At 31.3% G+C, this 72089-nt stretch overlaps 1 protein-coding gene and 1 pseudogene across 1 annotated transcript; one reads left to right on the top strand and one right to left on the bottom strand.

Annotated features, from left to right (window-relative positions):
- The first annotated feature begins 6628 nt into the window (after nucleotides 1-6628).
- LOC129308884 (ethylene-responsive transcription factor ERF098-like) lies at nucleotides 6629-7312 on the top strand. The gene has a single exon (XM_054950260.1). The coding sequence runs from the start codon at nucleotides 6629-6631 to the stop codon at nucleotides 7079-7081; it is 453 nt and encodes a 150-aa protein (XP_054806235.1). The 3' UTR covers nucleotides 7082-7312.
- Nucleotides 7313-49714: 42402 nt separating this feature from the next.
- LOC129308428 (disease resistance protein RPV1-like) lies at nucleotides 49715-59060 on the bottom strand (annotated as a pseudogene).
- Nucleotides 59061-72089: the final 13029 nt, after the last annotated feature.

The raw sequence follows: 72089 nt of genomic DNA, 5'->3' as shown, positions 1-72089 counted from the left end.
TGGTGTGTTGCCATATCTAACAAATTTTCCTTGTGGACTGTTTATCCATATTTGTGAATTGTTTTGTTAAATAGCCAGAATATGAGTTTTAATTAATTGATGATTTCACACTCTAATGGTTTTTAGCTAGCACATATTATTATTTTCAATTATGTATTTATTTAATTATTTTGACATGTCATGGTCAAATGTTAAAGCTACTTTATTGTTATAGATTTAAAGTTTCTTGATTTTGAGGTTATATAGAACTTTTATTTCATGCTTACAAATTGGTTTACATTGAATTGCTCCCTCATTTAATTTATGTAACTATTATATTATATTCATTTTAATTTTACAAAAATGTTATGGTTGGGACATTATTCACTGAAAATATTCACTTCCCCATGGATGTTAAGGAGCATAATCTCCAACCCTGGTACTAAGGAGAGTAAGTTTCCAACACTGTACCCATTTTTGGGCACTAAGAAGAGTAAATTTTGCACCTAGCATCTTGAGGTACTAGCAGTGCCATATAGACTTAATCTTCACTAACTCCACTAAGGTGACCTCCCACCCTCTAATATGTCACAATTCACTACATATCTCCACTTGACCATGCATAAACAACTTTCCAAATAAATATAACAAATCTTACCATTTACTTCAAAAATATAAAATTTCACAAACCAATACTCCACTCATCTTCTAAAATAGTTAACCTTGAAAAAATTTATACATATATACTCAACAAATCATATAAAAGCAACTTGAGAATAACTTATTCAAGGTAATAAATAATGCAAATTATCTAGTTACCTCAACCTTTTTGTTACTAAAAGGGTTACCTATGGCACTAAATTTCTTCTTGTGTCAAGGTAAGTCTTCCCATACCATAATCTACATCAATAAGTACTATATGTTAATTTTCAATTCACACAAGCACTATTAGTTACTAATAACCTCCTAATTCTCCCACTTCTCACTCATATTCTCAATAAAGAGACTTGTTAAGATTAGAATTTGTTCATAAAATCCTTTTAAGCCTCCCTCTAACTCTCTTACAATATAATACTTAATATCTCAACTTATCACACTTCAAAACCCCATGATTAAGTTAAGGGTTGATCTAACTTTCACCAAACAATAAAGTAGCTTCATATTACCACATATCCAAGATTAATAAACTTAAATCAAACCTTTAGAGTCAATAGAAACCTTCAAAACATAGATTTATGACTTAATCCAATCAGACTAAATTCTCCCTCTTCTAAATCCCATGGAAAATGAGATGAAAAGATAGAGGAGAAGGGTAGGAAATTTACTCAAGAGTTTGAAGGCTCAATTTGTCTTCAAAATCCTCCCAAATTGATACTCTAGCAGTGCCCAAAGTTTTTCCCTTTGTGTTCTAGGTTTTCTACCCCAAAAACTATCAATTTTGAATAATTTGTGAAATTTTAAGTTGCTTGCTGTGTCGTGTGCCACAGTGCACACCACGCAAGCTGTAGCTTACAATGCAGTAAGCAACAAGTGGATTTTGCTCACCTCAATACCTCCCGACTTGATCCGACTTTCATTCTAACTCAATTTAGAGCCAAATATGACCCAAAAATCTAATTAGCAACCCAAAAATATAATTAAATAAATTAATCATATTTTTTAACTAATTTATCTCTTAATTAATCAATTTTTCCAGATTTAAAGTTTTTGAATGTTACAGATTCATTCTATCAGTTGAAAGCCCAAGCTTGAGGTTTCTTGATTCATTTCCAAAACTAAGGAACAATTGATCATTCTTCTTCCATTATGTAGAATCAACCAGAAGATAGAGCTTATTATCAAATATCCTCTCAACTGCATGTCACCTTAAGTTCTTCCTGTCCTTTGCATTAGCAAATGAGTACTGGACCTTGTTATAACTGAAAGATACCATAATACCTTTGCTAGAGACCTCTTCTTATTATACCATGGTATGCCACAAATTTAGGACACTTGTCCTCTTCTTAAAAATTTCTTCTATATAATGTGTAATTATTAGGACAAGCATGTATCTTCTTGTATTCCATACCCATTGGATATAATATTTTTTTTGCCTTATGATCTAGTAGTTCATTACCTTCTAGAAGTAAGTCCTTCAATAAGAAGAAACTTGGTAAAGCTCTTGTCACTCCATCCACTTTGTCCTTTCAAATGGATCAATCTAACCACTGCTAACAATAATGTACATTTTAGGAAACTTGGGTATAGTGGCTTCTTTGTATCACTATACAACTTTTCAATCACATGTGGTTTTTCAAATGTCTCTCTATTGTAATGTCAAGGAACATGTTCTCTATTTGATCACTCATATCTACATCATGATGAACTTCATTCACTTTCTCTTTGTGGGACACACTTGACTTTCCTAGTACTTCACCATGCCATATCTATTGAGTGTAACTTTTGTAGATCCCATCACAAATAAGATGCTACCTTATCCATGGAGCACTTATTTGCATCAGATTTAGACAATTTACACAAGGACAATGATGTGTAGTACTTTTAAGACAACTTGTTTGAGCAAATTCTAAAAACTCCTTCACCTTGTTATCATATATACATCACTTATTTGTTTAACTTTAATGATTTCCTAAAAAGGAAAGTATAAAAAAAATTCACTCTAAGGAATACCACAAAATTTGATAAAGCATCCTCTATAGTTGGATCTCCCCATAATTTAATATTGACAATCATAACAAGCATGTTTGTCAATTTAACTATTGCTCTACAATTAAAAAAAAAATCTATCAGAGCTTCCCTTAAAAATTAGACCTCCCAATATTTATACAATTAAAAAAAATAAATTTTAAAAATAAATAGCAGCCACTAATTACTTTCACATTTTATGGATAACAAAATAACACTACCAATTCAATGAGTACTTCATGAAAAATTAACAAGTAAATGCAAAATAAAAATCTAAAAAAATTTAGATAGAGTCTCTCCTAAAAGTTAGACTTCTCAATATTTATAAAATTAAAAGTAAATAGAAAACAATTCAAATCTTAGACTTTTTTTTTATTCAAATCATCACCAATTTTAGCCACAATTTCAAACCAAATTAAAGCATTAGAATATGGCGATTAAAAAAAAATTCAAACCTAACATATAACCTAAAATCCTGAGTAGCCATTTGGAGGGGGCTAGGGGAAGCTATGGAGGAGGGAGCTGTGAGGGTGAGGGGAAGAGGGAGTTGAGGGAAAATAATTTTAGACACTTTCTACACAGGGTAGAAACTAAACCTTTTTCAAGAAAAAAATATTCTAACACTTTGTACACTAGGTATATGTGTGCCTAGTGTAGAAACTATTTTTAATTTTTCTCTCTAAAATTTTTTTAAATTTCTACATAGGGTATCATTCCACCTAGTGTAGAAACTAAACTTTTTTTTTGAAAAAGATTATTTTGACATTTTCTGCATCAAGTATACTTGTATCCGGTGTAGAAACTATTTTGATTATATATATATATATATATATAAAATTATAATTACTTTTTACACCTAGTAAATAAAGATCTAGTGTAGAAACATTTTCCTTTGTATACATTTAAACAAAATGAAATTTTCAAACTTTCTCACTAGTTATATGCTTAATTGGCGTAAGAAATATTATTGACATTGGTTATATGCATAATCAATGTAGAAAGTGTTCTATCAATTTTTTTTATCTATGAAAATGCCACCGCTTACATTTTTTACACCGATGCAAAAAGGTGTAAAAGGTATTTTTTTTTAGTATTGTCAAATCATCCATTTTCTCCCAGGGTTAATTTGGTTAGAAATTCTTAACACAACCCCAAATCACTATCTACTCCAAACTCTAGGTTTAAAAACTTAAATAAACTCCTAATAACCTAATTAAGGTTAGACTAATCGATGGAAATTTTCCTACTTTTCAAAGAAGATGTTGACAACTATAATGCAAATGTAAATACAAGCATACTCATGCTTGGTTTAACCAAAATTAACTTATATTTGACAAGTTATAAAATTATAACTTGCAATGCTATTAATTTATGATTGTTATTTTATTGACAACTAGATATATGTAAATTTATTATTTGCATTTAATATGTTTTTCAATTATTACATTATTAGTTCAATCATTAGTCTAATTGGTTGACGATAAAAATCGATACCTACTAGTCTTTTTGGTTTGACATCAAGTCTTCTGGCTTTAAATTACTAATACAATTGTATGGAAAAAAATAAGGAAAAATTATAATTAAGGATCCTCTAAGAACATTAATCCCAATTAAGGACCATAATTCTTAATTGGGATAAACAAAATATAGTTTGTGAGGTGGCATTCACTAACGCTACTTGAGATTCACTAACCCAACTTAAAAAAATTGTTAACGTATATTGTAAAAATATAAAACTCTACTTGGGAATCGATTGTTTAATAAAAAGTACAACTTGAGAATTCACTAACCCGACTTGAAAAAAGTTCTAACGTAATTATAAAAATATGAAACCCTACTTAGAAATCGATTGTTTAACAAAAAAACCTCAATTTAAACAAGTCACTTTTTGTTAAATAATGGATTCGCAAGTGGGGTTTTATTTTTTATAATATATGTTAGGAATTTTTTCAAGTCTAGTTAGTGAATTTTCAAGTGGTATTTTTTGTTAAATAATTAATTTTTGAGTGGAGTTTCATATTTTCACAATATATGTTAGCAATTTTTTCAAGTTAGGTTAATGAATTCACAAGTGATATTTTTTGTTGAACAATTGATTCTCAAGTAGGGTTTTATGTTTTCACAATATACGTTAGCAATTTTCTCAAGTTGGGTTAGTGAATCTCCAAGTGGCATTAATAAATTCCAACTCACAAGTTACATTTTTTATCCCACTTAAGGACCATAGTCCTTAACTAGATTTCAAGATATTATAGTCCTTAATTAGGATTAATGTTCTTACAGGGTTTTAATTGTCATTTTGCAAAGAAATAGATCTCCACTCTCCAACCTAGGGACTATAAATAACCAATGTTTTGGGTCAATGCAAAAACTGCTGATTAATTGTTAATTAAGTTTAGAAATATTATGATTAGATACTGACTATTATTGTATTAAACAATATGAAACATTTATTACCAAAAAAAAAAAACCAATATGAAAGATTTGGATGCTTTGGCGATAGGATTAAGAAAGGCCATGCCTACCTTCTTGTGATACTTTAGATAGTTGAGGGCAAGTCTCATTCATGTCCCCTATCAAGTCATATCCTTTCAATAGTACGGTGACTTGGACTTGTGACTCAAATCTAAAGTTCTCGCACTCGATTGTCGGTTCTGATACTTCAACGACTATTTTATTTTATTTTTAACATGACTGAACAAAACTTTTTAAGGAGAGAATTTTTGCAATATTTCAAATTTTAAATTGGCAGCGCAATCAAAATATGCCAGCATATATATAAAAAGGTAGATCAATATATATATACATATATATATATATATATATATATTGACCCAGATAGATACCCTTCACACACACCCAAAAAATCTCACAAAATGAACACCAATTCATTGTTACTAGTGGCACATATATTTGTAGCGTAAGAAACACCTATGAAAGGATTCTTGAGTCTGATGGAATATATACATGTAAGAGATTTTGCCATGTTGCGTGAGATTGATAAAAATATTTGTCTCCTTCCTATTCTTTTCGTTCTGCTCATAATTTACGTTAAAGAACATAGACATAGTCGAAGAATCAAATTTAAGAAATGATCCAACGTCTGGGAAGAAATAACAAGTCTTGGTCAATTTATGCACATTTCTTGGATTGAGAGGGATAGGTATAATAATTTTTTTTTATTTGAGATGCAAAGTATAGTGTGTGTGTGTGTTATCATGTACATAAAAAAAAAAAAAAGAGCAATATAATATGGCCCTTATCATTAACAAAAATTAAGTTTCACTGTTAATATGATTAGAAAATGATAAAAAAAGGACCTAAAAAATTACATATAAGAATCCAAAAAATTACAAAAAAGGACTAATAAAGTTTTATTGATCATTTTCTTTAATTTTTTATCAGGTCATTCTAGTTCCTATCATTTTTAGGTTAATTAACTACTAAAGTTAACTTTTATTAACGACAAAAGCCATATTGTCCCCTTTTTAAAAGTTAATGGGCAACATTAAACAAAAAATGAGTTTAGGATTTTAAACACTCCTAAACCAATAATTGGGAGTTAATTTACTCTCTTACCCTATAAAGTATAATATATAAAAAGAATGAAATTTTGAATTTCAATCCACATAAATATGAAAAATATTTTTTAGAGCAGTATTCTTAATTAGATACAACAGTAATCTAATGTGATCACTAAGCACTACTAATAGTTATTTTATGTATATATGTAACCTTATTTCCAAGTGGTAGACATCGTAACTCATCTCAAACTTTGTTTAAAACCATGGACCCCCTCTAGCTTATGCGTAGATGATATGATTATATCTCATTTCTTAGACGAATAACACTAACATCTCAAATATATACATGTCACATCTTATACAGAGGCTATCTATATAAGCATTACTTGGGCCGATCAAATTAAACACTAAAGAAGAAGGCGAAAAGCTAGGGCAAGAAGATGGACGGGCACAAGAACAAGACGGAGAAGGGGAAGGAGGAGGTCCGGTACCGGGGAGTCCGGAGGCGGCCATGGGGTAAGTATGCGGCGGAAATAAGGGATCCGTCGAGGCAAGGGGCAAGACAGTGGCTTGGAACGTTTGATACGGCGGAAGAAGCTGCAAGAGCATATGACAAAGCTGCCTTTAACATGAGGGGTCATCTCGCAATCCTTAATTTCCCCAACGAATACTACGCTCATGTACGAGGATCCCCACCATATCCTCCCTATTTAGCTTCTTCTTCTTCTTCGGCTTCTTCGTCATCGTCAGCTTCTTTTCAAGGCCATGGAAGTGGAAGTTCATCGTCTGGTTCGTCACGGAGGCAAGTTTTCGAGTTTGAGTGTTTGGATAATCAGGTTTTGGAAGACCTTCTTGAACCAGAAGAGGAAAAGAAGAAAAGTATTGGAGATTGATTCTGTTGGGTTGAGCTATAATATAAACCGCATCAAATCTCTCTCTCTCTCTCCCCCCTCTCTTTAGTTCCTTTTTTGGTCACGAACAGTCCAGATAATTGGATCTGTCTTATATGAAGATCAGATTTATATGAAAAAGGAGAAAAAACTTGTATGGGTGCATCGTTAGTGTCTGTTAAGTTTACTGTGAATGAACAGAATCTGAAAATGAAATCTACAGCTTCCCATTGTACTCTGTTTATAAGATCTTCTTCGTATGTGCCTTAATTAGGGAAAATTTATTCATTTTCGGCCCAAGATTTCGTGTATATGGATTATATTATTTATTTACTTGCTCTTCTTCGTATTGCGTTGGCATTTCTTATGTAATTATTAGCTCCTTCTATTAAATTTTTTATTTGTGTAAATAAAATACTCCCTTCATTTTCAAATGTAGGAGAAAATATTTATAGTTTAAAAAACATAGTTAAGTATAATAATTATGTTTGAAATTAAAAAATTGGATTAAATTATCTATGAAATTAATGAAACAAATTTGTCTAGCGAAATATGAGGGATTATTTAGAAAAAATGGGATAAATACTTCTTGAGATTTGTAGTTCTAATAAAAACAAAGAGACACATAGTAGTTTCTCTTATTCAAATATAGAGGAAGTACTAGTTTAAGAAAGCACAATTCTACTTGGTTAATCAAAGAAGATTAGAAGATCTTGGGAAGTTTGAAGTTTAGTTTTTCACTGAATACCCAATGGCAGGGGTGCAATGTAATGATAAAATAAAAATTTTGTATAAAGGATAATATAATTTCACTCAAAAATATAAAAGTAAAAAAAAATTATATAAATGATTTCATAAAAATATAACAACATAGTTAACTAGGCCCATGGAAATGTTCTAATGCCAATATTATAAAGTCTCAAGAGCCCTAAAATGAAATTAAAATGAGAGAGAATTTCAGTATAGGACCATAGATGGGATTTTATTTCAAATCAAGCCCAATAAATTTTTTCATTGCAGGACCAAGATACTTAATTGAAAATATATTTTGAAGGGGAATGACCATAATACGTTTTATTAACTTTTTATGAAAAAAAGTCCTCCTTCTCTCTTCTTAGTTCAGTTCATCTGATCGATCACCCTATTTTGTGTTCTCTAGTCCAATCATAAGTCATGAGCTAGGTCTTGCTTGAGTCACCACCTTCTTCTTATTCCTTTAAAAATACACACCCTTTAGGGGATTGAAAAGAGGGTTTACCTTGGAATTATAGGGAAGAAGGGTGTGAAGTTTATTGAAGTTTATTGATATTGGAAAAGATCCTCTCTCTCTTACACTTCTCAATGTCCTTGTGAATCGTCAAAGAGGCAAGGGCTCTAATTTTTTCTAGGATGTATCTTTGATTTCAGAAGAATACAGAAGATTTAGATTGATTTTAGAATGCGTTTGACTGACTGAAGTTCATTGTGAGATTTTTCTGCCCACTCAATGATCTGTTTTTGCTTCTTTTGACCCAAACCTCAACGTGTACTACCTACTGTCAGCTACCTGATCAATGGTGGTGCTTTCGAATGCCTCACAAACACTATTAATGCTTCTTGTATTGCTACTTGTAACATTCTAAGTTTCTAATCTAGGAATTATTAGTGTTTCTAAGGGCATTTTGTTTAAATTAAATAAATTATTGCTTGATGGTGTTTTTGGGGGTCTAATATAGTTTTTGAATCATTAGCCAATCTGAGAAGAAGGCTAAGTTGAAGTTCGAACGGGCCATGGTATGAAGGGAAGTTTAAATTATGGTGAGGCTCTCTGTGCCATCTGTCACGGCAGACATGTTAATTTGTTGCGGCGTACGTGCATAATCAATGCTTATTAATTTACAAAAAACAAACCCGAAATCAAAAGTGGGATAAGTGAAATCACGAGAAGGCGATAGGAGACAATCAGTGACTACTATAGCATGATCTTTAGACCATTTTGAACATATTTAGGGCAATATTTGTCATTGGATAAGCTCCATACACTGTTGGATAGGGAGACACAGTTGAAGATTAAAATTTTTAAAATCCCTATCCATATATGGACTGAACGAAGTCGTTAAAGTCAAGGTGGATAGAAGAGTTACCTTTTAATCCTTCAAACTTGACAAAGTTTGGATTTCAAAAGTTGATAATGTAGATCTACTCCTTTTACCGGTATCCACACGAATAACTCTCTAACTCGAATAGCAAGCTAACTGTCACGGGCTGAGAGTCTGGCGCAGCACATGGCGCCCGTGCGGCATCCTGGAGGACCCCATAATCCTCAGGACAAGCCTTACCACGTACGGATCACACTGGTTTCGCCCTGCCATGGGCTCATCAGGGAGGCGGCACTAGCCCCCGACCAGTTGTGCACACAGTCCGAAGACTGAGGCAGAACACCCCCAATGCTAATGTCGCCCCCTTTACCCATATTGTGTGAGGCTAACCAGTGGACCGTTCATTATCTTGGTCTTTACACGGTCATGGAAATATCATCCGTGACATTCTCCCACACCCAATCTAGCACGCCCTCGTGCTAGGGGAGAACGACTCCGCCCAAGGATCGTACGTACAGTACTGCCACAAACACACCAGCTTACTTGCTGAGTGGCCACCCGAGTCCTGCACTCTTCGGACCCACTCGCACCCGCGAGCCAACAGGAGTGGAGTCGACAACGGCCAACCTTCCCGCCCGAGTCCCCACTTTTGGACCCACCTGCTCGGAGGCCTTTCTGGAGCGGTGCCGAGGCCGACCAGTCCCAACGTGGGACCCCACGCGCACACGGCAGTAAAGTACGTCCTGCTCTGATACCACTCTGTCACGGGCTGAGAGTCTGGCGCAGCACACGGCGCCCGTGCGGCGTCCTGGAGGACCCCATAATCCTCAGGACAAGCCTTACCACGTTCGGATCACACTGGTTTCGCCCTACCATGGGCTCATCAGGGAGGCGGCACTAGCCCCCGACCAGTTGTGCACACAGTCCGAAGACTGAGGCAGAACACCCCCAATGCTAATGTCGCCTCCTTTACCCATATTGTGCGAGGCTAACCAGCGGACCGTTCATTATCTTGGTCTTTACACGGTCACGGAAATATCATCCGTGACATAACGCTCCTAATGTTTATTCTTCCTAAATGTTAGTTTTCCTTTCTATAGGGTGTTTCGTGGCTCCCAAAGTGTTTTTGCCATTAAAACTTTTCTAATTGTCTCCTCCTTTATAAAGGACATCCCTATCTATATATAGTATATGGATCAGGATTTTCGTCTTCCACTTAAAAGCCCACAAAAATTTAATTAAATTTATCTCATAAATTTAATTCATGATATCATATCTAATTTAAATTTATCTTATAAGTTTAAATTATAAAAATGACATGATATTCTCTCATATCTTATTAGTTATTAAATTTAATCTATCATATAAAATTAAATTTAAAACTAACACAATATAATATAATATAATAATATAATATATATCACACATAAAATTATATTATATATATAGACAAATATATATACATATACATATATATATATATATATATATTTGAATATATATATATATATATTATATTTAATTTTATATATCATATAAATATATACATATATATATCAAATATATATACACACAAATATGAAAATATATATATATATATTTCAAAATATATATATAATTATGTTTTGAATTTTATATTTCATACAAATATGTATAAATATTTATCAAATAAATATTCAAATATATATATATATATATAATTCATTCACCCTATATTACATTCATTAAATCTAGATATATTCTAGATTTAATGAACTTGGACATTATAGCTCGAGTTGGGCTATTCTTGTATGTGACCTTGTAGGCCCATATAAAATTGACAGTAGGCTAATTACACTATTAGCCCACAAGTCACAAGTGGCCTATTGCAACTACCCAATTCGCATGAGGATTGATAATTCGATATAACTTATCATATAACCATATCACATTTTTTTTGTCACGCGATATTTTAGTCAAGTGGGAGATATGGAATTGTTATTCTCTTTTACCTGACCTTTACTTTCTCGATCTCTGAGTGGATTGATTGTAGTAATGAAAAACCCTTTTCATTATAGTATGGCTATACATTTTTTTAGTCTTACTCATCAAGGGGCCTAGTAATATCTCTCACTTAATGTAAGGGAAAAATTTCATCTTGACCACTCATATTCCTCTACATGAATATCACTAAACTCAATCATAGCCTTTATGATCACCTAATCAAAGGTGACTTTTGACTAATTCAAAGTTCAATGGTCATCATGTAGGAATCTATGATGATCTTAGGTCAAAAGGCTTAGTGATATAGTTACATATGAGATAAACTTATGACTTGTACCATGCAACTTTCTCATAGCAAGTCGATCCAACACCTTATACTCTTTCAAATGCCTATGACTTCAATTTATATCTCTATAATTAATCAAAGTCATACTAGTCATGTTTCATCTATGATCCCTTATAGATAACTAATCAGGGACATTTAGGACAATCACTATAGTTTGTCTAAGGATATAGTTATCATAGTGAACATGTAGTTGATATGATAATAAAAGAAAAATTTATTAAATAACAATATGTATAGTAAAATGATTGGCCTTAGGGTACAATTTTCAACATACACTTCTCCCTCTATGCAAATTTCTGATGCTTTTGGCTATGGTTGAGGCTTTGATTCAGTTATTCTTAGGTAATAAATAAACCTATTGACTTAATTAAGATCTTAAGGAGGTAAATCAAGCCTCTAACCCTAGATTTATGAGTTTTATGGTGATTTGATATTTTTAGTTAGGGTTTGAACGAATCCAATGATAGAAATTGAAGGTTTTTGGATAATGTGGATAGCAGGTTAATAATTTTAGTATAGTTGGATATTAAATAGGATTGTTAGAGTATTTTAGAAGGGTTAATATTGTTAAATAAGGAATTTGAGAGTTATAAGTACTTGGAACTGAGTGAATTTAGGGTTTATTCAGAGTGATAACTAATAACTATTACTTAATTATGTAGATTGAGTGTTGCTCAAGCTTTATTATGCATATAGAACATGTAAAGCTAACTTTGAACTACGGTGACCCTTTTGTGACAAAAGATTGAGGTAACAGAATAATTTACACTATTTGATTATATTACTCAACTGTTTGTGAGTATATATTTGTTACTTGAGATTTGATAACTTTACATATTGTAAAATGTGATTTTTGTGTATGTAAAATGATTAGCATATAATGAGAATGATGAAAATTTTATATGGATTGGTTGAGGAATTTGAAACGTATGTGTGTTATATATGATGAATGTGAGCATGATCATGTTAAGGGGTAGGAGTTCACTCGTAGGAAGGAGTAATGAAAGTCCGCATGGCATGTACCTCCTTTGTGCCTAGTAAGGCATGGTGTTCAAGAATATCTACTTAGTATCCATACAAAATATGACGTTAAAGAGTGATGCTCCTTAGCATCAATGATGGGGTATTAGAGTAATGACACCTTGATTCATGTGCAATAAGGGGAGACTATAGTCTAAAATTAGGATAGAACACTTTTGGTCTAGTAATCCTACCACTAAAGGTGAGCTCGAACCATTATGAATGTACACTTGGTCTGAGAGCTTATGGTTTCAGTCGAAGTGATATGGAGGCTCAAATGGTAAAATGATCATACTAGAGCAAAATTGAGCATTGATTATGGAAAGGTTATGTTGTAATATGTTAAAAGTATGTTTGGTGTATAATAGCTTTGCTCTTATATAGTTATGCATGTTAATTAATAGTAATAAATTATTCTATTATTAAGATTTTTATGTCACCTTGAAGTTATATTTTACAAGTGAGCGCTCCGGTATGGGTAAGAGAAAGGAAGAAATAACTGAAGAGTGAAGAGCTTTGTGTGTATAGCTCTTCTCTTTCCTATTTTAGGTTTTTAATGAATATGTCATGTTATATGCCAATTTAGGAGCATTACATAATTTTGTTATCATTTGTATGAGGATTTTTGAAATTTGTGCGTATCTTGGCCTAAGCTTGTAGTGATTATGATTAAATAAGTATGGTCAGCCAAGATACCAGTACAAGTGATATAATTGTGATGGTTTATATGTTGAATTGACCAAAACTATATTTTAGTTGAATGTGATACACCCCATTACATTATTGAGAATTGAGAGTTTGGTGGTTATTTTGAGTATATATACTTATTTGTATGATATGATTGATCATGTATATTGTGCATGATCTATTTGAGTTGATTAAAGTGATTATGAAACTAATGGCACTTGATGGTGAGAGTTAGACACCTTTGAATGTGTTTGAGGTAAAAATAGACTATTTTAAGTTTGGGTGTCTATTTTTTTAACAGCTAAGAATTTAGGTATGAGACTAGTGCCATTAGTTAGAAGGCTCGAAGAGTTTCATATGGACACATGAACTACTTAAATTGGATGATGGGTGGTGAAATGGCATGCTGTAAAAGTTCATAGTGCTGTCATATTAGTAGGTGCATGCCATGGCACATAGCAGTTGTGCCCCAACATAATGCTCAATGAGAGACTCATCCTTTTATGCCATCTGTCATAGCGGGTATGGCCCATGCCGCGATGGATAAGCCAGTATTTAGAGAAATTTTAGTTTTCTTCCACTTATTTTTACTGTGGTTTACTTCCATACTTTCATTATCCTATTTGATTTATTTTAAAACCTAGCTTGAGCTCAAACAACTTTTCAAAAAGGTTTTTTCTTAAGATCTTAATGTTTTAAATTAATTATTTCTAAACCCTTATATTGTGATAACTTTTACTTGAAATTTTAATTAATTCGGGTTATCACAATGGCATATTAGAGTGTTGTCCTAGTAATGTCAAGGCAGACATTATAATTTGATATTAGTTTTAAGCATTTTGAGACTAGTATTAGATTATCTTGTTTGTTGCATTCATGTCTAGAAGTTGACATATGTATTCATTTCACTTCCCTTCCCTTGCATAAGTACTTAAATTGGATGACAGGTGGTGAAATGGCATGCTGTAAAAGTTCATAGTGCTGTCATATTAGTAGGTGCATGCCATGGCACATAGCAGTTGTGCCCCAACATAATGCTCAATGAGAGACTCATCCTTTTATGCCATCTGTTATGGCGGGTATGGCCCATGCCGCGATGGATAAGCTAGTATTTGGAGAAATTTTATTTTTCTTCCACTTATTTTTGCTATGGTTTACTTCCATACTTTCATTATCCTATTTGATTTATTTTAAAACCTAGCTTGAGCTCAAACAACTTTTCAAAAAGGTTTTTCTTAGGATCCTAATGTTTTAAATTAATTATTTCTAAACCCTTATATTGTGATAACTTTTACTTGAGATTTTAATTAATTCGGGTTATCACAATGGCATATTAGAGCGTTGTCCTAGTAATGTCAAGGCAGACATTATAATTTGGCATCAGTTTTAAGCATTTCGAGACTGGTATTGGATTATCTTGTTTGTTGCATTCATGTCTAGAAGTTGACATATGTATTCATTTCACTTTCCTTCCCTTGCATAATTGTCTAATTTAGCACTCACTCTTTGTATGATTACTTCCATCCTTAAAAAGGGAGAGAGGATGGCAAGAAGATGATAAGCTAGAACTACAATGAGTGGTAATCCATCCAATATAGATATGGTACTAAGATTAATGAACTATCACTAAAGAATCACATTTTGATTAGTCAAGACTTGGAATAACTAGGGAATGAACTGTAGGGTAATAAGGCCTTTTTACTTGAAACAAAGAACTTGATGTAAGAGATTCACAATACAATGCAAGTTCAGGGTGTGCCCAAAAATAAAAAGGCAAGAGGAGATAGCAGAATAACAAAGAATGAAGAGGAAATGTATGAGGAAGAATATAAAGCTTATGAGGAGAGCACACCCAAGCAATCTAGAGTTATGGGTGACACTAGTTCATAGAATTCCATGGACTATACATGGAAGAGTTTTTCATAGTTTCATCCGCCTACCTTTAATGAAACAATAAAAGAAGATAAAGCTAAGGAGTAGATTGAAAGAATAGAAACAATCTTTCATGTTGTACCATGTTTAAAGGAACAGACAGTGACTTTGGCTTCCATATTATTTGTGAAAGAGGCTAAACATTTGATGCGACCAACAGGTAAAGTGAAGTGGACATTGGATGAATTCAAAGTAATGTTCTTCAACTTCTATTTCCCAATAGCCTCCAGAGCAGAGAATGAGGCTGAGTTTCATGAATTCAAGCAAGGAAATCTAGATGAAGAAGCTTTCATCACTAAGTTCAATTAGTTGTCAAAGTATTCCACTTATCTCATGGGGAACGGTGGCTTGAAACAAAAGGCTGAGAGAGTCCTTGAGGAGATAAGGCCAGAGTATTGACATCAGTTAGCTCTATTTAGGATCACATCTTATGATGAGATGTGTAACAAGTTCAGAATAGCTGTAAGAAAAGGTAGAGAGGTAGTGACCGAGAAAAGAAGGGATAGTTAGGGCAAATTCTCACAATCCTTTGGCCCTACTAATAGAGTCCATAAGAGATTTGATTTTAGCTCTGATAGTTCTAAGAGCTTTGGGAAGAAGAAGACCTTTCAGAATAGATCACAGTCTTAAGGTTCTTTCCAGAGGAGTAATAGGCCAAAGAATAGTGCCAGTAGTGCACAACCATCTCAACAGGATTTTACAGTGCTTATACTGACTCTTAACATAGCCAGAAACCCTTAGTGCTCAAAGTGTGAAAGATACTATATGGGAAAGTGTTGGGCTTGCTTTAAGTGTGACAAGATAAGGCACATTGCTAGATATTGTAAAGAGGGTAGGGGGTACCACAAAGCAAGATTGATTGTGCCTAAGAGAGTATTTGCATTGTCTAAAGAGGAAGCCAGTATGTCTCCAAATTCAATTAGAGTTAAAATCTCTCTACATAATTGTGATATAAATGCTTTATTTGATTTAGGTGCTACACATTCTTATATTTTTGATGACTATGTGATGAGGTTAAAATTATTTATGCATACCTTACCATATGTGATAAATGTGTTTACATCGGTAGGAGTTTTTGTTAAAACTTACCAAGCTTGTTTAGGTATTGACCTGACTTTAAAAATAGATCGACTACTATTGATTTGATTTGCCTACCTATAGTTGGGATTAACATAGTGGTTAGTATAAACTAGTTGTTGGCAAATAATGCGATTCTAGATTATGCAAGAAAGATAATATCCTTACTAGCATACATTGTACCTACAGTGAAACGAGTCAGTTGAGATTTTCATTTATGATATAAGTAGAAAAGTATATCCAACAAGGTTGTCAAGCATGTATGGTGTTCTTTTCTATTCATGTTGTCTATGATGGAGGAGTTGAGAGAATAAGGGTAATGAATGAGTTCCCCAAAGTTTTCTCATAAGAAGTGTCTAAATTGCCACTTAAGTGAAAGATGGAATTCTCTATTAACCTTGTGCCTATAACAGAACCCATATTGAAGGCTCCATATCGGATGTTTCCATCTGATTTGGCAGAACTGAAGAAACAACTTGAGGAACTACTAGAAAAGGGTTTCATAAGATTGAGTATGTCACCATAGGGATCATCGATATTGTTTATAAAGAAGAAAGATGGCAGTATGAGACTATGCATTAACTATAGATAGCTGAACAAGGTAACAATTAAGAACAAGTATCTATTGCCTAGAATTAATGATATTTTATATTAGCTGGTTAGGGCTATAGTATTTTCTAAAATTGACCTGTGATCAGGCTATCATCAGCTATGAGTCAAGGTTAAAGATGTGCCAAAGACTACTTTTTACACTAAGTATGGCTACTCTAAGTTTAATGATGCCATTCAGATTGACGAATGCTCCAGTGGTGTTTATAGACTACATGAATAGAATCTTCCATCCTTATCTTGATAAGTTCGTGATGGTATTCATTAACGATATTTTGATATACTCAAGAGATAAAGAAGAACACACAAAGCATCTCTATACTATCTTACAGCTTTTAAAGGACAACAAGTTATATGCCAAACTCAATAAATATGAATTTTAGCTGAGAGAAGTGAGATTTTTAGATCATGTGATGTTGATAAACAGAATTGTCATGGATCCGCACAAGGTAGACAATGTTTTAAGATGGGAACCACCTACCTTAGCGACAAAGATCAAAAGTTTTTTAGGATTTGCTAAATCCTATTTGCACTTCATTCTAGGGTTTTCACAAATTATGTCTCTATTGACCAAGTTAACTTGAAAGGATTAACTGTATGTGTAGACTGATAAATATGAGTTGGCATTTTAAAAATTAAAGAGGAAACTAATGTCTGCTCTAGTACTGATTATTCCTAATCCTCGATTACCATACGTGGTTTATAAGATGCATTGTTGAAGGGTTTAGGTGCATCCTAATGCAAGATGAGAGGGTTGTTACTTACACTTTGAGACAATTAAGAACATATGAGGAGAATTACCCAAATTATGACCTCAAATTGGTAGAAGTTGTTTTCGCTTTGAAGATATGGCAACATTATCTATATGGCTCCGTGTTTAAGGTTTTCAATGACTACAAGAGCTTGAAACACTTAGTAGATTAGAAGGAGCTAAACATGAGGTAATGTAGATGGATGTAATTCCTCAAAGACTATAATTTTGAGACCAAGTACCATCTAAGTAAAGCCAACATAGTGGTAATGCATGAAGCTAGAAGACAGTACATGTCGCTCATATGATGATCCAGGAGCATTGACTATTTGAGACTTTCTTAGATACTCAAAGGAAAGCGTCTCAAATGACATTATACAATATGCATTATATGATAGTAACTAATAAATTCTAGAAAGAATTGCATACTACACAGTTTGAGGACGGATACTTGTTAGGAATTCGTGAGGATATTGAAGAGAGGAGACCCACAGAGTTCATATTCAATGATGACAAGTATGCGACTTACTGAGATTAAATTTATGTACCAAGTGATAAGGAGATAAGAAAGATGATTCTAGAGGAAGTATACTATAATGAGTATACTATTTATCCTGGTGTCACCGAGATGTATCAGGATATAAAGCAAATGTGGTAGTGGCCAAGAATGAAGAAATATGTGATAGAGTTTATGGCTAGGTGTTTGACGTGTCAAAAGGTTAAGATTGAGCACCAGAGGCTTAGTAGTGTGTTGTAACCATTGAAAATCCCAGAGTGAAAATGGGACGGCATATCAATAGATTTTGTTATTGGATTACCTAGAACTCAAGCAGGCTATGATGCAATATAGGTGATTGTGGATTGGTTGATAAAGTTAACACACTTCTTGACAATAAAGATGACATATTCACTAGAAAAGTATGCTAAGGTCTATGTAAATGAGATAGTGAGACTTCATAGGGTGCCAAAAGACATTGTCTCTGACCGTGATCTAAGGTTTACATTAAATTTTTAGAGAATGCTACAAAGAGCAATGGGTACTAGATTGAGATTTAGTACAGCCTATCATCCATAAACAGATGGTCAGACTAAAAGGACAATCCAAATGTTAGAGGATATGTTATGAGCCTGTGCATTAGAGTTGAGAGGTAGTTAAGACACACATCTACCATTAATAAAGTTTTCATACAACAACAATTATCACTCTAGCCTTAGAATGGCTTCATATGAGGCATTGTATGAACAAAAGTGTCAATCACCTCTATGTTGGATAGAATTAGGCGAGAGAAGCTTATTGGTCCAGATTTGGTAAATCAAATGACCTAAAAGATCCAGATGATTAAGCAGAAGTTGTTGATAGCCTAAACTTAACAGAAGAGCTATGCGGATCAGCATAGAAGATTGTTAGAATTTTTGGTGGATAACCATACATTTTTTAAGGTCATACCGATGACTAACATTGGGAGGTCAATAAAAGTAAGAAATTGACTTCTAGGTATATTAATCCCTTTGAGATTCTAGAAAAGTTGGGACCTATAACCTATCAAATTGCCTTATCGTCGAGTTTATTAAATATTGATGATGTGTCCTATGTGAGTCCGTTGAAGAAGTATCAATCTAATCCTTCTCATGTTATTATGCCAGAAGATGTAAAACTTTAGGAAAACTTGACCTATGGAGCTGAATTAGAGAAAATTATAGATGTAAAAGACCAAAAATTGAGAAATAAGATTGTTCATTTGGTTAAGGTCTTTTGAAAGGGTATGACTCCTAGTGATGCGATGTGGGAGACCGAGGATAAAATGAGGCAATTGTATCCACATCTTTTCTTGCATGTTTGTAATTGTGTGAGATATTGAATTTTAAGGAAAAAATTCTTAAAAGGAGGAGAGAATTGTAATATCCTAAGTTTCTAATCAGGGAATTGTTAGTGTTTCTAAGGGTATTTTGGTCAAATTAGATAAATTATTACTTGATGGTGTTTTTGAGGGACTAATATAGTTTTTAGATCGTTAGCCAGTCTTAGAAGAAGGCTAGGTCAAAGTTTGAATAGGCCATAGCATGGAGGGAGGTTTAAATTATAGTGAGGCTCTTTGTACCATAAGCTATGGCAGACGGGTTAATGCACCATGGCGTACATGCAAAATTAGTGCTTATCAGGTCATGAAAAAATATATTCGAAATCAAAAATGGGATAAGTGAAATCGTAAGGAGACAATGGGAGACAACTAGTGACTGCTAGGACACAATCTTTAGACCATTTTGAATACATTTAGGGTAAGATTTTTCATTACGTAAGCTCCCTACACCTCTTCCCTCTGTAAATTTTTAATTCTTTTAACTACGGTTGAGGCTTTAATTCGGTTATGCTTAGGTAATGGACAAGCCTATTGACTTAGTTAAGGTCTTGAGGAGTTAAATTAAGCTTCTAATCCTAGGTTTATGAGTTTTATGATGATTTGAGATTTTTAGTTAGGGTTTGAACGAACCCTATGATAGAAATTGAAGGCTTTTGGACAATGTGGATAGTATGTTGATAATTTTGGTATAGTTAGAAATTAAATAGGATTGTTAGAGTGTTTTGGAAGGGTTATTGTTGTTAAATAAGGAATTTGAGAGTTATGAATACTTGGGACCTAGTGAATTCAAGTTTCAAAGTAATAGTTGATAATTGTCACTTAATTGTATATATTGAGTGTTGCTCGAGATTTATTATGTATATAGAACGTGTAGAGCTAACGTTAAATCATGGTAACCCTTTTCTGATAAAAGGTTGAGGTAATGAAATAATTTACACTTTTTGATTATATTGCTTAACTATTTGTGAGTAGACATATTAATTTGCTACTTGAGATTTGATAACCTTGCATATTGTGAAATGTTATTTTATGAATGTAAAATGATTAGCATACAAATCGAGACTATCTTTTAGGTGGTGCCTTGCTCAGAGGAACAAAAGGTGACTTTAGCTTCATTATTATTTGTGAAAGAGGCTAAATATTAGTGGAAGACAGTTTGGTCAACAAGAGGGGTTAAATAGACTTGGGAAGAGTTCAAATTCTGGTTCTTCAATTTCTATTTCCCGATGGCCTTCAAAGCTAAGAAAGAGGCTGAGTTTCATGAGTGCAAGCAAGGGAACTTAGATAAGGAGGCTTTCATAGCAAAGTTTAACTAACTATCTAAGTACTCTACTTATTTTATGATTAATGATGACTTAAAGTGGAAGGTAGAGAGGCAACTTGAGAAGATGAAGATGGAATATAGGCAATAATTGGCATTGTTTGAGATGACCTTATACTCTGAAATGTGTAGCAAGTTAAGAAGAGCAGCAAGAAGGGGCAGAAGGTGGAGATAGAAAACAGAAGAGATAGCTAGGGTAGATTCTCATAGTCTCTTAACCCTATTGAAGAGGTAAGCAAGATGTCTAGTTTTAGCTCTCGTAGTTCTAAGAGCTTTGGGAAGAAGAAGATGTTTCAAAAGGAATCTTAATCTTGAGTTTTATTTTAGAGGAGCAATGGACCTGAGAATAGTGTTAGAGGTTCCTAGCCATATCAATAGGCTTCTACTGTACCTGTACCAACTCTTAGCAGAACTCCTTAGTGCATTAAGTATAGGAGATATCACATAGGAAAGTGCTAGACTTGCTTTAAATATGGAAAAAAAGGGCATAGCCAAATATTGTGAAGAGGACAAAGTGGGTACCAAAGAGTAGAGATCCACTGCTCTTGAGAGGGTATTTGTATTGTTTTAAAGGAGGCTAGTGCATCTCCAAATTTAATTGAAGGTAAGATCTCTTTGCATGGTTGTGATATTGGTGCTTTGTTTGACTCGAGTGCTACCCATTCTTGCATTTCTAATGATTATGTGTTGGAATTGAAATTGTCTGCTCATACCTTACCCTTTATGATTAATGCATCTATGCTGGTGGGAGTTTTTGTTAAGACCGACCTACCTATTTGGGTGTTGACTTAATGTTTGAAAATAGGTTGACTACTATTGATTTGATTTATTTACCTATGGTTAGAATCAATGTAATAGTAGGTATGGACTAGTTGTCGGCAACCAATATGACACTAGACTGTACAAGTAAGATGATATTTTTGCCAGTGTACAGTACTCCTACAATGAGACCGAGTCAGTCAAGATTCTTATCAGTGACGCAAGTAAAAAAGTGTATTTAATAGGGTCATTAGGCTTACATGATATTCTTTTTCATTCATGCTACCTATGATAAAGGAATTGAGAGAATAGGGGAAGTAAATGAGTTCTTGAAAGTCTTTTTAGAAGAAGTTTTAGGATTATTGCCTAAGAGAGAAGTGGAATTTTTAATTGACCTTATGCCTAGAATAGAACCCATATTGAAGGCTCTTTATAGGATGTCTCCATCTGAATTGGCAAATTTAAAGAAGCAGCTTGAAAAACTGCTAGAAAAGGGTTTCATAAGATTGAGTGTGTCCCTATAAGGATCACCAGTACTATTTGTGAAGAAAAAGGATAGTAGTATGAGACTCTACTTCAACTACACATAGCTAAACAAGGTGATGGTCAAGAACAAGTAATCATTGCCTAGAATTGATGATTTACTAGATCAACTAGTTGGGGCTGCTATATTTTCTAAGATCAATTTGTGAGTAGTTGTATGGCCTTAAGGATACTAATACAAGTGTTGATCTTATGTTGAATTGTATTTGTATGGCCTTAAGGATGTTTATGATGAATTGGTGTACCCCTTAAAATTTTATTAGATTAGGGTTTGGATGACTAAATTTCTGTCTAGAATGTTATTATAAGATATAATTGTATCAACAAGTTATTTGTGGTTCAATTGAGTTAGTTCAAGCGGTTCAACAATTATTGGCACTTAGTATGTGAGTTAGGATACCTTGATTGATGTTTTGAAAAGAAAAGGATACCATGTTGTGTTTGAGTGTCTAACTTTTAATTGGATTAGAATTTGGTCAATGCCAATAGCTAGATGGCTTAAAGAGATGTGTGGATGCTTGAATCGCTCAAATTGGACTTCAAAATGCAAAATGGCTTGCTCTAAAAGTTGGCTTAGAGTGCTATCATGACAACAGGCACGTAGCATGGTGCATGACAGTCACACCAGAGTATAATGTACAAAGAGGAATATAATCCCTTTCTGCCATTTGCCACGGCCAGATAAGGCTTGCATTGTGGTGAATGAAGCAAATTTTTAGAAATTCCTAGATTTCCCCAATTGTGTTTTTAAGGGCTATTTTTAGTTCCATGCTTCCATTATCTTCTATATTTTGTTTTAAAACTATAGTTTAAGCTCAAACGACTTTTCTAAAGGGTTTTCTTGGAATCTTGAATTTCTTGATCTTCTGTCTAACCCTTATTATGATAACTATTTATAGGGATTTAATTATTCCTAGTTATCATAATAATGTTTCGTGTCTAGTGTTTTGTGTATTTGGTAATGTCAAGGGGATGATGTTATAGGAAAAGGGTGATAATAAAGGTGGCATTTCATCATTATATATTTTGTTTTCCTAAAATTTGGTTTTCAGCATTAGGACCATTAATGCTATTATATATATATATATATATATATTATAAGGTTCAATATTCTTGGAATATTTTCAAAATGAAAAGATGTCTTCTTGAAAAGTCATGTACTTATAAATGAAGGAATTTTTATGAAGGTTTGTGTAGGGAGTTATAACCTACATGGTCATGTATCTCTAATTTTTAGATGTGCCTTTGGAAAGTTATAAACTAAACGGTGTGACTTGGTGAAATTAAAGGTATTTCAAGAAAACTCTACTTATTAAAAGGATGCTACTTTTCATGAAAAGTTATTATAAATTACCCTTAGTTAATATAAATTAGTAAACTAAATTGGTTCATGAACCAACATAGGGTTATGACTTTTAAGTAAAGAATTTTATTACTTAAATTCAAGGCATCACTTCATTATCTATAAATATCACTTACCATTACTCATTTCTAACATCAACATCCAATATAACTATTAAGAGTTATTGCCTTTGTCTTTAACTGCACTAGAGATAAATTTAAATTATCACTTTATAAAAACCATTGTTGTATTAGCTTAAGTCTTAGGAGTGAAAAACATATTCACTAGTCTTCATTATGTCTTAAAGAAAATTCGTCATCAACCAAATTTGCACTCAGAGATTGGAATATGTGAGGGCAAATTAAGGTTAAAAGAAAGCATTGTCCATGCCTTGAAAACATAATGCACAACACTTTTTTCTTCATCGCATCTGCTTCTATGCTTTAGAGAACCATCCCCCCCAACTTTAGGATTAATTTTCATGTATTGCAAATGATTTCTTTAAAGAAGTTGAATACAAACATTGTGAAGTTAAACAGATTTAGAGGAGATAGTTCTTTTTGAGATGGCACTAGTTTACTCTTAAGAAGTATGTGATGATCGTTCCAATACTTTGCAAAAGAGATTTCTTGAATCCTTTAGTCATTTGCAAAGGAGACAAATAAGTATTGATTTGCCTCTCTTTATTTATTACAGCTTATAGATTCATGTGATCTATTAATGATCTACTTTATCACAATTATTTATTACTTTTAATTATTTGGATGTTTGGCAAGTGGTTTATAGCATCCTAAAAATGTAATTTAAGATTTATAAATTAATTGAGGTTAAATTAGTAAATTGGTGAGCTAATTGAATTAATTATGATTCTGGATCACTAATGGACTTATTAGAATGTTAGACAACCTTTGATTAGGCTAGGATGGTTATTTGGCCAACTAAGCCTAATTGGAGGGCCCAAATCATAAGTAAGCTCATTATACCATCCATCGTAGCATATGCACATTACGTTATAGTGAACAGTGCAAATTTTAAATGAATTGGTTTATTGCAATTAATAATTTTAATTATTTAGATGTTTGGCATGTGGTATGCAATATCCAAAAATTTAATTTAGGGTTTATGAATTAATTGAGGTTAAATTAGTAAATTGGTAAGCTAATTGAATCGATTATGATTCTAAATCACTAATGGACTTTTAGAATGTTAGACAATCTTAAATTGAGCTAGGATGGTTGTTGGGCCAACTAAGCCTTATTGGAGGGCCTAAATCATGAGTAGACTCATTGTATCAAATTTTAAATGAACTAGCCATAAGTCATAAGTTAGGCTGGTAGAAAAGAAGGGAAAATGGAAATAATGAAGGGAGGGTGACTTTGGCTCTACTAGGGCATGCATTAATCATCATTAGGAGGTGTTTAAGTCTTGAAATTATTGAGTTAAGCCTTTCCTTCATCTTACTCTTCCTTACTCCTCAGTTATTGTTGTTTTTGTAAAGGAAGATGATGATTTTGAATCTCAGGTGTTTGGTCCAAATCCATTGATTTTATTTGAGCTTTTGGAAGTTAATTTAAGTTTTTATACATAGGGTTAGTGATTTGTAGTATTTTGGAGTTGTGCTCTAGGATTTAGAAAAACTCTAGCATCAAATTTAATGATTGGGAGTAATATGGACTATAAAATAGTGTTGTTTAACCTTATAAAAGATATATGGAGCTAATAGAAGGTTATTAAGATTTTAATTATGCCAAAGTTAGATGTTAGGAATTTTAGATAGCTAATTAGATCTAAAAAGTGTGTATATTAAAGTGAAAATTGACAAATAGTGATTAATTATGTAGATTATTGTTGCTTGGATATCCTTTGAGCAAGTGTAAGCTAGAAGAGTGTGTTAAATTCTACAAGTAACAATTTTAATAACAAAAGGGTTAAGGTAATTGGATGATCTAATCCTTTTACTTGCTTCTTAAGATTTTTTATGAATTTTATGAAAATTGAATATGTAACATTCTAAAAATTTAAACCTTGATTAATTAAGCTAAATGAGGGTAATTAAGTAAATTAATATAGTGTGTGGTTATAGAGGGCTAATGGACTTATTAGGATGTGGTTGTAGCCTTAAGATTGGGTTTGCAATGAAGATGGATCACCTAGACCCAAAAAGAGGAGGAAAACAAGGAAATGTGGCTTAGGCCTCATGAAGCGACTTGTGTAGTGTGTGTCACGGTGCATAGGTCACAATTAGGAAGGGGGAGATCTCTGTTACACACATGCTACGGGGCATGGTTTAAAAGTTTAATAAATTAGAGCATGAAATCATATTAAAATAGAAATAAAGAAACAAAGGGAGCTAGAAGGATATAAAGAAGACTTAACAACTATCCCAAGACTTGAAGTTTTGAAGCATTAGGAGTATTTTAGAGCTTCTAAACACCAAAGGTAAGTTTCTCAAGCCCTAATCTTCCTTCCTCCTCTTCTTTAGAGGATTTTGAGTTAGGATTTATGTTAAGAAAGTTGATTTTTAGATCTTAAAAGTTTTGGGATCTAAACCTATTAATTTAAATAGAGTTAATGAGAATTGCCTAAGATATTTAAACCTAACATTTATAATTTTATGCCTTTATGAGCTTGGGCTCATAAATTTGGATGAAAATAGTAATTAAAAGCCATAAATGTAGTTGTTAGAAAGTGGATAAAACCATTAATGGCCTTAAAAGAGTTTAATAAGACTGGTGAGAGTTGTTAGAAGTCATTATACATAATGGAATGCATTTATGTCTGAAATTTGGCATTTAAGGGAGTTAATGTGTGTTAAAGGGAGTTAATAAACCCAAATGGTAAGCCTAAATGCTAGAGATCAAGGCTTGGGGTATTTAAAGTGTCAACAAAAGAAGTTAAGTTTGTATTTGTTGATATTAATGGTTATAGATTTGATTAACTGTAAATTAATTGGTCCATACATCATAATTTGAGATGAAGCTTTAAAAGCAATTTTATTGAAGGATAATCTTTTAAGCACTCAAATATTTGAGGTAACTAGAGAAATATATTCTTTTGTAATTGTGCATTCATTGATGTAAGCTTTCAAAATAATATAGTTTTGAACATTGATAGAAAAAGGAACAAATTAAGATTGTGATAGTTGTGTAAAATGTGGAAGTTTTGATAAGCTGAATATGACCCCATGCATTCTCATAATGATATGAAATTGATTAATAAGACTTAATAGAAAAGATATGTGCATGTATATGTTTGGTTGTGAGTTGAGTTGACGATTGAGTTATTATGAAGTGATTAAGAAAAACATGATGAAATGGTGTTGTGATGATATGATGCTTACTGGTTTATCTAGTTATATGGTAGTATTCATTGAGCACATTGATGTGATTTTATACCATGCTATATGTGAAAACATAAGTCATTACATGATAATGTGACGGGAGTTCACCCTAGCTTTTATCCCATTGTTTATTGCAAGACTTGAACCTAGCTTGTCTCCACTTGTTTACTAAAGATAATAACTTAGGGTTCATGATACCTTAAGGGTTCAAGAATTGGAGAAATTGTGGTCTAAGAGTGAGTGTTGTAACATTTGGCCAAGTTGCTACTCACAATTAGTGAGCTTGGATAATCCATTCACACAAACTGAATCCTATCTGATTTGATAACTCATGGTTTCATTCGAAGGTGTTATAAGGATATAAGGATGGAACCAATCATGTAAAAATTAAACTTGTCACATAAATGCTAAGTTTGTGACAAGTCTTGATTATCAAATTGGTCATTATCACATGATTGTTACTATTATGATAGTGAAAATTGTGACATGATTTTGGAAGTTATGATTTTTTGGTAGCATTAGCATGAATTACATATGAATAAATTGTGGTTGGTATGTTCATGCACCACATACATGTGTTAAATATTGATCAACATATATTTGCATAGAATAGATGTGCTTAGGTTATTGAGTGGTTGTACTCACCCCTTTCTCTTAACATTTTATAGGCTCAAGATAAAGGGAAAGCTCTGGAGTCTTAGGAATTTGTAATTCTTATTGTAATTCCTCTTATCTTATTTTGTTTTATGTGTAATTGTAAGGATATTTGCCAAATAGGGATGCATTTGGATTATACTTCCACTATAGTAAATTGCGTGAGTAAATTGTTATACTTTAGGCTTTAGAGTTTTTGTTATGTAAATGAGTCATTTCCCATAGAGTCAAAACACTAGTGCAAGTATAAGGATAATTGTATTGTTTTAAAAGGGTTGAATATTTTGGATATATGTAATGAAAACCTCCTCCTTTTGTTTTCTGTATCAAGGATTTAAGGGTTAGAAATGAGATATTGGTATTGTATTATGGCTGTAGTGTGTTATACAAGTTATCCTTGATCCATTGAATGTGGTCTAAGTATTAGTTGTGACTTTTAGTACCTAGGTTGGGTTTTGGACACCCTTGTAATGTTAAAGTGTGAAAAAGTTGTTTAAAAGAGGTTTGAATGTCCAACTTTCTTATGTGAAATTATTTAAAGATAAAACCCATGCCATGAGTTAATTTATGTATAGAGCTTTTTATAAAAACCAATATCACCTTAATAGAACATCGAATAGAGAAATAGGACATGTTGAAAATTTGATCAAACTATGTAACACATTGCGGCGCATTGTGCCTACGTCAAGGTATGAGGCATAGAAAGGATAGGCCGTAACATGTATAGCATCTATTATGGAGCATCCTCTATTTCTTTTGTCCTTCTTTTTAGTTAATTTTCAAAATATTTAACTTCTAAATGGTATCCTGTGCTTCCAAGCTTAATTTACTCTGATTTAGACTTATTAAAGTTGTAATTAAATTGTTTTGAAGTGATAAAATTAGGGTCCCAAATCGAGAAAATTTACCTTTTTATTTTGTAACCTATCAAATTTATTGACCATGGTTAGGTAATCAATGTGGGGTTAATCCCATGATTACTATAGAGATTGTGATCAAGTAATGGTGTAGTAAGGGCACCCTTACAGAATATATATATATATATATAAATAAGTATGTCTTTGTTTAAGAAAATCATATGAAGTGGGAATGATTTTAGAACAAATTATATATATATATATATATATCCTATCTTGTGAAAAAATGGTTTCAAAGTAATCACTGTTATGAGTTTTACAATAGCTTCTGATTTATATGAAAGCCTCATAATGATTAAAAAGAAATTGTGAATATGCATATTGACTTGCATTGTATTGTTTGGCATTATCATATTATGAGAGGGTGAGAATTCACCTTAGGGTGTTAATTTAAATCCATTGGTAATTACTAACACCATGAAAGACCTCAATGATTAATTTCTATTATATTTATTTGGAAGTCCCATACTCACCTGCAAAGGGGTAAGTGGGTATATGATACCTTATGTAGTCACAAAAGAAGAATTTATGTTCCAAAAATAGGTAGAGGTGTCTTTGGTCAAGATGCCTCTCACAATTAGTAAGCTTGGGCTAGTCTAGTCACTTAGGATTGGTTCTATTATATTGTTAGCTACAGATTTAGTTGAAGGTATTTTTGAGAGTATAAGGATAGTGTATGATGTTTATACATGGTAAACTATGATTAAATTTATTTGTATGATCATGATCAACTGTGTGATTTTCTATCATTCTTTGCATACTCATTAACTATTTGGCTTGCTTGTAAATATCTTAGATGATTTGGTTACTAAGACAATATTTTCACCCTCATGTTACAATTTTACAAGTGAAGGCTCTTTTACGGGCAAAGGGGAAGGGGAACCAGGCAAGGAGTAAGACACTACTGCCTTTGTAAAGCCTTTATTTTTTTTAATATGTAATTTATGAGTATATATCCCATTATTGCCAACATAGGACAATTATTGTTTTGGGTGCACTTGCATGAATATAATTATGCTCTTTTGTTGCATTTTGGCCTAAAAAGATGCATGTTTAGTAAAATTATTATAAGAAGCCAAAATGCTAGTACAAGTGTATGTTAAATTTTGTTGGAGCTATTTGGATGGCTATATGGCCATTTGTGATTAATTATTCAATTATGCACTTAAGTCTAATTGTAGGTTTCGTATGGCAAAAATGTGTTTGCATGTATAATTTATAGTATGATCACTTAATTAGGTATATATTAGTCTCTAGGTTGTGGTTCAAGCCTTGGTTAAGGGTAATGGCACTTTGGTTGTGCTTGGGATACCTTGGGATTGGTTAGAAAAGAGATGGTTTTGTATCTTAATATCTAACTTTTAAATGAGATACTTTTTTTGTGAAATTGATGCCATTAAAATGAGACTTATTAAGAGGCTGGACAATATCTAAAAGAAAAGAGCCTCTCTAGAGATATTTTGCTTTTGAGGGACTTTGAGAGAACTGTTTAGAAATATTAGAATAAACTCTCTTTCAAGAAGAGCTCTTTTTTTGTTTCATAAATCTAGAAGCAATTGGCTAAATTAAGGAGATAAAAATTTGCATGCTTTTATGATCATCAAAAGAAGAAGAACTAGAATAATTACTTTCAAAGATGATTTTGGTAGTTGAGTTGAAGAACAAAGTAATTATAAGAATATGGCTATTAATTAATTATTTCAATAATGTCTTCATTATTAAAGACAACCATAACAAACCTAAGCTTACCTTTACTTAGTCTTTGCCTTTATTTAAAGAGAGTGATATAACTCTCTAAAAATGTCAACATCAATAGATCTTTGAAGTTGGCTAGTGAATTAGGTGTTTCTTTTATAGGAAATCTTATAAAATATATTAAAGCTCCACCGATGCATAAAAGGTTGACTAAGCTTGCTTTCATCTGCCATCAATCACTAGGTACTACTACTAGGTTAGCCTAGCCACATGGAAAGGAAACTTACTATGGTAAGTAAAATTGTTCTTTTCAAGTCTATGATTAATTTATTTCTTCCTAATTACTAGTTGCAAATTATACTAGTTCCTTCCAAAAGGAGTGATAGAGGAGGTAGACTAGATTTGTAAAAATTTTCTCTAGGACTTTAATAGTAAGAAGAAAAAAGCTCATCTTTTATTGTGGGATAAAAATACTTTGACTAAAGAAGAGAGTGGACTTAGGATAAAAAAATCTACAAAACCAAAGCTAAGCTTACACATGAAACTTTGTTGGAACCTGCTCACTAAAATACTACTACAAAAATCTAGATATAAGATACTAACAAAAATGGTAGTTAAAAAAATACATCATATATAGGAGGCAAGTGATGGTTAAAAAATAAATGATGGATGTATAAAAACCCATCATATAACGTTTCAGCTTCTATACCAAAAGCATAATTCCTGAGACATTATGTCAATAATATTCACTTTATAATGCTAATAAATTTAATGTATTAAAATTAATTTATGGTGGACCATTTATATATTGCAATACTATGATGATTCTTCCATTAAAAAATTCAGGAATGCAGAAATAAATTATGTAATTGAAGAGTGCTGCCAATATATATTCCAAATGTGGATCTTGCACAAAGAAAAAAATCAATAGAGCTAGAAGAAGTAGCTAGGTTTATTATTTATAGTTTTACTAGCTAGTTTACTTTAGAAAATCATATACTTTTGTTTACTTGATAAATTAGAGTAAGAGATAAAATTTTAATTCATTTTGTAATTGATTACAATACAAGTCTATTGATATTCATATCTATTAGAGTCCGGAATAAGAGCCAAGCTTGGAGGCCCTATCTAAATAAGGGTTCAAGTTTTAGAAATTAATTTTTTTAAAGTAATCGGATTTGAGAACCTAGCCCTAATAAACTTTGTGGAAAAGGGGCCTGGGCCCGAGCAACCTTTTAAGCTTGGTTATCTTATTATTAATTTTTTTAAAATTTGTGTGGAACCCCTTCAAAGAAGCTGTTGAACCCTAAGTCCCCTAATTAAATGTGTTCAAACAAGCTGTCGAACCTACTCTAGACTTGCAATCACCTCTCCCTCGTGCTTCCCTTTACTCTTCTCTCCCTTACTATTAGTCCATGACTATCTAACGAGTCACGCCCTCAGCCATTGCCAATAGCTAATAGCCAATCAACTACTCATACCTCTTGTTCCTCATCTCTCCTTGCTCATCTCTCCCCCACCATCACCTCATGCCTATCATTCCTCATCTCTCCTTATTAATCTCACTTCTCGTCTCTCCGATAGACTAGATTCTACTTGTCTCGCTCCTCGCATTTAGAAAGCTGATTCTACTCTCCTTCTCACCTTATCATAGCTCGCCTCTCTACTCACAGTCTCACATTTCACTTGTTGTCTCTTTCTCTTGCCTCTCAATCTCACCTCTAAACCTTTGGCTATTGTCTTTCTTAATCTCTCCTCTTAGCTTTCACTGGGTTAGTTAATTTCCAACATATAGAATTTTTTTATTTTGATTATACATACCTAATTACACACCCACCTAATTAGCTTTATTAAATTTTTTGATTTTGATTATACATACCTAATCACAGAAATTAACTTGTTCATCTGATTAAATAGTAGAATTTTCACATATATTAGAAATTTTCCAACATATGTCTCTTGGCTTTCACATGATATTTTTCCTTTTCCTATGTGATATGGTATTGTTTGTTCGCACTTTGATATGTCATTTTTGATTTTGATTATATGGTTTAAGCTTGTTTACATTATGTCATCATCTAATGCTAAGACTAGTGAAACTAATAAGAAGTCAATTGAGGGGGACACTAAAACAAATTCAACTTCTACCCAATTTACTACATGTAGCCTAAAATGACCTAAGAAAACTAAATATTTGACCTCATATGTTTGGAAATCTTTCTCTAAAGTGGTTAATGATAAAGGAGCAACAAAGTGTAATGGTTGTGACACTTTGTTAGCATGTGGTGAAAATTATGGCACTTCACATTTGAGTTGTCATATTAAACAATGTGTAGCTCTTCTAAAGTTTCATAATATAGGCTTAATGATGTTAGATAATCAAGGCAACATAAGATCTAGACAAATCAATAATTCACATATAAGGGAGTAGTTGGGGATGTTGGTTGTTGAACATGATTTACCATATTTCTTTGTTAAATTATCTCTTCTTAGGGAGGTGCTTAAGGAATGTAATCTTAATGTTAATATTATGAAAAAAAAAATTACGTCAGATATTAGGAGATTGTATGAGGTACAAAAAGACAAGTTAAAAGTGATGTTATTAAATAGTCTTAGTAGAATTTGTTTGACATATAATTGTTAGACTGCTGTAATATATAAAGCTTATATCTGCTTGACAGCATATTTTGTCGATAAAAATTGAAAACTCAATAGTAAAATACTTTATTTTTGTAAAATAGAGCCTCCACTTTTTGGACATGAATTAGCTAACAAAGTTGTTGAGAGCTTGTGTGAATAGGGGATTGAAAGAAAGTTTTTTTAATTACTTTGGACAATGCATCTGCAAATGATTATATGGCTGAGATCTTGAAAGAGAAGTTGGTTTTGTAAAATAACTTGATTTGTGATAGAGAATTCTTTCTTGTGAGGTGTTGTGCACATATCCTGAACTTGATAGTTTTAAAGGTAACAAATGTTGCATTAAGTAAAATTCGAGAGAGCATTAAGTATGTTAAGATCTCAAAGTCCAAGAAAGTTAGTGGCATTGACACCTCAATAGAATTGAAATTAAATGTGCCTATTGGATGGAATTCTACCTATGATATGCTTGAAAGTGAAATTAGATATAAAAGAGCTTTTGTGTGCATGTCTTGTCGTGACACTAGTTTTAAGCATGGCTTATCACATAAAGAGTGGAGGAAAGCAGAGAAAATGTGCACTTTCATACAGTCATTTGTAACTATTGCAACATTGATTTCTGGCACATCCAATCCAACCTCAAATATGTATTTTGGGCAGATAGCAAAAAATTGAGATTTTGTTGAATGATGCCATTAGCAAAAATCATGATCTTGTAATTTCTAATATGGCTGCTAAAATGAAGGATAATTTGACAAATATTAGAGTGACTATAGCATGATCCTTTCAGTGGGAAGTATTTCTGATCCAAGAACAAAGCTTGAAGCAATCAAATATTCTTACTCGGTAATTGATTCTTTGAATTACTACCATGAAAGTTGATAATATCAAGCAAAAGTTTGGATTATATATTTGACCAATACAAAGATATGAGTGGATCTTCTATTAATCTTACATCAAGTTCAACTCTAACATAAATTCAACCAAGCTTAAGCACAAGTGGAAGGATGGCAGAGAAGAAGAAGGAGCCAGTCTTGGACTCAAGTTTATGTGTAAGTTTTCATTTGTGTAATGCAATTTATCTTATTGTTGTTGGCTTATAATTTGCTTGTTTGATACTTTTAGATTTTTTTTAAATGTAGGATTTTCTTAATTTCATGAGTAGGGATGTTTCTTCCATTGAAAAATTTGAATTAGATTTTTATTTGGAAGAAGGTTCCCTTGATGGTTACTAGTTTTCAAAATTAAATGTGTTGTATTGATGGAAGACTAATCAACAATGATTTTTTAATTTTTCAAGGATAATATGTGATATTCTAAGTATTTCGATCATCAAGGTAGCTAGTGAATTAGCTTGTACTCGCAATTGGTTAAATGGTTTTATGCCATTTTATGGTGATTTTTATATTTTGTCTTCTGGTAGGGGGTGTGTGTGCATACATATATTTGATTGATAATGATATAATTCGGTTAATATTTATTATAGTTGATGAAGAAGAAATTATAGAGATAAGTGACTTGAATCTCCACCTTCATCTTCAACAAATACACCTACATCTAAGAGAACTAATATTTTATTTTTAAATGATAATGATCTGGAGGATTTAGATTTACATTGATAAAGATTTTACTCTTCATCTTAAATGTAGATTTTGAAATTTTTGTCAAATTTTATGTTAAATTTTAGAATATTCTCTTTAAATTAAAATGTTATTTTTTTTTTTGGAGAAAGAAGGCCCTTGAGCCCTTTGAATAAGAGATGGGCCTTAGAATTAGGTTAAATTTTGGGTAATTGAGCTTTAGGGCTTGAGCTCATAAGGGTCAGGCCCGCCCTTATTCTCACGTCTAATATTTGTAAATGTTGGAATGGCTATCTATTGGGATTATTTTGAGTAGTCGGTTCAAGGGGTTGGTATATACAACAACTCCCCTATTTAGAAAAAAAACATACAATAAGACAGTTATCTAATTTATTTACTAATAAATGACTAGTAAATCTTTTACTAAACAATAAATGACCAGTAAAACATCTATCCATCATTCATAATAACAATAAATGATAGGAAAATCTTTTGCTTGTCATTTATTTTCTTCCCCTTATAGTATCAATGAAAAAAATATATTTTAAATGATAATTATATAACCGTTATTTATTGGAGAGACTTCAAATGATAGACAATAAATGAAATTGTCATTTATAAGCTAAAATAACCATCATTTATCCCTAGTAGTGGAAGAAATTGTCTTTGGCTGCTAGTTCTTTAAGGAAAATATAAATGCAGCAACACCATGATCCCAATGATTCACAAAACTATAGCAATGCATCTTATGCTTGGAGAAGCATATGCAAGCATTGGGATGAATTCATGGAAGGTGTTGGATGGTCTATGGAAAAAAGAAACAAAGCTTCCTTTTGATGTGACAAATGGTCACCAATTCTTGAGCCATTTATTTTCTACTTGCTTCATATAGAACGATCACAGCACCAAAATGTTCAAGATTTTACTACCTCCACCAACACCTATTATGAACCCAAACTCAAACATTACCAACCTAAGAAGGTTGTCTAGTGAATTTTTTCAGTTAAACCTCATAAACCTAATGGCCATGAAAACAAATTGTGTTGGAGACCTTCAAGTGATGGGACTTTCACTATTAAATCACCTTACAATTATGTTTCTAGGAACCAAACAAGTCATAAATCTCCTCTTCAGTTCAAGATTTAAAAATGGCCTACCTACAAGAAGACTAAATACTTTATTCAAAAAGTTACTTGGAAGATACTCATTTTTGGCCTACCTAAATTGAGTTGTGTAATGTCCATGCCCTTTTGGGTGCAACTTTCGTGAAATTGCCCATCATATTATTCAAGGGCTATCCACAATCTAGGAAAGTATGGTTGAGATTTGTCAAAGCTCACATGATTAACAATTTCTTTGCTTTATCTATGTAGAATTGGATATTGAGGAATGCAAGAAATGAAATAGGAAGCAAGGAGACCAAGAAATTTTCATGGAAAAAATTTCTTGTCCAAGTTTGCTGGATGTTATGGATCAATAGATGCAACAAAATATTTTCCCTAGATTGTTATATGGAAAAAGATGTGGCATGATCTCCACTCAAGTTGTCTCTCCAGACATGAAACTTGATAAGTTATTCAAGAAGATTGATTAACAAAGCTTGCATGGTAAAACACATTGGATGCCTGTTGATTGTGACTGTTAGACTTGACATTGATGTCTCTGTTGGTAGGGCTAGCCATACATTTTTTTTTTGGGGGAGGCTTACCCAAGATAATGAAGGCTGATGGAAATGTGGTTTTGCAAAAAAATAAAAAAGAAAAGAAAAAAAAGAAGAAGGAAAAAAGAAAAAGAAAAAAAGAAAAGAAAACTAGGAAATTAAGTATTGCATGCACTCTTGGGAGACTATCCTTGGAATCATGAACATCCATGTGACAACAACTACCTGACTTTCAGCATCATGAATGATTTCAAATCTTTTGATGAAGGAGTTGCAGGTTACCCATGAACATGTATATTTGGAAAAAAAAAACTAATTCATGTGCTGACTGCATTGCAAATTTTGTGCCATGATAAATCATAGGCTTTGACTCTTAAGAATCCTTTCAAAGATTGTAGTAATTCAATTTGTCTAGACTTTGTTAGTCTTCCTTAGGGTTTTTCCCTTTTCTAGTACCAAAAAAAAAATCATATGATGAAGTTATTGAAACATTCTTGTTTAAGAGAATCATGTATATATAAATTTTCTTAAATTTCTAATCTGGTGCAATCAACCACTAATTATCACAGGCCATCACATGTTGGGATTAACACGTTCCATGCTAATTATAGGACTCCTTGGTAATTTCACTCATTGATTTCTCACTTGAAAAAACTTGAAGAAGACGAAATACTTTTTGGGCATCATAATATTCTATAATGCCCTAAGGTATGGGTTTTTTTCTCCCATATTGAATCTGAAAGTTCCAGAGAACAAATCTCTAGATATGATATCCCTAATAGAGAAAAGACGAATTAATTGTACAGATAAACAAAATAAGATCAGAATCTGGTGTTGGATTTCTTGATCCGAGTATAATTTGCTTGTGTTTTTGTGTGTCTAATTCAACTCACTCAGTCTTAAACACTCATTAGCTGTGAATATATAAATATAATATAATCAAATATAACAAATAAAAATACTTCACCAAGTACCGTGGTTTCATTGGTTTTGTTCTGTGACAAATGCGCTTAACTGCTTTAGCTACTTATAAACTGTAAACGAATATTATGATAATGCAAAAGTGAATACAAGTGTAACAAGCCCAAGGAGATTGGCATTTAAATTCTTGCCATAAATTTATTAGGTTTTGTTCTTTTGACTAGATCCGATCTTTTTTAAAAGAACAAATTTGAAAAAGTTTGATCCACATACAACAAAAGAATATTAGTTTTTTTTAATTACAAAAGAATATTAGCTAATGTTATCGTGTTCCTCGTGTGAATGTGTCTGTTATAGTGGCACCCATAAAATACATTAATAATGCTACTTATTGCAAACTCCACAAAGCAGAGCCTCACAATCTAATTTTGAAAATATTGAATTGAGAATAATTAATCATATAAATCAATCTACAATAGATAATTTATGCGTAATTAAATTAAATTAAATTTCATTAGATTTCAACATGAAAATTTATTAACTTTTATTAATTTAAAAAATAAAAAAAGATCATCATCATAACTTCTCAGTAAAGGGAAGGGACGACATGTGAAAACAAGAAAAGTTGTATTTATTTGTAGATATTGAGGATATTCTCAATCTTCATTTAATTTCCAACGAGAAAGTATGTTTTGCCTCTTTTTTGTTAGTGGGTTCAGAACCATATATTCAATCAATAGATTCTGAAGACAAATTTTCAAAAACATGTTTATTGTTCTCAAAGGATATTTGATATCAACTTTTATCATCAAAAAGACGATGAGGGGACTCAATCTGCTTGCATTCCTTTAGCATTATAATTAAGATTTTGATGACACATTAAATCATCTTTAATTAGATGTATCTTGAATTATTCCAATTTTTTCGTTTATTATTTTTTTTAGTAACCTTTAAGAGTACATATTGAATGTCTTTGCGTACCCTTTTTCACCCCCAAGTTTATAATTATTAAACCCAATTTGGAATAGATGGAACCTTATTTTTTTTATTTGGAATAAAAGGCATTATTTGAGTAAACTAATTAAAACCATATCTTACAGATGCGTTGAGTCTTATAAGTATTAAATATAGGTCAATCTAATGATTCAAGGTATTTAACTATGGGTAAAACTTACATACTTAGTCTTATATATTTAATATACTTTTATTAAATCAAATCATGACAAGTGGACTTTAATACATTAATAATATTAATAATAAGAGTTTGCTATGTAATAAAGAATCTATAAAATATTCACATGTTTTAATTTAATTGAGAACAAGCAACGGAAGTATATAAAGCTAAATATATAAGTTTTTTTCTTTAACTATTTATAGATGGTAAAATATTTGAGGGAATTACTTTAAGATCTCACTCAACACAATTAATTACTATAAGTATTGTCAATAAACTTTAGAGTAATTAATTGTGTTGAGTTAAACTTGTATGCAATTCTCTCAAAATATTTTTTTCATGTATATTATGATGTGATATTAAAATGTTTGATCGAGCACTAACTAAATATCGGGTGTGACAGAGAGTGCATGCATGCTGGGCCGAGCATCACCCTACCTTATTTCTTAGTTTGATGTGTAGTTCATGCAGGAATTTTTCCCAATCCAAAAAATATTTTTAAAAAAATTTCTTTAGCAACAAAAAATAACTATCCTCAATTAAGATATATTTTATATAAAACTCACATTAGGTTGAAAAGCAATACTTTTAAAAATTATATATACTTAAAAATTATTCATTATTTTTATATATTACTATGTAGAAAAATTATTTTAAAATTTTAAAAATGATTGAAAATTAAAATCATAAAAAAATATCAATGATGATCATAAAAGGCTAAAAAGGAAAATTTTCCCCCAAATTATTTCTTAAAGTGCAATTGGTATCCTTAAAGAGCATTGTTTCCCCCAATTTAATTAAAATATAGTAGTCTAGACCTAACCTAATGGACTAAGACGTTGACCATGAAGCTTCCAAGTTTGACCGTTTCTTGCTCTGCTGGATTGCTAGGTCAATATAATGAAACAAGGGCTTTGGAGATCCAACAGAGCAAGAAATTGTCAAACTTAGAAACTTCACGGTCAATGTCCTCGGTCCATTAGGTCAGGTCTGATTGTTAGGCTTTAACTATGGGTAAAACTACCTTTAACCCATCATGAAAATTAAGATGTTACCTAAACTATAGGAAGAAATATGATATTATACAATAATTATTTTATCAAAAAATTTAAATATATATAGGATAAGACTTATGCCTAACTTGGTGCCTAGCCTAATGAGCTCAAGTGGCTCAAGCAAGGTTAGACATACTAGGACATCAAACCACAAGTAAAGATCTAGTTTGAATTTTGAATTTCTATTGTATCTTATGGTGCACCCTCTCACAAAATTCATTTCATAATATATAAAAAAATAAAATAAAATAAAAAATATAATGATTGGTCCATATGGTTTTATTATATTTTTTATTGATTCATATGCTTCTTTTTGTTGTCCAAAGTTCCTATAATTTTTCTTGTCTATGATATTAATCCTCATATTTTTAAATATACTCAAAGGGCACTACTACATAACTAGGATTTAGTAGCATCATTAGTGTGAAATTATCTTGCGTGTAACTAATGTTATTTAATTGCGTGTCAAACGAAGCTCAAGTTTTTATTTCGTACATTTTTACAAACTTCGAAGGACTCATCTCTTTGCCTCTACTTTGGTTTCGTTTGTCACACCAAGATGATCTGTTCTATTTTTTCTATTTTCAAGCCAATGATTTTTTTTTTCTACTGTTGATGTGAGCTTATTTGTCTTTGTATAGTCTAGCATAGTCTTTAGTTTCTTCAGTTGATCTATGTTACTCTGTATTTTTTGATTACTATATCTCTTTGTTTCTTATTTTAATCTTAAGCATAAGATTTAATACCACTAGTTATATGTCAAATAATTTAATATTGTTAGTATCATATCATTGTCTCTTTGGATATATTTAAAAATAGAGAAATTAACATTGCAAATGAGAAAAAAATATAGGGATTTGGAATAACAAAAACAAAATACATGGGCTTATAACAAAACACAATACAACTATAGGCACCAATAATTATGTTTTCCCAAATTAAAAATGGACCCACTGATTATGACGTAATTGTAGGAGGATGCAGAGATGATGAGCTAAAACAGCAAAGACGATTCAAAAGTTCGGTAATTTCGGGCTTGTTTGGTTTTTTTTAAAAAAAAAATAATTTTTTTAAAAAATTTAAAACTCTTTGAACTATTGTTTTAAATTTAATTTTTTTAAATTTTTCTCACTTTTTGTTTTTAAAAACCAAAAATATATATTTTAAAGCTGTTTTTATTTTATTTTTCTTATTTCCAGAATACATGACATTTGATTTATTGAAAACTACAATCATCTTGATCAATTATTATCATAAGCCAACACCATTAACTAGCAGTGACCATCACTATCAATCAATTTCTAACTATAAAACTGATTTTTAAATTAATACAGCCAAATGAATTTTCTTTTTATTTTGTTTAGAAAAACAATTTTAAAAATTATATTGTAAAATATTTTAAAAAAACAAAAAATAAAAGCAGAAACCAAGCATGCCCTTTGTCCATGTCTCTCTCTATTTACGTAATATAATAACCAATCAATTCACCAAATTGAACTCCAAAGAGAAAAATAAAAATAAATTTACAAGAGCCTTTCAGAAAATCCAAAAAGAAAAAAAGAAAAAATACAAAGCCTCTATGAGAATTGAAGTTATATGATAAACCAGATGAATGGGGAATCCATATTCCCGTTTTGCGTTATCCGATTTGATTCGTGTTTATCGGTTCGAGTGATTTGGCGACAAGAATCATTTTGTGGTGAGATGACGATGGTGAAATTTTTGCTTTGACTGTTTCAAGATTTAATGATCCCATAAATTTTAGAGTAAATTGCATGCACGGGTCATTTATTTTACCTTAATTATAAATATCTCTCTTTTATTTTTAAAACCTATACAAACTCCCAGAAAATGAATAATCACAAAACACAATCCCCTTCTACTTTAAATATTTCATTTTGATCCTAAATTAGTTGACCATTAAATGACATTTATTTGACCAAAATAACCCTCATTAAATATAAATGTTGCATAAAAATCATTTAAAATAAAAAAAATTAGTGCAGATATTTTTTAACTTTTTTACTCATATTTTATTTTTATTTATTCAAAATTATTTATTTATTTTTAAAAAATAATTACATAAGTTGGCTAAGATAATATTTCAAACACATACTCTATCTATTAAAACATGTAAGGTATTTTTAACTGAATTTTACCCCTCAATAAAGTAGTTACTTATTTTTAAACTAATCCTATCTTTTCATATTTATCTCTATTAAACACCCTATAATAAATATAAAGTCAATAGGGACAATTTTGGTAAAAAGGCAATGATTACACTTTAAAAGACTAAAAATATCTTACATTTTTTAACACTCAACTCTTTAAAAATTGTCTTACATTTTTAATGAAGGGAGTATGTAAAAAAATTAATAAAATAGGTGTTTAATATAATAAGAGATAAATTAGTTAATATAATTTACATTTACTTCACTGTAAATTTTATCAATTTCAAACAATACTTTTTAATTATTTATTTAAATATTATCATAATTAATTATTTAGAGCTCATTGTAGTGTGTGTGGGAGAGGGTATACAATTCGATTTTAAGGGAAAATGCGTAATTGTAAAATTTACGACAAAATTTCAAGAAAAAAATAAATATATTATAATATTTAACAAAATATTATTAATGACATTAAAAATTAAATTAAAGTGTATGTTTTGAAAATAGGAAGGAGGTCCCTGCAATTTTAGTAAAATAGAAGGATTGTCAGTGTATTTTATTTTAACTTTTATTTATGTCATTACCAAGTTTTCGATAGTAGGGAAAAAGAGAAAATTAATGGCATGTTTGGATTATTAAACTTTTTTCTATTACAATATTTTTCTCCATCTTTTGAAATAATACAATTTGACCTCTATTGTTAATAAAAATTAATTTTAATCATTAATTAAATAAAAAAGGACAAAAAAAAGAACCTAAAAAATTAAAGATAAAGACAAAAAAAATAAAGTACTCAAAAATTATTAAAAAAAGGTAAAAATATTTTATTGATCATTTTTTATAACTTTTTATATTATTTTCAGTCACTTTCTAGTTAACTAATATTCAAATTTAACTTCTGTTAACAATAGAAGCCAAATTGCATCATTTTTTAAATGTTAAAGAAGAACACTATATTAAAATAAATTTATAGGGCCAGGCACTCCTTGACCTATAATTTAAAAGTCAATTTATTGTTTCACCTTGATATTGATTGGGTGGATATTTTTAATCATTATAGCAACATTGCCTCTAAAACTAATGTAAAAAGTGATTTTTGACCATTGTAAAAAGCATTTTCTGTTATAACGTTAAGATTTTAAGATTTCATTAGTTGATTTCTTGCAAAGTTGGCAAAGTTATAATTAATTGATATAATTTAATTTGGTTGGGATCATTTTCTTATTTTAAGTTTTGACTAAATCTCTATATTTATTATTTTATTTATTATAATTATACTTGAATAGTCTTAAATTTATTAGCATTGCTCCTCTCCCTGTGTATATATTATCTCCTATAAGTAGTTTGCACCCTGTTTAATTAGCCTTTATTCTCTTTTCCTTTAAGTATTTCTCTCCAAGTACCATGGTTTATCTTTCAGAAAGGAAAAACATGACAAAAATGTTGCTGTATTATAACTTCGCATAATTCTAGAGAATAGAAACTAATGCAGGGGATCCAAATTCTAATTTTTGTAAGGAAATTTTTATGAAATAATTCAATCAATATATTATTATAAAATATACTATTTATAATAAATCATATTATTAATTCATATTTTTTTTCCTTGAGATGAACCTCTATGATGGGCATCCCTACTTTAGGACCTTGTGGAGGAAGGTAATTCACAGGAAAAGCCACATACAATAGCTAGGGTTTGAATCTGGAATCTTTGTCAATAGGGATACGCTTACCTGTCATTGTGCCATTTACCCATGTCCCCCGAGGGCTATATAATTAATAAATTAAAAAAATTAATCTTTAATTCTTGCAATTTTAACTTGTTTAAAATGCAGTTATTTGATTATAATTCAATGTACTACTTAATTTTTATATTTTTGACTCACAAACTTTCTATTATATATAATATTATCATTGTTATCCATAACTTACATTGAGTCATTGTTGAGTCATCTTGGGGGTAGAAAAAAACCTCATTAACATCATTAAAAAATATTTGTGTGACGTCCAACTCGGCTCCAAGTATCTTGCTATGAAACTCAAAAAAAAAAAAAAAAAAATAATAATAATAAGGCGGCAGGCATCTTAGCTTCTCCACCAAGATCCAACTTCCCATTGAACTCTAAATCCGCGTCCTCTTGTGCCCCCATCGTTCCCCTCGTCCGTGTTTGTCCATAATGTTGATGGTGTTCCAAGGGCATGCACCTTATTTATATAATGGAATTAAATATTAATTTTTTTATCTTTTCATTAAAATTTTGTTTGGACGGAGAAAAGTGGGAAGAAAGTTGAATGAGAGAAAATTAGGAGGAGAAATTTCGAAAAAAAATAATAATTTGTTTACTATTTTTAGGAGTTTTTCTCTCTTAGCTAGTTTTTATTCCCCTTATTTTTCTCCCTATAGCCAAATAAAGGGTAAAAGTGTCATTGTGATAGTCAAAACCTAAAGAAAACAAACACCAACAATAAAGAATTCCTTAGCTATATGTGTACATGCCCAAAAGAAGAGCTAATCTTAAAAATTAGTTTATTAGGTAGAAGAGCTTCTCACACTTATAAATCTTGCTTTATTTGTGAGGTTTTTTGATGTAGAATTCATAACAATGCCACTCTGTTCAATCTAATAGTTTCACTCCACAACACTTTACTCAATCTTCTACCAATCATGGTGGCCCATGACATTGACATTACTGTCGAATAGTATCAAAATTAATAAAATTAAATTTTACAGCAAAGTGCAATCTAAATTGTGTTCCTGAGAGAAAATAGAGTAATTATTTGAATTATAATTATAAAAAGATAAATAGTGGGGAGATTTTCTTTTATAATGAAATTAATTTTAAAAAATCTAAATTAAAATTAAATAAATAAAGAAAAATCAACTGAGAAAGTTATCAAGAATAAGTAGCGTAATCAATCACAATCCAATCATTTAAATTTAATCTTACTCATTCACAAAATAAATTAATGTTATTTAATTTTATTATTCTGGTTTTATTATATTTTTCTCAAATTATCATTCAAAAATTAAACAAGAAATTGAGTTATAGATTAATTGAAATCTCCCTAACCCACACCTAACAACTATTTTATGTTAGCCATACCAAAAATAAAATATGAGTAATCACTCAAGCCAAGTCAAATTACTCTTAAATTATTATATCAATTGATTATAGTAAGTAAAATCTAAGATAAAATTTAAAACCTGAAAATTATACAATAAAACTATTATAATTAACAATAGCAATTAAAGTATAAAATTTAGAGATAGATAAAAGAAGAGCATATTAAAATAAAGTTAAAATAAAATTTTTCTTAAATATTAAAGACTTCAATTAAAATTTAAAATCATAAGTTATGATAAATCACATTAAGAAAATTAGTTCTCCATGAAAGTAAAAATGAAGCAGCGCTCTGATTCTCTTCTTCAATTCTGCCGCATCTACCCCCTCGTAAAAGTCATTCATTAATTTATATATAAAAGGTGATGTGCCTCTTAATAAAACTTAATAATTTAATAAAATAATAAATTTATTTTAAATAATCCTCATTAAAAAATACACTAAAAAATTCAAAATAAATATAAATAAAATTTTAAAGATTTAATTCTTAATTTAATCTTTAAATATGTCCATATTTTTCTTATTTAAAATATTTTTTATTAATATCTTTTAAATTAAATCTAAAAAATCTGTATAAATAAGATAAAATTAAATAGTAACTATGTAAAAATATTAAAGATATCATTTATATTTTAATATTAAATATGTAGATAGTTAAAATTTAAAATTTGAAAATTGGCTAATAAAATAAAATAATATTCAAGTAAACTCAATTAGTTTCAAATCAATATTTAAAAATTTAAATTAAAAAAAATAAAATTATATAAAATTATTATTTATCAAACATCAATCTCTTAATAAAAGTATTAATATGATGAGCATAAATTTAAAGGGAGAGTTTATTTTTTAAAAATTAACATATTATATTCATGACACCTGTTTTTTGTGCGGTCGCTTCCATTGCTGACGTTGCCAAAGAATTCCTTGAAACTCATGAATAAGTTCCCTCCAGTCGACCAGCTCCAACTGTTTACATCCAGTCCTTAACCTACAATGAGTTGCTGCTGAGGTCATGGTGCTTTCAATTCACGTTATATCTATAATTACTGAGTTAAACGAGTGAAGATGATTCCTACACAATGAGGAAGTTGCTGCTTTGATTCAGTCCTTTGAATGGAAGGTCAATGGCACAATTAACATGGAGGAAACAAAAAAAAAAAAAAAAAACAGTGTTTTGAGCAAGTTGCCATATTTTTCATATTTTAAAATTCAAATGGACCTGAGTTGAATTGAAGCCATATAATCAATTTTTAATGATTTTAATAATTGTTTTTGTCGCTAGATAATTCAGTGATGACTTATTATGAATAACGGATGACAAGGATAAATTTACAAATACAATGAAAAAAAATTAGAGACTCAATTTTAAATGAATCAAAATTATAAAGATTAAAAGATTAACTTTTTATTAATAAATTATCGACAATAAAACTCATTTTTCATGGTATGCTCTAGGCACACGCACAATTGACATCTTAAAGCATTTAACAAAGTGTTTGGCTTAGAACAGGGGAGAGGAGGGGATATGACTCAATAATCCAACTAAAATAACCATTTCTCAATATATAAGAGTCACTGAGGACAAATAAGTTATTTTGTTAAAAATCAAAATGTCATATAAGTCTTAGGAACTAAATAATTATCACATTTTGTGGTGCTTAATTATCATAAACATATTTTAGGGATTTTTTTTTCATTCTTCAATAATATAATATGTGATAGAGTACAATGACTCCTAACTATATATCCATTATCCGACTCTATTTAATAAAATAAGGCTTGTTATTAAATATTATTCCCATTGAGAATTAGTGGGGGCAATTACCCCACTGATATAAGCAAATTTCATTTACCTTGAGTTAAAATTGCACTTTCCTCCTAAAAATTGTAATTAGCCGCCGCAAAAAAAAAAAAAAAATTTATTGCCCTACACTATCTTTAAAATTAGACAAACATACATATTTAAAAGGCTAAAATTTACCTTTAGTACTTTGGCACATTTGGAATCCGTTAGAAAAAATTGTTTATGGAAAAAATTGAATATAATTGATTTTGAATATAATTAATTATGTTACATGATTTATAATTGATTTATGAAATTGATTAATAAGATTAATTTTAATCAAAATCAAAAGTAGAATTGAAAAGCAAAATTGGAAATCAAGTAAAACTATGTTTTGTGAAAATATTTCCAAACACTTGTTGCATGCAACAATCAATTATGAACCAAAAATTATGTTTTCCTAAAATATTCAAATACTTGTTATATATGCCACAACCACGTGTAAACCCAAAACTATAATTTTCTTAAAAATATTCAAACATCCTTCTATATGCTAAAATCAATTATAAACACAAACGGACAGTTATCTCATAAGTTATAATTACTTGCTAAAATCATATAAATTATTTTTCAAATCAAAATTTTGGGTTTATAATTAATTTTGACATATAGGTGTTTGGATATTTTTAACAAAACTATAACTTTGCATTTGTAATTGATTTTGACTTGTATAATAGGTATTTGGATATTTTTTTAAAAAAAATATTTTTTTGGATTTATAATTAATTTTAAGAAAAACACTACTTTTAATCCCTCTAATTTTATCACATTTTGTTTTAAGTCTCTATAGATTGTTTTCATTGTGCCTGGTCCTTATAATTTCTGCCGTCCAAAATGTTAGTCCTTCTTGTCCCTAACAGTGTCAATTTTGCTGAGGTGTAATTAACACCTTTAAATTTCCCCAGATGGCATGATGAATCATCAAATAAGTTGGATTAATCACGTTAATCATCAAAATTTTTATTTCCCCAATTTCCCAACACAGAAGATAAATTGCACGCGCAATAATGACTACTTCAAAGATGCAAGATGCACGATCGCAACTGGAAGACTCGATGGGAAGAGATGGTTGTGGAGAAACATATTGCAACTGGAAGATTCGATGAGAAGACTCAATAGCACGCCATACACAAAAATAGATTGAAAAAAAAAAAAAAAAGAGCCAGCCACAAAAACAGAGCAAGCCAACCACACAATTTTGAAAAGTGCATGAGGGTCACGTGCTTCGATTTTCTTATGTTTATAATGAATTTTCTCTAACCTTTGTTCGATGGATTTGGAGCGATGGAAATATGGAATCGTTGCTGTCAAAGAGAGCTGTCAGCAACCACGTCTCAGATTCACTGTTTTGGTGAGCCTTCATCATCGTCCGACTGGCTCTTTGGTGTTCAACTTAGCACGTGCAAGGTTGGGGTCCACTGCCCTTAGTGCTTCAGAAAAGGCCAATGCTTTTTCGGTTAAGAAAAGGCCAATGCCTTTTTCACGTGTTCAAATGATCTTCCATTTTTTTGGCCTTGTTTTGATTTTTTTTTTAATCCAACTCATCTGATGACTCATCAAGCCAACTGATCAAATTTAACAGTGTTAATTACACCTCAGCAATATTAACACTGTTAGGAACTAGAGGGACTAACGTTTTGGACGGCAAAAACTATAAAAATTGAGAACAATGAAAATAAACTATAGAAATTAAAAACAAAACCTGATGAAACTATAGGGACTAAAAGTAATGTTTTTTCTTAATTTTAATATGTAACATATGTGTTTAGATATTTGTTTTTTGCAAAATCATGGTTTTGCTTAAGTTTTGGTTTAGGTCTTTGTACTTTCTTTTTACAGTATTTTAGGTCTCTATATTTTTCTTCATCTACAACATTGGTTCCTTTATTTTTAGAGACTTTTGATATGACACAAATGGTGTTAAGTTTGTGAAAATGGACTTTTTAATTAGAAAAATAAATTAAATAAACTATGTTAGATAAAAAAAGGCTGATTTTTTAACTCCGAGTCAGCCTTTATTTAATATGATGTAGCTTGTTTAAAAATTTATTTTTCTGATTAAAAAAAAGGCTAACTTTAACTTGGAGTTAAAAAAATTATTTAACTCTAGGTTAGCCTTTTTTTTTTAAATCTGATGCAGTTTTTTTAAATTTATTTTGCTCATTAAAAAGTTTATCTCAGCACTAGTTTAACACATCAACATAAACTTGCCAGTATTTGTGGACATCTCAGCAATTTCAATATCATTTGTACCATATCAACGTCTCTCTGAAAATAGAGGAACCAACATTGTAGATAGTTAAAAGTATAAGAATTTGAAACACCAAAAAATATATAATGAACTAAATTAAAACTTGAGCAAAGTATAGGGATTAAAAGTAGTATTTTTTTTAATTTTACATAAATTTTTATTTTTAATCCCTTAATTTTATAAAATATCTTTACAATCATTTAATTTTAACATTGTTTCATCAATTAGAAAAAAAACTTTATGTTAAACTTTTAAATATTAACAAAACATAAGTTTAATTTTTTAAAATAATAATTATTAGTACAAAAAATAGTCATTTGAAACTAATGATCTCAAAGTTAAAAGGCTGAAAAAATACTTTATAAAATTAAAAGATTAAAATAATTCCTTATGCATAGTTAGAGAATCAAAGATACACTTTAACTTATTTAAAAATTCTATTCATATTTTATTTATTAAATAAATTTATGATAGAAACGAAATTTATATTTTTAAAATTCTCATATAATTTATTTATATATTTATTTAATTACTATTTAGAATAATATTTTATTCAAAAATTGTTAATATCTATGTTTGGGATAAATGTTACCCCAATTAAGAAATTTTTTTGAGTCTTGTTGTTGTGCAATATAATATTTGCTTACCTTTAATTTCCATTCCCTAATTTAATATGGGGTTGGAGATTATTTTTATCCTTAAATTTTTTTGCAAATACCTTGAACTCGACATTGAGTAATTTTTATCACTAAGCATTTAAATTGTCACCTCACTGTTAATGCACAATAATGTTTGTTTCTGGTGAATTGAGTTCCACTATTTTTTTTATTTTTATAATAAAATATTGGGTTAATGATTGCTCTTTCTTTAACTGCCCCTCGCCTTAAAATTTGTTAAACATGATGTATTATATTTTTTCTTTTTCTTAATTAATTGATCCTTTTATTTTAAAAAAAATTAACCAAGGGTGTGGTACCTCCCTTACTTTTAATACTTAAAAAAAGAACTAAAATATTAATCGTCCTTTAAAAAAAAAAAAAGAAATTGTATGGGGGGAAAATGTAAAATTTCTTCACAGTTTGCTTGTTTAAAAATCACGATATATATTGTTTTAAAAAAGGAATATAAAAATATATGTTGAAGAATAATACGAAAATAAATATGCTTATGACAATTTTTATCCGATGAGATAATAACACAAGTTTTTCCTTTTTGCGTGGGCCTTTCGTCTTTACGCATGGCCCATTTATCCATTTCACACCTTCGCGAAGACAGTTTTTTAAGTTTTCAGTTTCAGATGAAGCCATTTTGGAGTCACATAAGCCATTTCAGTTCACTGTTACTGTGAATTGTGTGTGAAGCTGATTAGTTTCATGGCTTGGCTGGAGGAGTATTAGGTAATATACATGACATGAATCCTCTGTTCTTTCAGTGCAAGTTCCACCGTGTCCTTATCGTGGAACTGGAAAAGCTGTGCTTCGCTTCAAGAACTTGTCATCACATGAAAATTGACCTCTTGATTTTCTGCAGTTTGTAATGATACAGATCTTACACTAACACAACCTGTTGGTTTAAAAAAAAAAAATTCAGAAACCGTAGCCCAATTGACTTGCGCGTTAAATTAATTAATTTTAAATTAAAAATAAAAAATGATTCATTTGTTTATTTTTGTCTTTTATTTACTAACTTGGCCCCAATATAATTGAGAGAATGACCACCAAAAAACCCCTTGAAATATGTAAATAACAATTAAGTATCCCGAGATATGATCATTATTTAGTCTCTTAAAACTTATCTAACATTTTAATTTTTAACAAAATAATATATTTACCCTCGATAGCTATTATGAGTTAAAAAATGACTACTTTAATTGAGCTATTGACCAAAATAAAATAAAAAATAACTATTTTTTTGTCAAATTTTATTTATTAGTCACACTCAAATATTAAAAATCAATTACTATTATATGTTGGAAAATGACTATTTTGGTTGAGCTATTAACTAAAGAAAATGAAAAAAACTACTTATTTCTTCAAATAAGTGATCAATAAATGAATTAGAAAATGAATACTTTCTTTTAAAAAATGACTACTCTTGTTGCACTTAATTGATAAATAAATTTACAGAAAAAATATTATTTTATGCTTCATTTTAGTCAATAATCCAATCAAAGTAATATCTCCTGCCATATAATAGTTACTAAAGGCAAATATATCATTTCTTCAAAATGTCAAACAAGTCTTTAAAGATTAAATAATAATCATCATATTTCACAATACTTAATTGTCATTTGCATATTTTATCAATATTTTTTTTGTCATTTTTCCATATATCTTGCCTTTAATTTCATTGCCTAATTTACTTTGCTCCATTAGCTAAACTCATTCCTGATTTTTCTACACTACACCTTTAACCTTAGACTATATTTCTGTGATGTGCGTTTTCAGCAATGTGTTGTTTGTTCTAAGTTATCTAATGATGACATGTAAATCCCCCAAAGAAGAAATCTCAACTGTGAAAAAGAATTCCCAATGTAACTCTACTTCTTAGGCAGCATCATCAAACAGTGCATCCTTAAATATTATGGACTTAATTTCATTATACTTGACCAAGCAAATTGTGAAGATACAGTAATTTGACCATTTTCACTACTTGTACACACTAAGTAAGACATCCCTTTGCACCAAAAACAGGAATTTGGTAAACCTGGATTCTATACTACTAATCAGATTGCTAATTATTGCTATCATAACAATTTCATCCATCACACCACATTTCATCATTACTTGTATGTTGTGACATTCAGAGGAGGTGAAAGCTTCACTGCTGCAATAATTTACAACTACAGGCAACATGGCTAAAATCATGAAATACTTTCCTTACCTCTCTGTCAGAAGTTGTATAGTCTTGTCAAGAAGAAGAAATAATCCTCTGAAAAAAAAATCCTTCTTTAAAACTGTTTGAAATTGGTCAAACTGCATAAAAGATAAAAAGACAATATTCTAATCAAGAAGCAGCAACTGGCATTTGAAACTACTTAATCAACACCCCATATCACACTTGATCATATGAACTTACTGAGTTTATAAAATATACCACACAAAGTTGTTCAAGCGTTCACAATACCAGAGCATAATTACTCTCCCTATTTATTAAGTTTGAAAGGAAATATCAATTGTGTTTCTTTCATTCCCATGTCAAAAACTTGCAGGTAAATTGGTGGCAATATCACTAAATGTTCACAAGTTTGCTAAAATTACTTCAAACATCTGCTGGACAAGTTACAAGTCCTATAAAGAAGAGTTAAGAAAAAGAACTGTTAATGGACAAAATTAAAGAACTACAATTCCGCTGTAATTTATGGTATATTAAAGAAATGATTCCAAATCCTTAATTACTCTTAAATCAGCAAATATTTCATAGGTGGAAGGTAGGCCAATATATAAGACTCTCATGTTCGAAGGAATAGTTCCATCTGCTTTGAACTATTGAAGAAGAAAGCAGAAATCAAAATCCAATATATGATGTCAACAGTTTAAGAAAGTTGATCGCACATGGAAGCTATGTCCTCTGTTTATGTTTGAATATCTTTGCCTCTGCTACAACAAATAGTTCTGCTCTTAATATTATTCGCTTGAGCAACAAAGTCGCAAAGTTCTTGTAATATTAAATAATTTTAACTTCACTACATCAGCCAACAAAATCAAGCATCCCAGGACAACAAAAAGAAGAGCCAAATAGTTCAAAATTCTCAACTAATTTAATCCTAAGGTAAGAAACACCAACTATGCTTGTCTGCAACTTTCATCCAAGTTTTGTCATGTGTAACTCTTTGATCTCATGCTTGAGTTTGAAGGGAAAAAAGATAATTACAAAGTATCCTATTATCAAAATATACAATAGAAAATGACATTAATTTTTTTTTTTTAACTGCTACAATAAGATTAGGCTAGTATAGATATTTTTCTGGAAGAGAAATTAAATATAAGAGATTTGACAATTGAATTGGAAATTCTAGATTGTTGTCCACCAACCATTATTGGTCTTGTTGAATACATATACCACGTCAAATAGCAGAAAGAGGATAACATAATAACATCAGTGATAATAATGCCTGAGCATAGGTTTTGCATCAGAAAGAAGATATATAACTATAAGTCAATCCTAAGAAATTATTTTTTTCAGTTACCCTCTAATCTCTCTAGTTGCTGCAATTAACATTTGCAGTGATAGCAATCAAGACATGACACAGTTTTGATCAATACTTAGGTTTTGAAATCCAGAGGAGATGAAAGCTTCATTGCTCTACAAATACAGTTGGCTGAATCATGAAGACTTTTTTCTTAGCCTTTGCTGCAGAAGTCAAACACTAGTGTGAACAGACAGAAATCCTGAACAATTGAAGGACGGATGAAAAATAGTTTTTGAAATTTGAGAAAATTAAAAGAAGATACATATATAAATTTAAACATCTAAAGTTTTGGTTGATTACTTCGCCAATTCTTTTTTTTTTTTTTTCACGTTATCTAATGAAGCTAGGCAACACATGCCAGTTTCCTATTATGTTATGCTTTACTGGACTTCTGCGTCTCAAGAAACATATCAGTGAACCTAGAAATTAAAATCCTAATCTTTGAATAATTGGATTCAAACTGATCAATAGTACCAAATATAGGATTAAAAGGCAAATTTGTTCTTAAACTAAAAGTACATGAATGCCTTGGACTCTAAACTCTAGTGCAATGTTTCCTTTAACATTTTAAAATGGTGGAATATTACCCAGATCATTAATAAATGTTAACTTTGTTCATGAGTTACCCAAAAATTACAGAAAAAGACATCAAAATTACAAAAAAAGACCAAAAAAACTTTTCTATAATTTTTGTCATTTTCTACATTTTTTTGAGGCCATTTTCTATAATGTTTTTATCAACTAATGGTTAAAATTAACATTTGCTATTGATTGGGGCAATATTGCACCATTTTGAAAAAATAAAAGAGGATATTGCACTAAAAACAAATCTAGGGTCCAAAACATTCCTAGACCAATAGCTTAAAAGAAAATTTACCCTTTAACCCTTAAGTATATTACCAAGTAATGAATTTTATTTAAAAATATGAATTATATTTGTTTAGATTAGCCATGGTGTACAAAAATCAAACTTAATTAATAGATGAAATATAAGATAGATACATACCAATCAAGTAATGGATCATAGGTGATTTATTTATGATGAGTGTAATTCTTTGTAGATTCCAAATTCAATTGGGACAGCATAAGTAGTAACTCATGGACATTATGAGACATCATGGGCTCAAAATTTAGGGGAACACATTGAATGATTGAAGACTCCTTCAACTTCTTTGCTGAAGAGAGTTGGTGTTGGTCACCATCATCAATATTTCGATGCCTCTTTCTTTGAGTACTACTTACCTTCAATCTCTTTTATTGAAGGAAGTTTGTATACTCTGAGACATTTATTGAGTGAACTCCACATTCTTTGATCAAGCAATCAGTGAACTTAAATCCCCATTCTTTGATCAAAATATCACCACATTCAAATTCAAATGCAAATATAAGCTCCTCATCAATATTACTAATTCCTCTTCGTCGAAGTTTCTGCGGTATGAGTTTACAAATGAGGGGATCTTACCATAGAAAAACACCATTTGAATTCAATTCTATAATTGAATAATGCCATCCTGTTGGACCCTTCATTCTATAATTCTATATTGTTCGCTTTGATAAAAATAAACTTCACATGAGGAGTGGCATAGATCCTTGTCTTTTGAGGAGAAATGAGGTATAACAAAGTAGAAAATAAAACCCATTAAGTTGTTGAGACCTAGATCTAACTGAGCACTCATGAATACTCTCCTGAACTCGATCTTTGACCTTTTGCTTTTAAACCACTTTGGAATAATACTTCCTTCAAAATTGCCGCATTTTCCTTGCTTCAATGAGGACCTAGAATATCCTAGTATTCCACCAAGTGAAGGCTCATCAACATCATGACATGTCTTATTTTGGGTACCTAACTTTGATTCTAATTCCATTTGTTGAAGGAAGTTGTGATATTTTGAAGCATATATTGGGCAAACTCCACATTCTGTGATCACATCATCGTGTAATTTTATTTCCTCAAAAAAATTTTGGACTGACTTAATATATGTAAACACAGTGAACTCAAAAGACACCTTTGTCATGTTTAAATGGTTCATTGTTTCATGGAAGTTTGTGAACCAGTGAGGATTATACCATAGAAAACATGATGTGAATTAAATTTTGTTATACTCATATTAAATCTTGAGCATTCGACCTGTTTACCATTATAACAAAGTTGGCATTGCAAGCTACCTCCAGGGTGATGAGAAAGAATAGAGCAGAAAATGAAGCCAATTAGGTTGTTTGTGGTTGAAGGAAGCTCAATAGTTATATATTTGAAAGCCTTTGTTCCTTGATTAAATCTAAACCACTCTGGAACTTTTCTTCCAGGGTAACAAACACCAGCACTTCTATTTCTGTACACTGATCACTTCAATGAGAAATAAGCACATTTCGTAACAAGGGATAAACAATGTTTCCCCAATTTCAAGCAACGTATCAAAGATAGGAACTTCAAATGTGTTGCACAAGTTATTGAAATGGATACCATCTCTAGTGATGTGCAATCACTAGTAGAAATGTATTTAATGGAAGGTGGCATTTTTGGTAGAGAATGAAGTCTTCTACAACCATAAGCATATAATTCACGAGTAGATGGTGGAAGCTCTGGTAAAGATTGGAGAATCTTGCAATTTATTAGGTATAAATACTGCAACCTTGAGAGATACTTGATATTGTTTGGAAGTTCAGTTAATTTGCATGTCCCAACCAAATAAATTGAGTTTAGAGATAGTAACGCACCATATAAGGTATGTAGCTTTGATTTGTCAATTATTTCTCTGCAATTATAAAGAAGTTTCTGAAGAGATCTCATGCAGCAAATCCCATAAACTGATAGATTCTTTAGTGTTCAGCCATTGAGAGAAAGTACCTGGAGTTTTTCCGTACGCCCAATTGATGAGTCCAATATCTCAATGCCTGTTTCATTTAACCTTAAAGAAAATAGTTTGTCTGAAGATAATGAAAATTCCTTGAGACAAAAGCAACCCTTAACAGCCAAGAATTTGAGAGATTTTGAATGAGTCTCAATTTTCAAACTCTTTAGGCTTATGCATCTAGAAAGGCACAAAGCACCCAATCTTAGGAATGATAAAATTGATGGATGAAAATGCCATAAATTTTCACACCTTGAAAGATCGACTTGTTCAAGATTTTGAGCCGTTGAGAAATCTGGCAACTCTATCAGTTGTTTGCATCCATCAAGGTTTATCTTCCTCAAATTCACCAAGTTCTGCACCAATTAAAAAAAATTACACAAGAAACAAAAATCTTAAATTTTAATTAACTTATAGGAAAAAATGGGAGAATTATGTTGAAGTCCCACACAAAAAATTGATTACCACAACATCCATTAATAACTGAATTAAGGTCATTGTATGTAATCAATGGCTTTAGTTCAGTTGTTAATGGATCTTATGGTAATCAATTTTCTTATATGGGACCTGTATGTAATTCTTTTAAAAAAACCATATTCCTATATGTTATACCTGCACTCCATCCCATAGTTTTTTCAGTTGGCTATAAGGCATGTGAAATTCAACTAACTTCTCAGCACAAAATGACAATGGGAGAGATTTTGAAGGAAAATTATCCCACTGAAGATACCTTGTTGAATTAGAAAATGACTCAAGCCCCGAGGGAAGATTCAAGGCACCCGATCTTTTTTCCAAGGGTGAATAGATTTTCAAAAACCTCAAATTAGTCATCTTTCTAAAGGTATCAGCATTCAATTTTAAGTCTCTAATTTGAGACAAATCTAAACTTATTCCTTGAACTGCAGCACTTCCCTAGACAACGAAAAAATCCAAAAGAAAGTAAGTAAATTGATTTATATTAACAATTTTTTCACATGTTAATTAGAAAGGTAAATTTTTTTCACCTAATTATTTTTTAATACATCATAGATCTCATCAGTATTGCATAATCGACTACGTCCTCCAGGATTTTGCATACACTATTGACGAATAATTTTAAAAGCCATTGCTTGAATTAAATCATGCATTTGCACCTTGTGGTCATCAATACTGATTAGTGCCTTATCCATAAGGGTGCTCAAACCAATGCTTCCATGAAAGCCAAAGCTATCCAATGTTGCAATCATATGATCTCTAAATTCACCTTTGAAAAAGCAAGCAATATGTAGAAATATTTCTTTCTCTTCATCATCAAGTCCATCATAGCTCAATTTTAATGTAGCCTGAATATCTTGATAGGTCGTCCTTTCTAATTTTCTCAACATACATTCCCATTCCTTTATAGTTTTGGAATGTAGAAATGAACCCAAAATTGTTAAGGCTAAGGGATTACCTCGAGCGTAAGCAATTGCTCCTTCAACTAATTCTCTATATTCACTTTTGTAGCCACCTTCGCGGAAGGCTTTGAGGTTGAAAAGCTTAAGTGAATTAGCATAGCCCAATGCATTGGCCTTGTGTATTTTTTCAACTCTTCCATCAAGAACATGCTTATCTCTACTTGTTATGATGACTTTACTACCAGGTCCCAGAAGAGGAACTTCACAGGCTAAATAATCTAATTGACTTGTGTTGCTAACATCATCAAGTACAATCAAAACTTTTTTATGACTAAGCCTTTCAAGAGATGTATCATTTAATAGTTCATAAAAAAGTTTGTCATGAATATACTTTAGTCCATGCTTTTCTGACTCTTCTCTAAAATTTTCCAAGAAGTAGCACTTGTCAAATTGAGAGTGAAATTTGGCAAACACAACCTTAGCCATGGTTGTTTTACCTATTCCACCCATACCCCAAATTCCAATTGTTGAGAATCTTTCTAGCAAAAGTTCAATATAATTAGAATTCTCATCAATTCCAGCAATATTCACTAGTGCACTTAAAGATTGACAGTGTAGTTTTTTGATAATGTCATTGACAATATTTTGAATGAGTTCTGCTTCATCCCTGATATAAGAAGAATGATTAAAAAAAAAAAAGCAAGTATCAATGTAACAAATGAAATGAATTAATAAATAATTTATTAAAAAAAGTGACAACCAATTGAACATTATATTTTTTTTTTGACTGACATGATCACATTATTATTTAATACAACAAAAACAAGCCTTATGGTGAGGTTGGGTACAAGCCTTATCAAAATTGTCAATCTATTCCTCTAATTTTCAAAATTATTAAGAATGGTTAAAAGGCAAATTTGCCTTGAAAATTTTCTTTCAGGTGCAACTAGTATATTTAACTTTTGATTGATGCAATGTTATTTCAAAATTGCAAAAATAGTACAATGTCTCCCTATAATAATGTTTGACCAATATTCACTATTATTATAAGGGTTAATGGGCAATGTTGTCTTAGAAGTTTGTAAAGGCAATGAGTAACGCGCATATATATATATATATATATTGCAATGAACATCCAAAATTATTGTTCACTGCCACTTAATATGCCATATCAGCTAATATTAGAACACTTGTATGAATTCATGAAAACAAAAGGGAGAATGACAATTAGGTCCAAGAACTATGAACTGATGACAGTTAGTCCCAACAAAATTTTCTACAAAACAAATTATAAATATCAATCTAAATAATTATAAATAAAAATTTTGTTACAATCTAAAAGTTATATTTGATACTTAGATACTTATTTGCAATTAAGATTTTTAAATTTGTAATTATGTAGATTAATTTTTCCAAAAAAATGAGAACTTAACTATAATCAATTTATATTTAGGATCTAACTATCATTCTCCCAAAACAAAAATAAAAAAACAAAAAAGCAATGAAGGTCAATCAAAGAAATAAATTATGAAACAATGATTGAAAGATATTTAGTCTTAGAGAATGAAGACTGACCTCCAGTTCCGAGAGTCCCAACCAGCTAAACTTGCAATTTCAAAAAGGGCTTGTCTCCAATGGTCCACTTTCTCTGGGTTTTGCCTCAAATGTTTCGCAAATGCTTCCTCACAAGCTCCTCTTTGATTGCGTAAATGAGATGGGTCCACTTGTTAGAAAATAGGAACCACAAGCTATCCGTTATCTTCTTTGCACTCAAGGATCTTGGTGAGTTCATCCAAACACCATTTGGAGGAGGCATAGTCCTTAGAGAAGATCACCACAGCGATGCTTGAGTCCTCGATTGCTTGGATGAGTGATTTGGAGATTTCATCGCCTTTTGGGAGCCGATAATCTATGTAGGTCTCGATACCTCTCAGGCATAGCGCTGTATGGAGATGGCTGGTGAAGGATTTGCGAGTGTCCTCACCTCTGAAATTCAGAAACACGTCATGCTTCTTCGAAAACGAAGAAGATGATGAAGCTGCGGCACCCATGGTTTTCTGATCAGCTACTGAAAATATGCAGCAAACAGATCGATCTCTGTCTCTCCCACTTTCTTCTTTGCTGAGAAATGGCAATAGCGATGATGGCAGCGAGATGAGAGTTGACTCTCTCTCTCTCTCTCACACACACACAAACACACACACACACACACAGTGGGGGCGAGAGAGAGAGAGAGAGAGAGAGAGCCAAGCCAAAGGCAATTGAAACTTTAATTTTTATATACAACAATTCAAGGTTTTTCAAAAGATTTTATTTATCTTTCCGGCATCTAAGCTCTGATTAAATTTGTAAAAACAATTAAGAAAAATAATAAAACTGCAGGAGTCAAAGGAAATGTATAAAAATTGTATAGATCTCAAATAGAATTATTCTTTATGACTTATAATTATAATTCTCTGTGATCAATCTCAATTTTCATATTGATATTGATATCTTAAATGGTCAATTTTTTTATTTTTTATTTTACTTTGTCTTGTACTCTTATAATAAATTAAAACAGTCATATATGTTATCATATTGTATGGAATTTAAAGTATACATCTAGATTTATTTATAGAGCATGGAGAAAAGATTAATTTTGGTTCTGTTTATAAAACATTTCATCATTTTTCATATTCATCTTTTCCTTTCCGTCCTTATTAAATGCTACAAGATATTATTAATGGATAAAATTAAAAAAAAATATCAATTACTCTGACTTCATCTTATATTTAACACTAAAAAAAAACTTTTAAATTTTATCCTATATTAAATATTGGAATAGTGTTTGTTATTTAGAACTCAAGTTTTTAGTATAATTGCATGCATTCCATATTAAAGTGGTGCATACCCTGGCTGGAAAAGTTGTGCATGGAAGGAAGAATCAGTGGCCCATAAAACTTCATGTTACATTAGATCAGGTTATTGGATTTATAACATATACTTCAAGTTTTATTTATAAGGTATTTCAAACATATATTATTAAAATTAAGAAAAGTTTAAAATTCATTAACTTTGCTAAAAATTTAACAATTTTTCAACTTTTGTCCATGTAAAATATACATATTTTAATAATATATTTTTCCTCACCAACATTTAATAAAGATTAAAAGAGAAAAATTGTGATAAAAAATTAATGATGTGATTTATAAATAAAAAAAAATCCTTCTCTCTCCCATTATAAATAGAACTAAAAAGAACGCATCATACAATGATATAGAAAATTGCAAGTGGGAAGTTAGAAACTCCTTAAAACTATTTTAGGTTCATCCTAAATAGAACATTATTGCAATGCTTGGCTAGCAATAACAAAAATAAGGAGGTGAGAAAAGTGAAGAAATATATTTTCTCTCCCTCCCTGTGCCTAGCCGAACAAAAGAGAATAGAAGAAGAAAAAAATTATTAATTTTATATAAACAATAATAACTTTATTATTTGTAAAAAAATTTATATAGAATAAAATTTAATATTTTAATATATTATTTATATAATTTTATTACATGTTATTGTTTGAATAAAAATATAATTATAAAGTATTTTATCCAATGTTAACGAAAACATTGTCCACATGCACTCAGTCATCTAAAATTTAATACTTCACTGTGAGGTCATATTTCTATCATGGGTCAAATTTTATTCAAACAATTAAAAGACTAACAGTGGTAACGATTATAAAAACTACAAGGACTTAATACACCTTATCATTTTCCATATTCATCTTCTTGTTTTTTTCTTATTAAATGTTAATAAATATTATTAAAAATAATTTTTTTGTTTTTATTATAGGATAAAGGTAAAAATTTATTAAATTTTAATATAGAATTAATAAAATTTAAGGTTTTTGTTATAAGTGACTTATAAATAAGATCAAAAGAAGTAATGCATAATATTTGTATTAAATAATGTGATCTCCTATAAAATTTAATATATATCTAAACATATTAAAGTTGATTTCACTTGAAATAAAGTTAATGGTTATATGGTTTAACATATATACACAACACACACACTCCCTCTATTAAAAACTATAAGGTATTTTTTAAAGAGTTAGATATTAAAAATATAAGATATTTTTAATTTTTGAGATGTAATTACTGTTTTTTTTTAAAATGCTCATATTGATGAATGATTTTATATTTATTTTAGAATGTTTAATAAGGGTAAATATGAAAAGATAGGATTAAATTGAAAGTAGGTAATTACTTTATTGAGGGGTGAGATTTAGTTAAAAATATTTTATTTTTGAACAAATGGAATATATAATTTGTTTGTGATAATTTTTTGTGTTTGATGGTCTTACTCACTCATAATCACAATATAAATTTTTTTTTTAAGAATCCCATTTAGTTCAAAATTTAAGGCATTGAGTAGGTTTAATATTTGTGCAAAAAAAAAAAGGTTTAATATATTTTTTCAATTACTCAAAATTTATTGTATTCTATCCAACTATTAATGGTGTTTTGAATAAATCAACCATTATATTTATTTACTCAAAGGTATGATTGGAAAAATGTAAAAATTGTTAGAAAATGAAATTTTTTAATCAACATTTTTTAAGTAGTTCTTAGTTAATAATAATTTATATTGTGATCTGGAGAGTACTCTTTTAATCTCTATATATAAGATGTTTTCAACTAAATCTTGTATATCAATAAAAAAATTTTATTTAACTTAAAACATACAAAATCACAATTTTCCAGTTTTGTACTTAATAATGCCAATTACTATCATAATCATAGATAAAACGGACAATTAATATTTCATTCCCTTTCCTAGAAAACACGCCACATATAGGCATAGATAAAGTTGTTCTTAAATTTTATTGATAGATGACCCCCTTTTTTTCAATCTCTTTTCTTTAAAATGCTCTTGTTTTAGGAAAATTCATAGAAAAATGAAGGTAAAATATTATTCAATGACCGTTGTGATAATTTAATATCAATTAGGAAAAAAAAACTTTGGAAATATCACCATAATATTAGAAAACTGATTTGAAAATAATTTTATATAGAAAAATATTATAATACCCCTACTTTTCTTTTTAATTAACAAGTTACCATTTGTTAATTAAAAAGTACTTATTTATATTTAATAAGAAGTTATTTACTAATTGATAAATTCAAGAATCTAAAAAAGCTTGGTTATTAAAAGTAGTAAGTGTATATCATGTTTTAACAAATAATTATGTATTAATTAATAAGTAATCATTCGTATTTAATAAAAAGTCATTCCCTCATTGACAAGTTCAAGAATTTAAAAGAACTTGATTGTTCAAAGGGACAAGTGTATACCATGTTTTAATAAATAGCCATTCATCAGTTAATAAATATCTATTTGCATTTACTAAGAAATCATTTGCTAATTGAGAAGTTTAAAAATATGTAAGAACTTAGTTATGAAAAAAGACAAGTATAGATTATACTTAAACAAATAGTCATTTGTCGATTAATAATTACTCATTCACATTTAACAAGAAAATATTTGCTAATTGATAAGTTTAAGAATATGAAAAAGTTTGGTTGTGGAAAAGGGCAAATGTAAATCATGCTTCAAATAAGTAGTTATTTGTTAATTAATAAGCACTTATTCATATTTAATAAAAAATCATTTGTTAATTGGCAAATGTAAAAAGCGAAAAAGAAAAAAGAAAAACAATAATTTTTTTTTGATTAAGAAGGCAAGCAAAAGCTTGGAAGTACAAGGAAAAAAAATAGAAAACACTGAACAGAAAGGCTAAGCTTAAGTAGCTACCAAATGTTGTAAATCACTTTGAAACATCCCCATGCAATAATCAGGAATTATGGGCAGGACAATTGTATTGAAAACATCATCATGTGCATTTTTAGTAATGATATCAGCATATCTCAGGACCTCTCGCTGACAGTGGAAGATCTCAATTTCCCAATCATGGAAGAGAAGTTCCCTAGTTTCAATGATTTATATTCACAATGGGTGGTTAGGACAATGTTCTCTCTAAAGACAGTTGAGGGCTTTTAGTGAATCAATAAACAGTTGGATTTTCTTGAAATTATAGATCTTACCAACTTCTAGCCTAGTCTTGATAGCAAGAATTTCAGCAGCTATTGAGGGATAGGATCCTAAATTCTTCTTGAAACCTAGTATCCACTCTCCCTTGTTATTTCGAATGACTCCTCCACAAGCCGCTTTAAGGTATCTTCAAACCGAACGATTAACATCTATTCTCATCACACCTAAGGGAGGTGGGTGCCAAAAAGTTGTTGTAGGTTCAGATGCTAGGAAAAATCTTGTGATTGAGCTTGTCTTTTATAGTGCTTTCCATCAAGTTATGCATGCAACAATGAAGGATCTCCTTAGGATTTGCACCTTTGCCTTCGAATATGAATCTACATCTTTGTGTCCATAATAGCCAGCAGATATGACTAAAGTCTTGAACCAGTGTCATTTTTGTACTTGTTTAACACCTAGGTTGTGCGTCGAGTTCTATCTAAGCCAAACCTACAAGTCATAGCTAAAAAAATAGATATATAGTTAGGATGAATCAAGGCTCTCCAAATATGTTTTGCTCTCTCATAGTCTCTCAAAATGTGTATGACACTCTCCTCACCATGACACTCAAAAGGACATTTAGGTGAAGAAGTAAGGCCTCTCTTAGCCCGAAGAGAGTTTGTAAGAATTTTTTCATAGGTGACTTACCATATAAATAGCTTCACTTTCTCAAGTAGTTGACATTTCCATATTTTACACTAAAAGGGATCTACTATAGCTTTTTTACACTTTGAGATAAAGGCATAAGCAGATTTCACAGAGAATTTTCCATCATGAGATGGTCTCCACCACAACACATCATTAGTAGTAGAAGATGGTGGTTTTGTGCATTTCAAGATATTAATTACATGAGCTGGAAAGTATTTGGACCATTCAAGGAAATTCCATGCTCTTGAAGGTAACACAAAATCATTGACAGTTGCTGTGTGGTTTATCAGATCCAGGTTTGTAGTAGCAAGAGAACTTAATGACTTATCAAAAGGTGCCCATAGGTCCTACCAAAAGTTAGTAGATCTGCCATTATGTATTTTCTTTCCAACCCCATAAGAAATGTGTCCCATACTGTAGTGATTGCTTTCCAAAAAAGGGAAGAGGACTTAAACTTGACAATAGTGGGAAATTCTTCAGAACCGTAGTTGTATTTGGATCTGAGACATTTTACCCATAAGCAGTCTTGATTTTTTAGTAATCCCCAATAAATCTTCATGATGAAAGCTTTATTTTGGATTTCAAGGTCTTTGAGTCCTAACTAGCCAATCTTTTTGCTCTTTATAATGTCCTTCTAGGATACTAGATGCATTTTCTTAAAATTTCCATTCTGGCTCCAGAGGAAACTACGACTGAGTTGCTTAATCTCTTTCAACATGCCTTTTGGGAGGAGGGTAGATTGCATTTGATAAGAAGGTAGAGCATTGAGGATTGATTTAATTAAGACTAATCTCCCTGCCATAGATAAAATTTGCTTTTCCAAGTTGATAAGCGAGAAAATACTTTCTTGGTAATATGAGAGAAGGTAGACTTGGTGATTCTTGAGTAAATAAGAGGAACCCCAAGGTATTTTTCCAACTCTCTAGTGATGCCAACACCAAGAATATGACATAAGGAAGAGGAGCGGTTCAAATGAACATTTCTGGAAAAGAAAGCCTTTGATTTAGCTAAGCTAATTTTATGTCTCGAAATAACACAAAAAAGCTGCATGACTCGCTTGTTACCTCTATTTAATTCTTTATCGCCTCTGCAGAGAGGAGAAGGTCGATGGCAAAAAAGAGATGAGAAACACAAGGCCTATGATTACCAAAAACCCAGGGCTTCTACATCTACACATTACATCCAATTTAAATGAGGTGGCCAAGACGTTCCATAGATATGACGAATAGATAGGGACTAAGAGGATCACCTTGCCTAACACCTCTAGAAGGGTTAAAAGAAGGTCCCTCCTCACCATTCCAAAGTACTTTCAAGGATACTAAAGAAATTATAGCCATGATGATATCCACAAAACTATGATCTAGACCAAGGCATGTGAGTGAATTATCTATAAATCTCCAATCCAATCCATCAAAAGCCTTTTCCATATTAACTTTGACAGCAACAAGCCCTTTCTACCCGATTTTGTTTGCATCTAATGAATAATCTCTTATGCTATGATGATATTGTCACAGCTAGAGCACCTTGAGATAAAACTACATTGAGGAGGCACAATAATCCTATTCATGATAGATTGAAACCTATTGGCAAGCACTTTGGTGATAATTTTGAAGCTAAGGTTATAGAGTGAGATAGGTCTCAAATCCTTTAAAGAGATAGGGTTCTCTATTTTAGGAATGAGACAATGTTAGTACGATTAATGAGCTTCATATTCTAGGGGTTGAGAAAGAGATCTTTTACTAAATGGCAGATCTTGAGGCCTATTATATCCCATTGGGATTGAAAGAAGTGGGGTTGTAAACTATCAAGCCCCGGAGCTTTAAAGGCTCCCATTGAGAATACTGCATTTTTAATCTCCACATCATCTACATGACGTTGTAATCAAAGAAGGGTCGATGGTGGAATAGATAGAAACAAGGAAGGCATCTCAAGATGGGGAATAACATTTAGGTCAGAGGTATAGAGATTAGAGAAGAAATTACTTGCCATATTCTTAAGTAAGGTCTCATCACTAACCCAGGTGCTATTACTGTCTTGGAAGGATGAAATTCTCTGATGTTTTCTTTTGATAACAGTAGAAGCATGGAAAAATCTTGTGTTATGATCTCCCCACTTCAACCACTTGTAATGGGATTTTTGGAACCATAAAAGTGCTTCTTGAGCCTCCAATTTGTGATAAGTCTCCCATAGTTTAATTTCCATCTTAAGAAGACCATTATTTGAATTAGAAGCCCTGGCTTTATCAATACCCTCAAGCTGTCTAAGAATTTATGTAACATCCTGAGTTTTAATTTCTTGATTAATTAAACCTAATTAGGATAATTAAGTAAATTGAAGTAGTGTGCGGCCAGAGAGGTCTAATAATCATGTTTGATGTTATTTCAGCCTTAGTTGTGGGTCTGGTATCGAGACAAGCCACCTGAGCATCGAAAGGAGAAGAAAAGGAAGAGTTGAAGTTGTTGTGCCATACGCCGTGGTGCGTGGTCATCCACCGAGGTGCACAGCCATCTCTGAGTGAGGGAGGACCTTTTTGTGCCATACACCGTGGCACATTGTGCATTCGCTGCGATGCATGACCATTTTCTATACTTTATTAGACACGAAATGAGACAGAAAAAGAAAGAAAAGAAAAGAGAGAAAGGAGAGGTGTGTCAATGCTCTGCTAGGGTTTGCTTGGGACTACTTTGAGAGTATTTTGAAGGCTACAAACACCTAAGGTAAGTATCATACTTATTAATCTCCACTTTTCTTCCACATTTATGAGTTTATGGTTGGGGTTTGACAGTGAAAGTAGGATTTCGGTCCATATAGGTTATGGGTCTTAATTTGTTGACTCAAATGGAGTTAATAGGGGTAGATTAAAGTATTTAAACTTAGGTATAATGAGTTTTAGTGTCTTGATTGTTAAGCACCATAAATACCTAAAAATTTCATTTATTATGGGTGGTTGGAAGTTTGTGATGTCATTAATGGGGATTTAATGGCTCATTAATGCTATTAAAGGCTAATGGTAATTATTAAACCCAATGGTTAGGCTCCACCTATTGTAAAGTGAAAGTTAGGCAACTTAGAAGTAGAGATTGAGGGATCAAATCTTTGAGTTTGTTATGTTGATGGAATTCAACTTGGTTAATTGTAGTTTTGGCTCTTGGTCACCTATTGGAGTGGAAATTCAAACTCGAAAGCTAATTGATTGAGGGGTAAACCTTTGATCTCTCAAAGGTTTGAGGTAACCAGGGGAAAACTCTACTTTGGGTAGTTGTATGTTAATTAATTGTTGAATGCAAATGGTGAATGTTATATGCATGAGATTGATTTTTTTGTAAAACTATATATTAGTTTTCAATTAGTGTATGAAAATTTGATTGAGCACAATGCTATTTTGGCTTGAAATGTAAAATGCAAAGTCAAAAGGATTTTACTATAAAAATGCTTATATTTTAAAAAAATGAATGCGAGGATGAGTAGAGATATTTATGTATTAGTCATGAAATGAATTTGAGAAAATGATGAGGATACACACTTGGGTAGCGCAAGGTCATGACCCTAACATGGTTGTTGTAATAGTGAGTAAATGAAAGCAAAAAAGTAAACTCAAGTGAGTAATGATTATGGCATGATTAGTAGCGTGAGTTCGCCTAGGGATTTGGGAGTAAAGAAAATTCATATAGTAATTAGGCTGCCCTCCAGTGCACAGGGGCTATAGCCTTGTCCCACTGTTTGTCGAGGAATTGTCCCATAGTTTGTCGAGGGACCAAAACCTAGCTATCTCTATCGGTTCAATGAGGAGAATAACCTAAGGTATGAGACACCCCAGGGATTTGAGAATAGAGGGAAGCCATGGTCCGAGAGTGAGCTCTATGATCTTTGGTCGGGTCACATCTCACAATTGGTAAGCTTGGATAGTCTTGTCACATGGACGGAGCCCTAATTAGTATTATAGCCCACAGTTTTAGTATGAGGAAATAAGAAGGATATAAGGTTGGTTGATCATTGCCTAAGTAAATATATGGCGTGTCACACGTCCTAAGTGGTGGCAGGTTGCAAGAGTATGGGTTATGTCACATATTTGAGAATATGGTGACAATGCACCTAGTTACGTGAGTTAAAGAAGCTATATAGTGATAAATGGTAAATTATGATACATGTGAGTTTGATTTTTGTATTTGATCTCCTTGTGCATTATATATAATTACATAGGGTAGGGTTAACCTTAGTTATTGAGTGGCTAAACTCACCCCTCTTATTAAATACTTTTCAGGCTCTAGCTCTGGTATTGAGAGGGAGAAGACTAAAGAGGCAAGAAATTAGCATATTTCTACTGTATGCCTCTAGTTTAGCTTTAATTGTGTAATAGTATATGGCTTGCCAATTCTAGAATGCATATCACTACACTTGCACTATTTTGATTGTGAGAAATGTTAAAATTATATTTTAGGCCCTTAACCTTTGTGTATGTTAATATATATATATATACACATATATGTTTATAAGGCCAAAATTCTAATGGAAGTGTAGAAATGAAGATTTGAGCATGTTCTGAATGATTTGAATTAAATGCAATGGCGAATTACCTCTCCCTTTATTTTTAGTAAAATGGGGTTGAGGAGTATTTTTTTATATTAATGTTTCGATACTTGTGACGTGTTGTATTGGTAGTTTTAGGTCTATTGGACATGGTCCAGGTGTTAGGAAAAGCTTTTGGCACTTGTTGAGGATTTTGGATACCCATTTTGTATAAAAATGTTGAAAAGTGGTCAAATTATGTTTGGGTGTCCAACTTCCTAGTGCGACTTATTTTGGAAGTGATACCCATGCCATTAGCTAGTTCATGTAAAAAGCTTTCTGTAGACACCTAGATCACGTCATTCGGACATCGAACAGAGAATCGAGGTGAGTCGAAAATTCTCCCGATTTTGTTATCAAATGACAGTAAAACCAGTGAAATTTTGTGTAATAAGCCATGGCGCATGGCGCCTGAGCAACGGCGTGTGGCACATAGAGCAACATGTCATGGCACAATGTGCACAAACCGTGGCACATAGCTCCGAATCACAGCACATGTTCTATTTTTCAACCATTTTCGACTTCTTTCACTTCTTTAAGGTATCACGTGCTTCCAAAACTTATTTTAACTTGCTTCTATTTAGAAAACTTGAGATCCCTTACTTTTGAATTAAAACTTGGTAATCACTCTTTGAGTTAATCTTTTGATTACTATGAGTTTCTTTTATTAATTGCGTTTAATGGAGTAAGAACGTTATAATTTGCGTTTAATGTCACAGTAGACTCGTGAGTGGGGGAAAAAGGTAAGCCAACTGTAACTGCCAAGAACCCAATTTAGTTTTTCTCTGACACCATTTTTCTCCCATGTGAAATGATTATTAGGATCATCCATTTTTGTCAAGCCACTATCAAGGATACAATTATTAAAATGTTCCATAGATAGAGGGTTTGGTTCTCCCCCTCCCTCTTTATCTCCCTAGCTTCTGATAGCATTAAAATCACCCATGATAATCTAAGGGTCTTCAGTGGATTTAGAAATAGTTGAGATAAAAGCCCACAGTAATTTATGCTTGATTTAGTTTGTCTCACCATAGACAAAAGTGATAAAGAAATTAGAACTGGAGGAAAGATTAGTGATTTTGCAGTGTAGAATTTGAACATTGGAGGCTAAATATTCAACTGAAGTAGTATTTTGATTCCAAAGAACCCATATACCTCCAACAAAGCTTGTAGCTTCAACACGTATCTAATCACTAAAACCTAATTTTTGGACAACTGAAACAGCACGGTGGCCACTGATTCTTGTTTCAATTAAGCATAAAACATCAATGGCATTTCTTTTCACAATATCTCTAATGGTTAAGGGGAAAGGCCAGCTGCCAGCACCCCTACAATTCCATGATGCAATGATCATAAAATTGAAAAAGGTAGAGGAGTGAAAACTCACTGATCCATCTTGGACTAAATAAGGGTCTTAGAGCCCTCAAACTTCAATTTGGCTGCAGCAATTGTAGCTTTATCCCAAGGACCTTTCCCTTCTGTGATGAATGATAGTTGGGGTCAGGTGGTTTAATTATTATGGTTATGCTTGGTGTGTTTTAGGTGCAAGATATGGTGCGAGTTGGTGAGATCATGGGTTTGGACAGGTTAGTCGAGGATGGAGATGATAGAGCAAGACAGGGGCTTTGGCTTGGTCAGTATTTGGGACATTAAAGATCACATTGGACCCGTGCTTTTTTACCTTACAGTCATGCATCTGGTCTTGTTGGCCACAGACCACAACGTGCTCTCTCTGCACATTATTCTTGGAAGAAATTGTTTTTGTCTGATTCAAAGGTGGAAAATCAGCCTCATTAAAAGACTCTGTCGGGGAGGTATGGATTGGGTTTACAATGAGTCCATGGGTTAGGGGCTTAAGGTTTTTTTTTTCCTTTAGCTTTGGGTGTGGGCTTAGGCCTAAATTCAAATCTTTGACTAGAAACTTGTTTAACTTTTTTGTGGGACAAAGGCAAAGTCAACGGCTTGGGATCCTTGGTAATGATAGCTTTTTGAATGGTGGCATCAGACCTGGCAATTTCCTTATTTTCTTTACTTCCCAAGATTTCATCAAGATCTTCTTCTTCTTCAAGATTCTCGATAACAGCAAATTTGGATTTTTGCTCAAAATTGACTTCTTTTCGGCTACTTTTGCTATAGCTCTACATCATGCTCTGACTCTCTCTTTCTGCCCACTGTGTCTTGAGATTCAAGCTTTTTGGGTTTGGGGATGTGAATGGAACATCCATGTTCCAAATATCTCGTCCGTCATCGGCAATTTTTTCTCCGATAATGTTAATGCTGGTAAGCTAGGCAATAATGAATGTGCGCATTCATGTATTTGTTTATTAGAATTGTACTTTCATGGACACGCTTCCTGACGATGGTCGTATCTCCCACAAGCAAAACAAATTAGTTTTAGTCCCTCATACTCTACATTAAATAAGGAACCGGTAGCAATAATTTGAGGGACCAGCTGTTTCTGTAAATTGAGTTCAACACATATACGTGCAAATCGCCCATGTTCAACTTTGGTGTTCTAGTCTGTGAAATCAACAAGCGTGTTTAGATCAACCTTCAAGGTTTAGTCGATTTTGTCTCCTAATCTTGAGATGAAGCACTTATTATAGCAATGCATTGGGATATGTGGAATGCTTACCCATGTAACGATTTTGCAAAGTGGGTTCTGAAGAGGATCAAAATAAGGAGTCCATTTTTGTACGAGCAAGCAGTATTGTTTGGATACCTAGCGACCTTCATTAAAGCGCCTTCATATAATGGTACTGCCAGTCATCTTTACTAGTGAATCTAACTACAAAGTAGTTATTTGTGAGATTGACCATCTTAAAATCTGAAGTGCCCCACATATGTCGAAGCCCTTCCTTAAGAGTGGATAAACTAAAACGTCTGCCTAAAACAGTGAGAACTAGCCCATAATTCCAAGGTCTGCACCAATCATTATATTCCTTCGATGTAATGGAAACTACTGGGTATACCTTCATGAGTTTCTTCATCTGTTCATCTAGTTTTGGCATTTTCTAGAAGATATCATCTTCAGCCATTGAGATGTCTTTTGAGTCATATAGAGATCTGTTGTTTGCAACTCCGTTGAAGCCTAGCAAGGATGCCTTATAAGATAGATGTTTCAGTGCATCTTTGGCTTCCAATGAATCTTTATCCTTTGCCTCTAAACCATTGTTTTCTGTTCTTGGTTCATCCATTTCTTGTTCGCGGTCACTCATTTGATCATCCATTATGAGCTGGAGAGGTTCTTCTAATTTCTTTTTCTTATTTCTTCCTTCATTATCAGTATTAGAGGGTCAGTCTGGTGGCGATTTACATTGCCCAGTATCTTCCATGAGACTAAGAGTTTGAGCAAGCATGTAATTCAAGAGAGAAAAAAATCGCTCGTTCATATGGACAATCTTCTAGAAAAACAATAATATTATACTCCCTCCATTTAAAAATGTAAAACATTTTTTGAGGGGATAAATGTTAAAAAATGTAAGGCAATCTTTCAAGGTGTAATTATTATTATTTTTCAAAAGTATCCCTATTAAATAAACTACTTCATATTTATTTTAGGGTGAAACATCCTATTAAATAAGGGTAAATAAAAAAAGATAGAGTTAGTTTGGAAACAAGTAATTCATTTTATTAGGGTGAGATTAGTTAAAAATGACTTATATTTTTAAACGGAAGGAGCAATCTTTGTGAATTTGGTTTGGGTGCTCATCACAATGGTGCTCATTACTACAATGAGATCTGGATCATTTAAGTTTTGATTAGATGGTCCTGATTTAAACTATTATTATATTTTTTATTTATTAAAATAAAAAATTATAAAATAATATTAATAAATTTTTTATTTTTAATATAGTCAATATTTAATTTGTAGCATCTAATTTAATATTAAAATTTTTATAATTGATGTATATTGACTATTCAAATGTACTCTATAGGTCATAGCATCAGGGTTCATCTTTTCTTATCTAAAATTATTTTTAA

This window comes from Prosopis cineraria, unplaced genomic scaffold (genome assembly GCF_029017545.1).
Source record: "Prosopis cineraria cultivar Desert tree isolate PC_DT_omini unplaced genomic scaffold, ASM2901754v1 PC4, whole genome shotgun sequence".
Taxonomy (NCBI): domain Eukaryota; kingdom Viridiplantae; phylum Streptophyta; class Magnoliopsida; order Fabales; family Fabaceae; genus Prosopis; species Prosopis cineraria.
This window is presented reverse-complemented; position numbering and strand designations above follow the sequence as displayed.

Excerpts from the sequence above, each read along its gene's own strand:
- LOC129308884 (XM_054950260.1), top strand. The coding sequence starts at position 6,629 with ATGGACGGGCACAAGAACAAGACGGAGAAGGGGAAGGAGGAGGTCCGG.